This window comes from Protopterus annectens, chromosome 1.part1 (assembly GCF_019279795.1).
Source record: "Protopterus annectens isolate FY-2018-M chromosome 1.part1, PAN1.0, whole genome shotgun sequence".
In the NCBI taxonomy this organism is placed as follows: Eukaryota; Metazoa; Chordata; order Ceratodontiformes; family Protopteridae; genus Protopterus; species Protopterus annectens.
This window is the reverse complement of record NC_056726.1, coordinates 105,703,113-105,775,201: the sequence shown is the minus strand read 5'-3', so window position 1 is coordinate 105,775,201 and position 72,089 is coordinate 105,703,113.

Here is a 72,089-nt window from a genome sequence, read left to right as displayed (position 1 = left end):
TGCCTTATATGCAAGGTAGAGATCACCTCTGAGTAGGCTGTATGCAACAGAATAAAGTGACAGTGATTTCAGAAGATCTACATAGGAGAGATGCTGAAGACCTTGAATTTTCCTTGTGAGGAAGCTTTGTGGTCTTTCCAATTGCTGCAGATGCTTGGAAAGCCACACACCAAAAGGGACGTTATTGACCTGATGAGGGAAGAATACAGGGAAGTTATAACTTTTTTTTTCCTAGAGGCAATGCCTTACTTATGAGATGAGCAATATAGAATGCCCTTCTTACCACTGTGGGGACATGGTGATCAAAAGTAAGGTTGCTGTCAACCTGTGTGGCCAGGTCTCTCACCACTGAGTGCATAGTTAGAGTGTTGATATTGCTGTGGTAGCAGGAACATCACTCTTACTGAAAGGGATGATAATACATTTTTTAGCACTGAGTTTAAGGCCATGACTTTGGCACAAATAATCTGTATGTATAAGACCCTATTTTAGGATGTTGACATAATTTGGGGATTCTATGACAACTCCAAGTTTGCAGTCTTCAGCAAACTTTGTCAGCCATAGACCTTTAGTTTTTGCTTGTACTGAGAAGAAATAAATTCCAAACAGTAGAGGTCCCAGGACTGATCACTGTGGAACACCACTTGTTACAGGTCTGCTGTTAGAGGTAGATTCTGCTATTTTGAGTATATGGGTTATATCAGTGAGACAGTTAGTCACCCATCTAACGATATAAGGGTTGATATCTAGCTGGATGAATTTGTCAATTATGCCTAAGTGGAGTATAGTGCCAAAAGCCTTGGCTAAGTCTAGATAGGCTATATGCACAGATTTCCCCTCGTCCAGAGCCTTGGTGACTATCTCGAAGAAGTCTACCAGGTTTAACAGGCATGATCTCCCTTGACAAATCTATACTGAGTAGAGTCAAGTATTTGGAGATGACCTATATCTTTGTTGATAAGGTCCATGATAATTCACTCTATGGCCTTGCAGATAAGGCTAATCTGGCTAGTAGGGCTATAGTTCCCTGGGTCAGTGGAAGCACCACCTTTTACAAGGGAATAACGGTGGCCATTTTCCATTCAGGTGGAATGAAGCCAGTGTTAGATTATGATTGAAAAGAGTATGCAATGGTGTTGCTAATTCTTGATGGAGCCCATGCAGGATGCAGTCTGGGATGTTATCCATAGATGCTGTGATTTTGGCCTTACAGAGGGAATTTATGACCTGTTCTTTAGAGATACAAGGTAGAGGACTGCTGGTAGGGATAGGGGAGTGAAGTTTTCACAGAACCTGTCAGCTAAAAGGTACGCTATGTCCACAGGGTCAGTATATGTGGTATCATTAACTACCAGTTCAACAGAAATCTGAGCCTTTCCTTTTAGGTTACGGATGCACTAAAATGCCTTATGGTTGTCCTTAGTTGAGGAAGCTAATTTGGATTTGTAGTTTGCTTTGGAGGACTTCAGAAGAAGTCTTATTTGCTTGCTTAAGCTGAGGAGGGAGTATTTCCAGTTTAGGGCTCACTCCCTCTTACTCTTAGCAATTTCTTCCTCTTATTTTAAAGCCTGCTAATAGCAGTTGTCCACCAGGCAGGTTTGCTGTACAATGAGGAGCTTGTTTTGCTCCTGTCAGGTACAACCAAGTCTGTGCTGTTGTACAAGTGCTTGCATAAAGCATTGGTGTAGTTGCAAGTTCCATCTGAGGGAAAGGTGCAGAGAAGCTATTTATACCATCCCATCAGAGGTTATAAACTGCTTTGGAGAAGTTTTTTAGTTTAGTTGCTGTGGGGGGGGGGGGTCAGGTGTGATGATTACTAAGAATGAGACTGATTTGTGGTCAGATCAGGGAAGACCTCACAGTGGGGGGTGCTACAGTGGTCCCCATATTGGTAAACACCATATACAGGATGTTGGCACCCCTTGTGGGGTATCAACCAGCTGTTCCTGAACATACTGGAACAAGGCTACATTATAAGGTTTATACCTGAACATGCACATCCATGAAAAAGACCCAAAGTGCCTGGGTGGGTCATTGAAATGTGTGGGGATGTGGGTGTGTTAAGCCATGTCATTATCCCTAGAAACAACACAGATCAATCAAGAGGTGAGATGAGACCTTCATGTCATTCACACTCTAGACACCATCCTGGCATGACAGTTGTTTATGTGCCACTGTATGATGGCATCACACATTGTTGGACTGTCTTAGTTTCCATCAGAGTGGGTAACAGGATGCCTACAACGTGAATCAATGTGAATAAGCTGCCATTTTCCTCAAAATTGTGACCCGTGAAGAGGTTGTGGCTTCTGAAGATGCCATTTTAGCCAGGGCTACTAGATGGTACATGAAAAAATCAAAAATCTTTCTGTGCTTCATGCACAGAGGGGTCTATATTATAACCGCAAAAGCCCGTTTCAGCGAATACGTAAACGCTGACACATATTGCATGAACCGCAAATACACCGAACGCCCTAAACCGCGAAATTCAAAATCTCAAACCGGCATAGTTGGCCAACCCCACCGCTCGCTACATACTACCCACCCAAACAAAATAAATAAACTACATACATACACTAACTGAAACCCTACTTCTAACCCTAAAATAAGGCTTGCATATACTAGCATGTATGCACTTACCTTAACCCGCACCCTAACCCTAAGGTCCGTAATTATCGCACACTTACCTTAATGAGCTATACCCAAACAAAATTAATAATCCACACACATACACTTAACAAAACCCTACTTCTAACCCTACACTAAACCTTACATACATTACTATCTATGCACTTACCTTAACCCGTACCCTAACCCTAAGGTCCGTAACTATCTCATACTTACCTTACGGAGCTATACCGCAGAAGGGCCAACTATGCTGTTTTGAGATTTTGAATTTCACGGTTTAGAGCATTTGGTGTATTCGCGGTTCGCGCAATATGTGTCGACGTTTACATATTCACTGAAACGGGCTTTTGCAGTTATGATATAGACCCAGCACATGTATCAACTGCACTACTATTTAGTACAAGCACCCCATAGTGTCTTGAAATGGCACCATCTTGACCTTCCTTGCCAATGGGAAGAGGAGGTTAGGGAAAATGCTTGAAAGTTCTACAGTAAGTACTCATGAAAGAAGCATTTAACTGCAATTCACTGTTAACAACCCAACTAAATGCAGAACATTTAATTAATGAAAATTCTCCCTTTTTTAATGTTTTTCAGCTCCTGGAGAGAGAGAATGAGGAATGTAAGCTGACATTTCAGAGGCATATGAATATCTCACCAGACACAGTGCTATGCATATTTTGCTAATATTACAGCAGCATATAATTTTGATACCTACAGAACTGAGCATTGCTATATTGCTGCTAATAGCAGAAAACCCTCCTATTATTAATACATGTCTCCTGACACACAATGCACTGTACATGCAGGTTGCATCTCTGTCTCATCCATCCTACCTCTGTGACATGTTAACACTGTCAAGGTATTGCTTAATGGCCTGATTTTGGCTGTCGCTCTAGCATGTCTTATGCTACACTCTGCATCATACCTCTGGGTTTGGCCCCTCCATTGCTATGCTTATTGCCATACCCATGCCACCCATACAGGCTGCACTGATCTGCCTGCCTAAAATTCTACATACATTGCTCCTTCCAAGCTCCTGTTAGTGTTAATTGTACCTGGCATACCATAGCTATGCCTCAAGGTAGCATACCCTGTCTTGTACTGGTGGTTGGCAGATGTCATTGTAAGTGACCATCAACCACTGCATAATGCTCCTGTTTAGGCTCCTATTTTGGCAGCTGTGGTTATGTCCCAGTCACATAATCCACATGCATCCCTGCAGGCCTCCATATGTTAGCCCATGCCTGTTAACCCCTTGGCGTCACAGTATTGCTGTGGAGGAGTCCTGGTCCACCTTTCTTGGCCTGTGCAGTCACTTCTTGTACCACATGCATTGTTCTCCTCGCATACACACAGAAGGAATGCTTAGGAACCTTGCAAGCTTGTTCCTTGTGGCAAACTGCCTACAATAGTATGCTTCAGTCTGGTAGATCTATCATGTATATTGGCAATGCACACTTAGAAACATTTTACTCCTCTATTTGCTTTTATGCCTGATGTATTACGCAGTATTGCCAGTGTTTTTTCCTATTGGGCCTCTTTTATTATTGCTCTCCTAGTTTATATTTATTTGTTGTTTTATTGTTTTGTTTCTCTCCATTTATGTATCTATTTTATGATGTGGTCACCACACCATTGACCTGCCCTGTGTTTCCTGCTGGGTATGAAGCTCCCTCTAGGCCAGCATCTTTGCAAAGTGACAAAGGTCATCCAGCAGGAGGTGAGCTGGTGGGTTCCATGGTTGCCTCTGGTGGTCTGTCACCAGTGGAAGGGTTTACGCTGTCCATCTGGAAACACCACTGGTAGGACACAGTACATATTTTGGCAGGAGCTGGAGGATGTGAAGATGGCATAGCTAGACTGATAGCTTGACCTGCAACTGGCCTATAGGAGCATATACACACCTATATCTGGCCATATGTATTGGTCTCCCAGAAGCTGGGCTGAGCAGGGATGACAGTCATGGAAGTGACTGATCTCTGGTTAGAGTTGCACTAGACATCACACATATCAGCTGTCTCCTTACTCTCTCCCATTACAGTATTTTCCTTCCTTGTGTTTGACTTCTCTCTCCAGTTGGTAGTCCAATCCATTTCAGCACCTATTGTTCCGTCTCTGTTTTTCTATGTCTTTCCTTCATGATGCTTCACTTTTATATCACCACTTCCCTTGTTGGTCTTTGTTTGTGTCCTGTGTTTCTCTGCTTCTGTTACCATCCCTGCATCCTCTTTCCTGTTCACACATAGGTTCATAGGTTCATAGGTTCATACTAGGCTATCTGCCCTAGGGCATTTATAAGCCTAGCCAGAGTGTGTTTGGCTTCCGCCACCCATTTTAAATAAATTTTGCTATGCCCTTTTTCGAGGTTAGTATACTGTGCCTCTGTCTAACAGTGACACAGAAGTGATACCCAGGGTAAACCTATGATCTCCCATCCACTCATCAAGATTCCTCTTGAAGAGAGTCAATGAGGGACTCTGCCTAACCTGGACTGGGATTTTATTCCAGAGTGAAGGGAGCCTCTGGGTTATGAATCTGTCCCTCCAGCATGTCCTATTTATTTCAGTGCTGAGGTTCAAGTCTCTCGAGCACGTAGCTCGATGGGATTTGGATTTTCTGAGGTGCAGCATGTCCATTAATTCTGGGTTGGACATGGCTTTATACGTCAGGCACAGATCACCTCTGAGCAGGCGGTATGCCACTGAGTAGAGATGGAGTTTCTTTAAACGGGCAGCATATGGCATCTGTTTGAACCCTTTGATCCTCTTGGTGAGGTACTTTTGGGGTCTTTCCAGTTGCTGCAGGTGTCTGGTAAGGTACATCCCAAAAGGGGCATTGTACTCAATTATGGTCCTGATGAGGGATGAGTAAAGAGGCACGATGACCTCCCCTGATCTAGATGTGAATCCCTTCATGATTAGGTGGGCTATATAAAATGTTTTTCTAACCACTTTGGCCACGTGGTTGTCAAATGAGAGATTGCTATCAACTTGGGTCCCCAGGTCCCTAATTACTTCTTCTGTACTTAATGGATTACCACCTATGTGGTAATTTGTGGGCACTTTGTTTTTGCCAAAGGGGATGACTATACACTTTTTGGCATTTAGCTTGAGGCCATGGCTCTTGCACCAGTTGTCTGTTTCTATAACGCCCTTTTGGGGCATGCTTGTGTTGGCTGGAGAGCTGATTATGGCGCTCAATTTGCAGTCATCTGTGAACTTGGTCAGCCACAGTCCTTCCCATTCCACAGACATTCCCCATACTACCTTCCCATCTACCCTTTTGAAAAAGTAGACATCTGTCTCATAAAAAATTCCCTTGCTTTTCGACCCCATCCCAGTTTTCCCTTCCTGTCGCCATTCTCTGGGCTCCTCTGTTTGATCTTCCCCATTTTTGACTGTCTTATGCACTCACTCCCTTATTATTTATGAGAATAACTTTGTAAAGAAATGTGCCTGAAAAGCTATTATTAATGCTCTCAGTGTGTGTGTGTGTGTGTGTGTGTGTGTGTGTGTGTGTGTGTGTGTGTGTGTGTGTGTGCGCGTGTGTGCGTGTGTGCGTGTGTGTGTGTTGTGAGGAGTAAACTGTCTATTTCAGTACAATGACTTTTTTTTTGTATGGGGAAGTTCAACATGATTTCTTATACAGGAGAGACGAGAACCTGACTGCAGTTTGGGAAAGACTTGTGAACTTGTTTGCAGTTTGGGGAGTTCACTGTTGCGGGATACAGGAACCATAAGGTTACATATATCAGGCTCAGACATGAACAACCATTTGCTGCTAATCGGCTTCATCCTGTTATTGTGGGCCTGATTCCCTGAGTCTCCATGCAGATACTGTGCTACCCTGGGTGAGTCAGTTAAACAGCATTACTGAGCCACCCCTGCAAGGAGACACAAGTCTAGTGGGATTACATTGTTAACTAACTAAAAAAATCAACAGTCTGACCGACTATCATCCAGGCAGTAAAACAATCTATTTTTCCCTTTTTCTGAACGTGAACATGAAAAGATACAGTTCTGATGTATATTTAAAAGAACTGAATGTACTTTGCTTTCAAGATGTCTGGCTTGCAAGTATCGGCGCTGTCTAATTTACATTCTCCTGGGTATTATTACTTACTTATACGTGCCTTCCTCTTCAAACCGTTACATTTTCAACGCCGCTGTGTAGAAAGGCCCTATTCTCTGTACTACATTTGCTGCACCAGCACAAGAGGACAGCCAGATGAGATTCAGTTTTTGAAATCTGTCACCAGTGCTCTCAACTTACATATATCACTGCTCGACATGGGCATAAAATCAATAAATGCTGTCATCTTCCCAATGTAAGCAAACTTACATTCAAGCTTAATATCATAGATATGGCACTGACTGTGATATAGTGAAAAACATACCATGGCTTTGAGACACCGCCTGAATTCCTGAGTGTAATATGCTTTTGCATTGTCAGTAATGCATCTAACATTACAACACTGACAAAACTTAAAATTAAGAGATTTTTTGAAATGAATATTGATTTTGTTTGGCAACTGTAGCTTGGGAAATTTATTATAATGCAGTTAACACTCATTTCTGGTATGGGTGTTATTTTTAGAAAGGCTATTTACATTTAATTAATGCCAAAGAAAATATTAATTCCCTGTCCATATGCTACCATATGTCAGTATTAGGTATGCTATCATATGAAGCTTGAATGCAACAATACATGTGGAATGAAATGTTTTCAGTATTTTTCACCTGAGTCCTTTCTAATCAAGAAGAAATAATTTCTTTCGCAGATGTTTAACTGTTGTTTGAAAGAAATACGAAAAAAAGAAAAAAGAAATACTGTTCATTGAAAGTATTTTGGTGAATCCAAACTTCAACTACATCAAGAATTTCTTTCACAGGTGTTTACTTTCTGCATTTGTACAGGAAATAAGGGAAAAAGAAATGATAGTCAATTGGAAATATTTTGGCCCCTCCATTGTTATGTCTGTTGCCATAACCATGCAATACATACAGGATTAACTGGTCTGCTGCCTGGTATACTCTATATACTGTCTCTTGCAAGTTCCTGCCAGTGACAGCTCTACCTATCGTACCCTAGGCATTCCTCATTTTTGGAATGTTTGCTCATAAACTGTACAGGCTTCAGTGCATGCATTATGAACATATGTGTGTTCAAGCTTCGAGTTATGAACTTTATTTTCAGGGAATTGTGAATCAAGCTCAGTAGTTTCAAGGAATCATAGTGACCCTAATAAACATTGCAAATCTCTGTAAATACTGCATGTTGGCGTGAATGACCTGAGACGTAGCTCACAGGACTATATGAAGAGACACATGGTTGAGCTATCTGAGTATGTGTCCCAGGCAGGTATATCCCTAGCCTTGAGCAGCATACTACCCTCAACTAGAATGATGACATAGTATTAACAAAACATGATTGATTTCAATAATTGGCTCAGTTTTTGGTGTCATTCAAAGGGGATCCAGTTCCTGTCGGCTTGGGAAGCCATGGTCGACAAACCTCGCTGCTTTGCCAGAGACGGTTTCCACCAGGCACCTCTAGGCTTTTGGCTGCTGGCAAAGGCTCTTGCCTCACCCATAGTGCCTTTTTTAGGCAAGATCTTGAAAACAACTTTACCAATGTGAAATTAACCAATCAGAACAAAATAAGGGTCATGCGGCTAAATGCTAGGAGCCTGTACCAAAAAACTGCACTCCCTGTAAGCATTTATATCACTAGAAGATGTAGATGTCTGTGCAGTCACAGAAACCTGGTTTAAGGCCTCAGAGAGTACACTGGCCCTACAAGGTTACAACACCTTCCACACCTTTAGACTGCAGAATGAACGTGAAAACCAAAGGAGGCGGTGTTTCAATCTATATTAGAGATAAATTCATCTCCCATCTAGTCAGACTGGACAACTCCATGAAGTTACTCCAGGTCCATGTTACAGTGGGTAAGACCCCCATTCAAGTCATAGCAAGTTATAGATAAACCTCCATGAGGCATGACATCCACAAAGTCTACGTAACCAAGCTGAAGACAATCCAAATTTTACAGAACGCACTGGTTATGGGGGATTTCAATTATCCCATCATCAACTGGGAAACCTATGCTAGCTCAAAGTCATTAGCACAAAAGTTCCTTGACTTTCTGAATTTAAATGCCCTGGAGCAAATTATCCATACCCCAACAAGAGGAAGAAACATTCTAGACCTGATCCTCACCAACATGTCAAACAGGTGCACTACTGCAACTGTTGGATCCTCATTAGTTAAAACTGACCACAAATCATTCACTTTTGAACTGACACTTACACCAGAACTCACAAAGGGTGAAATCAGACTAAAAAATTTCAGCAAGGCAAACTACACCCTCCTTTTTAATTTCTCCAAATCTTTTGGGTTTCTAATACCATGACAGGAATGGAACTCATTCCTAAGTCAAAGTACGATTAAAGTTCATGAAATTAGTTTTGCTTTAATCTTTGATGTCAGCCAAAAGTGCACTTTGCAGCACCAACAATGTGCCCAGTAATGACTCCTTCTGGAATTCATATGGAGTTACATGTATTGGTAGCATATCTAAATATGATTGTAGATTCTTTTTTAGAAGACCCGTTGCTCCTACTACTGTTGGAACTATCTGGGTATCTTTCTTCCACAATGCTCTTGTTTCTGCTTGTAAATACTGATATTTTATGACTTTGTGTCACTCTGTACACAACACACTGTAGTCATTGGATGTGGTGATTTCAATGATCAATGCTACTTTTGTCTTCTTTTCTTGGACCACTATATCCAGTTTTCTAGCATCTATCTTTTGAACGGTTGGTAATGGATGATCCCATGTGATGTAGACTTCATCATTTTCTATGATGCTTTGTGGCTCATGTTTCAAGTGTTTTTCAGCCACTTCACTACCATAATGTTTGCACAATCCCCAGTACAACAGTCTTGCCACATTATTATGCCTTTCAGTATACAATCCTTCTGCCATTAGTATGTCACAACTAGCAATGAGGTGTGCAACTGTTTCCAGTTCTGTTTTACAAAACTTACATTTGTCTGTTTCTCTCACATGTTCAATGGACTTTGTAAACCAATGTGTACGTCGCCCACTATCTTGTGCCACCAGTATTAACCTTTCATCTCTTGGATTGAATCCGCCTGTCCTTAACCATTCCTGCATTCATTCCTGATCAACATGAGGTTCTTCCAGACGTTTTCTGTACTTGCAACTATATTTATGCATTTTTCCACATTTCTTGCCTTCTCATCTGGTCCTTCACCTTATATTCTTTATTTTGTTTTTTGCCACAGTCAGTTGTTGCTTGGTTTTTATCTACTTGTGATTTGATTTCCATTCCTGCTTGACGCGGATATGCTTCTGATAGCCTAAGCAGGGGAGTCATCTTAGATTTATTCTCCTCATGTTTCAAAACTTTCACTACATTTGGGTCTTGTGAACTCAGCAGATATGTGTGGAATCCCATGATTGCAGATCTGTACATGTGATCAGTTTCAAGGCGGCCCATCCCTCATTCAGTACAGGGAATATATAATCTTGGTATGCACTGATTTTTTACAAATCATTCGGTGAGCATGAAACATCCTTCTTGTTTTCCTATGTAATCTATCCAACACATTTTGGGGGCCAGTCAATCACTCCAAAATTGTAAGTTAGGACAGGAAGAGCAAATTGGTTTATAGCTTGGATTTTGTTCCTAGATGTCAACGCTGTTTTAAGGATTAATTTAAGTCTTCTAAAGTACTCCTTACTAAGTTTTATTCACATTTGTTCATGTTTTATTGTTGATCCTTCATCAATTCCCAAATATTTACACTCTCCCTCTTGCTCAAATTATTTTATATCACATTCTTGTCCCAAACTGATGTTTTCTTGGTGCTGCAGTATTATTGCTTTAAATATTGCTTTTGCACATTTATCAAGACCAAATGACATTCTTATATAATCTGAAAAAGTTTTGACAATTGCAGTTGTACTTTCAGTTCCTCATCTGATGAGCAATACAGTTTCAAATCATCGACAAACAGAAGATGAGAAATCTTTACACTTGGTTGTTTTCTAGGAGGCAAATTATAGCCATGGCCTAAGCTGTTAAGTAGACAGCTTAATGGGTTATGGGCAAGGCATAATAGCAGCGGTGACAAAGAGTCACCCTGGAATATCCCAATTTGAATTTTTATCCCTGGAATAATAATTCGTAATTTATCATGGCTTAATTGTAAAGTGGTCTGTCACTGTAATGTAGTCGATCAGTGTAGGGTATACCTTATAAACTGTTAAGCACTCTTTTATCCATGAATGTGCGATACTATCAAATACTTTTTTGTAGTCAGTCCATGCCATACTTAAATTTTCCCCTTTTTACAGTTCTCCACTATGACTTTATTTAATAACAAATGATCCTTTGTTCCATATGACTTTCTTTTATTGCCCTTTTTTTCTATTACCATAATTAAGTTTTCTTCTAAATGACTATAAACTGTGTTAGCATCAATTCCAGTGTATAGTTTATACGCTGTTGGAAGGCAAGTTATTGGTCTATAATTTTTAGGGTAGCTTGCAAGTTCACTCTTACGTAGGAGCATTGTTTTTCCTGTTGTAGCCAGGTTGGTGTCTATTTGGGGTGGGCATATAAATAATTCTTACTCATGGCTAAATCTTTGTGCAAAGATCTTAATACATTTAACCAGAAGTTAGGTACTACATCTGGGCCTGGGGTTTTCCAGTTAGAGGCTTTTCTTAACTTTGTTTCAATCTCTCTGGCTGTTACTTCATCCCATTTCATATAATGTACCTTTAAACTTTGTATTCATTCTTTTACTTCTATCCATTTAGTATCTCTGTTATGTTCCACAGGATCTTTATAAATACTTCTCCAAAATTTATCGATTTCTTCTTTTTTGGTGGTCTTTCAATTCCTTTTACTTTGTTTCCTAATTTTCAATAAAACTTTTTTGGGTCATCAATAAATTGATTATTTTGTACTTTTCCTTTATATTTATCTGTGTATCTTCTAAGTTTTTTCACCTCAGCAGAGATTTTTAGTTTGTTATTTGTGATCGTGCATAATACAGCCTGATCTGCTCTAATACTGCACTTTGCTTTTATCACATCTATCTTTCTAAATATTTTTGTTGATCTATTCCCTCTTCTATGCTTTCTAATAGTGACACTTCTTGTCTTAATTGCTTTATGGTTTTCTCTATTTGATACTTCCATGATGGTATTCGATTTCTCCCCTTTCTCTCCCTCACTACCCTGTGTTCTTGTGGTAGAACTTTATCAGTTATTAGTTTAGCTGCACGGTAATATATCCTGTTCACTTCTATTATATTGCATGGATCTCTAAGAGCAGTCCTAATTACTGTGTTCATTTATTTTATCAAACGTCAAACTTTTGGGTTTTTATTGACCTTCTGCAGTCTATTTTTTTCATTGATCCTAATATGTCTATCTCTATTAAGTCAAGCAACTCTTCTCTTAGCTCGTTTTCATCTAAACTGAGGACACATTTTTGTTTCCCATTTCCTGTGGGCATTCTATAGAAAGTTCTATAGCATCTTCTTGTGGCATATTCTCTTCAATTTCATCCTGTGCCATCTGTTGCTCTGTCATATGAGAACTCACTGGCCTATCACTTTTCAACATTAACTGCATCAAAGTTTCCACAGTTTCCTGTTCCTTCCCATGCCATCCAGCTTCAAGTGATTGTTTATACTGATTTCCCATGGAAGGCTCCAAAATATCATCAAATGGCACCTGACCATTTGCATCCCATTCCACTGGTTTCCTCTTAATTTGGAGTTCCATTGCTCTATCCTGTTGTGCTTTCTGAATTAGATTTTCTACACTGAATCCTTCACTTTGCAGGTGCTCCATAACCTCAGTTTCTATTTCTTTAACTTCTCCATTACTAATCTCCTTTTCTCTTTTCCTCTTTGTCTTCTTAATTTTTGTATTGTAAAGTTTTCCATGTCTGGATTCCTTTGCCTGTATTTCTCTTCAAATATCTTTGATGCTGCTTTTTTGTATTAATTACTTTTGCTTTCTCCTTTGCATAGATATTACACCATATCAAATCTCTTTTTTCTTTCCCATGTCCATATTGCTTCTTCAGATGTCTCCTGATCTTCCTGTTTCTCCTTACTTTGGGGACTCGTTACATCATGCTGTGATGTAACCTGTGTTAGGCTTTCTACATCAAATCCCTCACTTTGCAGGCACTCTATAACTTTAATTTCTATTTTTTAACTTCTACTTTACTAATCTTCTTTTCTACATTCCCTTTTTGTGATATTATTTTTTATTGTGAAATTTTCCATGTCTGGATGCCTTTGCCTGTATTTCTCTTTAAACATCTTTGGGGCTGCCTTCTTTATATTGATCAATTTGGCTTTTGCCATTGCATAAATATTGCACCATGTCAAATCCCTATTTCTTTTCCATGTCCATATTTCTTTTTATACTTTTCAAAAATATCTAGGTTTTGTTGTTTATATTTTTGCACTTCCTGAGATACTTCATTTTCCAAAGAGATCAAAGTTTCTTGGTCTATATACTATTTTTCAAAAATCTGTTGTATTAATGACAACAAATTTTTATTTGAAGCTTCTGACAGTTTTTCTTGAGGAAGTATTTTTTTTTCCTCTAATTTATCTCTTAATCTTTTTTACTCCTCCTAGGTGAAGGTGTAAATGCATTCCAAGCTCCACCCCAAGCTGGAAGTGGTAACTACGCTGAAGCTTACATTAAAGCCCTGTACATTCACTTGCATAAGTGTATTAACTTGGCTGTACTGGAAAGAATCAAAGCCAGAGCCCCAAGTAAAAACAAGCTGCCATGGTGGACATCCAGCATCAACAAACTCTACAATAAATGCAAAACGTTGTTGTCCAAGAAAACAAAGGCAAGGCCCCAACAATAGAAAAGCACCCTCCTCAGCCTCAACAGGCAAATAAGACAACTTGTCAAATCCTTCAAAAGCTCCTTTGTGAGAAACCTGCCAAGGATAACCATAAGACCTTTTACAGCTATGTTCATAACCCAAATGGTAGGACCCAAGCATGTGCAGAACTATTGGTCAATGGTATCAAACACACTGACCCCCACAGAGATTGAAAACTTGCTAGTGGATAGGTTTGACAAGAAATTCACTCCCGTATCCCCTCCTAACTTACAACAAATGATCCCCCAAACTCCCTCCCACCCTACATATCTGAAGAGCAGGTCCACAAAGCCCTGTCCAAGCCAAAAAACATAGCCTCTATGAGACCAGATGACATCCCAGGCTGTCTTCTGAACAGGCTAAAACATGAACTAGCATCACCACTATGTACCCTTTTCAGTCATACCCTAACCACAGGCTTTGTTCCTGTGGAGTGGAGACCAGCTACAGTTATTCCCCCTCCACAAAGGTGGCCTAGCAACAGACCTGGGGAATTACTTACCCATAAGCCTGACCAGCCTCATCTGTAAGGCCATAGAACATATCATTATGGACCTTAAGAATAAAGACATGAGCGACCTCCAAACCCTGGATCCTACCGAATTTGGCTTGGCGAAAGGCAGATCCTGCCTGTTAAATCTGGTAGATTTCTTTAAAAGTGTGACCAAGGCCATTGATGAGAGCAAATCTATGTACACAGCATACCTCAGCTTGGCAAGGGCTTTCGACACAATCCCACATTCTGGCATTACCGATAAACTTAGCAAACTGAATGCAAACCCCTTAATTGTAAGATGGATTGCCAGCTGGCTCACAAAGCCACACACTATCAAAATGGGTAACTCCACATCAACCAGCAGACCTATTACTAGCTGGGTGCCACAGGGGTCAGTGCTGGGCCCCTTACTGTTTGGTATACACTTCTCAGAAGTTCAAGTCAAAACTAAGGGGCTGTGACTGACCATGTTTGCAGACGACTGCAAACTAGGAGCAATCAGTGAATCCCCAAATGATGTCAGTATACTCCAAGAGGGTCTCACGCAGACCATCTACTGGTGCATTAGTCATGGTCTCAAACCAAATGCAAAGAAATGCATCATCATTTCCTTCATAGCAAACAATGTCCCTTCACACTATCAAATCAAAAACAATACCATAGGTACCCAAGAAGTGGTAAGGGACTTGGGATCACAGGTTGACTGCGACCTTAACTTTGAATACCATGTGTCTACTGTAGTAAGGAAAGCTTTCCACATAGCACACTTGAGTAGAAAGGCATTGCCTCAAGAGCAAAAGAAGTTATAACCCCCCTATACTTGGCACTTATCTGGCCCAAAATGAAGTATAATGCCCCATTCAGCATGAACTGTACTAAGTCCCTGCAGCAATTACAGAGACCTCAGAGGTTTTTAACAAAGAAGATCAAGGGGCTCCAGCATGTGCCTTACACAGGCTGATTAAAGTCCTTTTCACTATACTCCATATCATATAGACTTCTTAGGGGAGACTTATGCCTGGCCTACAGAGCAATCCAAGACAAAAAACAAATGAACTTTCTGCATATCCGTAAATTAAATGGGTCTATTGCTACCCATTCCAGGGACTTAAATATGACCTGCAACTTAAATAGGACAAGCTGGAGGGACAAATTTATCTCCCACTAACTGCCACGTCTTTGGAATAGGCTACCAGTTCATGCAAAACATTACACCTCTATGATATTGTTGAAGAGGAACCTGGACGAGTGGATGGGCATCATAAATTCTTTACTAGGGATAGAGCCCCAAACTCACCTGGACATGGGCAATCATCACTAAATGCAGTCTTGAGTATTGACTAGCACTTCTATGGTATTACATTTGGTTGAAATGGCTAGGCTTAGAATGACCTCTGGGTTGATAGCCTAGTAATCTCATATGATCCTATGATCCTATGCTTTATCAGGAATGTCACCTCTACTGGGTGCCATTAATTATGTTGTCATATACAAAAAGACAGCTCATACTCATGAAGCTGTACTGCATATTACTCCTAAGGGATTTCACCATATTAAATTCCATTTAATAGCTTCACCAGTGGGAGTATTCAGGACACGTTGGCAGCATATATCACAGTATGCTACTGTTCCAGGTATTACAGTGGCAAGTCACATGGGCATCATATTGGTGAGGGCGTATGTAATCAGTTATTGCACATCTTGCAAAGAATAGTGTTCAGAGTAGTTGAAAAGGCATGCCTGTGGCAGTCATGAGATCCTTCTGTTCATATGTGATGGGTCCATTCCCTGTAACCATAGTGATGCCACCAATTGGGAGTCTGAAAGCATTAGTAGTGGCTAGGTATAACCATGTCCATGCATGAACAAGAACCATAGCAGAGCATGTCACTGGCCTGTTGCAGATATGATTCAGGCATCTAGGTACCTTGCACTGAGGTCTGAAATTTTCTCCTGACATGGTCAACAAAATCACATTGTTTGACCATAAGAGACAACATCAGGGCCAACCAGCTATTGATGAGCACCCTGCAGAAACAGTGTTTGGGACAGAACAAGAGTATGATAATGATGATTTACATGCGTAATTGGATAAGCGTCTGTGAATAACACATACAATCAATGCACAAACGGAGGCTGATGTCTGGTAAATGTATACACATTACAACATTAATTACTCCACTAAACTAGACACAGTAAACTGATTGACAGAAAAGCAGAGATGTCATGTCAAGTACTAATATGCATTTTCTATATTTTGTACGAATTTTCTGGTTTGCTAGTAGGGACAGGGACATCAGCAAAATATATCATGAATGGCATCATGTAATCAGGTAATCATGGGTAAAACACCCAAAGGAAGGTGTAAGGACAACAAACAACAGCACCAGCCTTGAATAAGCTTGCTAGAATGTGGATGGCCAGCACACGTATGCTGATGCATCCTTCAGAAGCTGCCTGGCCTGGATCTCCCACACAAGTTGAGCTGAGATTGTACAAGTGTAGACATGGTAGATATAAGATGCATACATATAAAACTGTAATACATAGCAGAAAAACTCTCATACTGCAAAGAGTGTAATACAGCATTTACACACATGGAATAAATACAGTGGAGTTGTGCACCTGTAAGTTGGTTAGGTGGACTTTGTATGTAATACATGATGCATTCAAATGTACCAAAATATAAATTAACAAATCATGGACAACATGTTGTGTGCTTAAGTGTTTCATGTGCCTAATAAGTGACATAGTTATGTGAAGAGCTTACACTTTCATGGTTGATGTAGACCCCATCAAAAGCAGACTCTTCAGAAAGAAAAAGGCATATCAAATGCTATGTATGCAACAGAAAGACACCTACTACCTCCTCTCAGCATTAGAGATGAAGTGAGCATCACAAACTGTTGTGGCTCAGAGCTGACATCATGGCCTGCACCTGTGGCAATCAGAAATACCTCTCTCTGGAAGTAACTGAGGTTAGTGCCTTACCTCATCAATAGTCCTCACATGGTTCTGAAATAGCTTTCCAGTCTTACATTATGATTGATTGCCATATGTCAGTGCTGAGACTACATGCTAAAGTACTGTCTCCTCCTAACGTTCAGGTGTATAATAATTCCAGCCAAAGCCCAACCCTGTTAATGTAAATTTTCTCATGGCAGCTGCCATATTGCTTCACTCAGACCACCATTCTGTTTTGTTTTGTTCCTTCTTCCAACTTGTGTACCATCTTTAATGCAGAAGAGAAACAAAATAAGTCCATAAAGCAAATATGTCCCTTTCTTGTCAGGCAAACTATATTATCAAGCAATTGAATGCACATAGGACTGCACACACAACCACATTCCATTATATTTATTTATTTAGTTAGGTAGTTATGGACGTACATATGTAATTACTTTTTTAACTGGGACAACACATTTGAACATAGCCCATTTGTAATGGAGACTGAGAAAGAGAGAGAGAGAGAGAGAAACTTCATACAAAGAGAACACTACAACAGATTATATATAACACAGAGGATTATGGGTGGGTTGCTGTCACTGATTATAACCTGCTTTCTATGTGTTTAAGACATTAATGCCAAGAAATTCCCCTTGAGAGCAAAGCCCAAAAGGTGAATCTTGGAATCCATGTTGAGAACACATAATACAGGGTTATAATAAGAGACCTGATTATAATTCTTTGTAGTTCATGGAGTTTTATCTGCTCCACGTACTAAGTGTTTTGCCAACATTCAAATCTATAAACACTTAGTGACCACTGTCAGAAAGGCAGTAACACATTGTCTTACGTTACCTAAAGTCAGAGACATATTACTGCACAGACAGCAGGCAGAAACAAATTTGTTTTTTATTCGGACAGAGTTGTTTGCTGGTCAGCACTTGTAGATTTTACTACCTAGTGGGATACCAGATCTTAAGTGAAACAGGGGTTGCTTAACATTTGTTAAGACTGGATCTTGTGCTATAGAAGCACTTAAATAGTTTTTATCTTTTCCAGATATCAGAGAATAATCACAGCGCACCATGAACTAGAAAATATTATCTACGAATACCTAACTGAAAATAAAGCAGCATGCACATAAGATAAAGATAATCATCTTACAGATAAATGTAATAACAGCATGCATTTAACAGAATATAATATAAGAATTGCCATAGGTTATGCTGTAGAGTTGAATGGATGTAACCCATTGCTAAGCAAAAGCTATACATTTTGAAGATGAGAAGGAGTTAGAAAACGAGGATGGAAAGGAGAGGGAGAGTCACGTCTAAATGAATCAGGTAAGAAAATCACAACAGTTATATACCCAGTTTGCTTTGCAATTGTTTTTCACAAAGGTAATCTTATGAACAAGCTTTCTATGGGATTTGGGGTGTTTGTTGCATAGTTTAGAAACAAGATTAGAAAACAGAGGACCAGCATGGTGTTTATTTGATCTATATGTCTAGGTAGGGTGTATAAAAATAGATGAAAATAAATGTGAAGCAATGAACTGGTGTGTACTATTTAATGAAGGACTCAACTGATTGTCTTCTGTTAAATATATATATAAATGAAACAGTAAAAGTTGAGTTTAATGGTAGCAGTTTACTGATTGTGTGCAGACTATTTAACTTTCCTTAGTAATACATTGTGATGTAACCTACTAGACAGCTGCAACCTTAGCTACTCTATGTATAAGTTTGCCCAGGGTTGTTAAATTGAGTAGATTGCAATTTATAAGGATACTACCAGCATACAAAAGGTAGTCATGAACTGTATTTATGCATGCATATATAATCTGTCAGCAGGGGTTGAATTTTGTACAGTAATTCGAGGTTTTCTTTGATTTTAGGGGCTTGGCATGGATGTAAAATGTCACAAAGTAGGTCATTATGATGCATGGCAGCTTCACGTTTTCATCAACTTCAACAGAGCTTCCATTTTTGTGATGTTATGCAAAGGAAGGTACATGAGGAGGGGACTGATGTGTAGCCAGGAGGCAGCATAACTTTGGCTTTACTATCTTGGCTTTATTTATGTTTAATTAGAGGCTTGAGTTTTCTAAGCAGTTGTAGATATTACAAAACAATGTCTGCAAATGGGCTGTGATCTCCAAGGATGGCATAGCAGGGAGGAGCACAGCTGACTCATTAGCATACTGTATTAGATGACCAGGGCTGGAATTGTCAAGCATACAACTGACAGCAATATTCAAGAGAAGAAGTTCAAATACTAGCCTTTGAAGGACTACATGAATTGTTTTGGCAGGTGATAAGACTTCAGTGTAAAATTGTAGGTACATGTGCTGAAATGACTACAGATAAGACAGCTGTCATGCAAGCAACTAGAGGAAATCAGAAGAATCTGGAAACTGAGATAAAAGAGAAAGTAGTATAAAAGGTTAACAGCATCAGGTATCTGAGAGGATAACTGAGTAGAAGAGGAGTCTGAATGAGGAAGTCAAAGCTACAATCAGAGGTGTTACAGTTAACTGTAACAGAGTGTCAGGGGTAGTGTGTGACAGAATACCAAAGAAGCTGAAAAGTGAGATGTACAAAACATTGTGACCAATGTTTTATATGACACAGAAACCTGGGCAGTGAAGGCAGGGCAGGTGAGGGAGCTTGAGAAGATGAAGATGATGTGCCTTAGACAGATGGTAAAGTGAACACTTTGATATAGATGCAGAAATGAGGACCTGGACTATGCCTGCAAATGGTCTGTTGTAGTTAGTGTATTACCCCTGTAAACTAACTAACTAACTAACTAACTAACTAACTAACTAACTAACTAACTAACTAACTAAGTAAACAAATACATACCTAAACACATAAATAAATAGACATCAGTGTAGAAGCCTCCATAGCTTAACTTGCAGAGAAGATCAAGAGGAACAGATAACAGTTATTTGGTCACATGTGCAGTCAAGCAGAAGACAGTTAAGTGAAGAAATTATGGGAGAGACAGGAAGAAGGCAAGAGGAAACAATGATGTCCAGATAAGAAAAAGATGGATTGCATAAAGGAAGACCTGTGACAGACAAACATTCCTGTTGAAGATGGTAGGAGAGTAGCACTGACTCAAGAGGGAGTGTGATAGTTGATGAATCGCCCCAACCCACTGTAGAAAAAAATTGGAGAAAGAGAGTTAATGCAGATGATAATGAAGGCTTCATTAAACAGGAAATTTAGTGATCTGAGGGATAACTTCCAAACCAGCTGAATTTAAATGGATTCAAGGCCATGATTTAAAATTCGGTGGAAAAGCAATGTTTAAAAGCTTGGAAAGATCTAATACAAGCGAGCCAACCATTTCTCCATTATTTAATATTTCTTTTGCGTACTCAGTAAAATTAAATAGTGCAGACTCAGTTCTAAACCCTGGTCAAGACCTATGAGGTAGCTAGAAGATTGTTAGATGCTATGTGAGTTAAGAGCTTCTTTGTGAATACATTTCTCGAGAACATCTGCAGTAAATGAAGCAATGTGTATAGGTCGATAGTTTGATAGCTTTGTATATGACCCTCCCTTATGGAGAGACAATCAGATGTGATTTATTTAACTATTGGGCATGGGACTGAGACAGTGAGTGGCAAATAAGACAGAATATTGTATAGGCAATTGTTTTGGCTGTGATTTTTAAGTACTCTTGAAAGAAAGTTGTTGCCAGTGAGGAAAGTCTCATGCTGGGTAATAATTTCTCTATTACGAATGTTGATGCTGGTGTGGGATGAAATTTGGGACCTTCCACAGAAGCACTGTCCACAATATTTATTATGGCTGCAGAAAAAGGCATACAGCTGGGTAATGAAAAGATTGAGCTGCCGAGTTTACTGGCTATTTCACAAGGAGTTGCAATGTACAGAAAGCTGTGATGAGACATCTTTTTTTGACTAAGTAGCTCTGATGATTCACCAAACCATTTTTAAATTATACTCATGCATAACTTGTGAGGTGAAAAGATAATTCTTTCTGCTGTTTAGTATCAAAAGTTTTACTTTGCTATGCAGTTATTTTTATCTAATATGGTAGAGGGATGTCACTGGTATAACTTAGAAGCAATTTACCATAAGTCAATGTGAAATTTCTGGGCCTAGTAATCTCAGTTTCAGATTTAAAATCGGACCTAGCAAGAAGTGAAGGATTTGGAATAGCGAGACCAAATACAGAAGGAGAAAGCATATCAATGATTCACTACTAAATAGATGTCTGAGAAGACTGGTTTATTCCAGGTTACCCTTTTGTATTATCAGGAGGTAATGTGACCCTTTTTGTGAAAGACTTTGCATTATTTAATCTCACTCTCTTTGGTGTGCTGATGATACTTTGAGCAAGACTGGGAGAAGTGAATAAACTTGGTATAAGCTATTTCATGGATATTAGGGAAGATATGTGGTAACCTTTTTCCTAGAGACACAGTAAGCTCATGATTGTGTGGTCTACCTGTGTGTCTTCAACTACTGAACACATTTACAAAGGTATTGATAGCTAATTTCAGTTATCCTTTTAAAAAGTAGTAGTTGTAGATGCAGCTCATTTATAGTCAGTGTTTTACTGTGGATAAATGTCTGTTCAGCAATTTGTATTTGAATTTTGCTGTATTAGGATGCATGCTTTTGCATATGTAGTTACCAATGTGCTTTGCATAATTTTAAGTAAAGTATTTTATAATTTAACAATAAAAGCTTTTGGCTGGCTGACTACTGAAGTACATATGGTCATAATATACAACTGAGGATATAACTGTTGTCGTCTCAGCTTACTTTTACTACAGTTACCATAAACTAACTTTAGAAAGTAAAGTTAATTTAAAGTTAGCTAAGTGTAGCTAGTATTTTTTTGACAATAACTATCTGCTCAATAATTTGTATATGAATTTCCATGGACAAAGGTGTTTACTTTTGTATACTTTACCTGTACGATTTTCATAATTTTTGGTAAAATATTTATTATAACTGTAAAAGCTTATGACTAGAATTTAACAATTGGTGTCTATTCTTTGGAGTAAAACTGCTTTTGCTACAGCTATCGTGTTAGATGTTATATGATTGGCTTATTTTAACAACATGCAATAACTATGACCTCAGAGTGCCTGATTGGGCTGGGTGGCGGCAGCAGGTTAGCACTCAAAAAAAATGCAAAAAGAACAAGGTGGTGGCACTGAAAAACATTATGTGTCTCTCCTGAAAATGAATTATATGGTGAATGTGAACTAGTGTAAGCTAAGATTCATTTAGCTATTTGTAAGATAACACTCAAAGCTCTGAGCTGAATGTGAAGAGGGTGACATCATGGGAAGCCAGTGGTCATAACTCTGTTCTTCAATCATACAGTGTACAGCTTATATGGGTATGGCAGCTGTTCATTATAGTCCAAGAATGTTTTAGGTTGTTAAGGTTAATACTTAATAATTATATTGAATAATGTTAGGTTGATTCCTGATAATCACATTGAATAATGCTACAAAACTATCAGTATCCATGATAAGAGGTTTGAGCCAAGCTATTTTCACAATAATTCTAGCACAAGTATGCAAGTTAATCAAACTCTGAGGTAGAGTAAGTTGATTGCAAATGCTGATGTTAATGTGGGTATATTTCAGGCATTTTGCGCTTAGTATGGATAACTAGGATCATACATGTTAAAGTTATATAAAAAAAGACCCAGATTTGTACAGACATTACAGTTTGGATGAGATTGATATTTGTAGTTAATAACTATATTATCTCATAAATCTGTGCAAAAAGGAGGAAGTTTCTGCTTGTATTCATTAAAGTGGATTTTATAAAAGAGAAACATTCGTAGTCATGTTAGTTTTGGGAGTCTAGAACAAAACAACATCTAAACTGTTGGTAATAACTTAAAAAATACAAAGCAGTCACAGAGATGCAGAACAATATTTATTGTAGAGGAAGCACTTTTATTTCTTTAATCTGAAAAATAATTCATCATACTGTCTGATGAAGTTTGTATTTAATTAAAAAGGCAAAAGTGCTTACTGTATATTAAGCAATGGTCTGCATCTTTATGGCTGCCATGTGTGTGTGTGTGTGTGTGTGTGTGTGTGTGTGTGTGTGTGTGTGTGTGTGTGTGTGTGTGTGTGTGTGTGTGTCTATATGCAAGAAATAACAAAATAGAAGGTCATGCATCTGCAACACTAGTGGGCAAATGCCCACTCAAATCACTGCACCCTTCTTAATTATATTGCTATTTTTAATTCATTGTTTGTTTCTTTTTTTATTATGAAATTCAAATACCAATAAATGATGTATGTGGCAATATCATGGAGGCATTCAAAACATAAAAGCTACTTGGCAATCCTATTTCTAGCAGGATTCATAAGTTCATAGGTTAACAGATTAGTGGGCTGTTGGGTCTAGGGAATCTTTTTAAGCCTAACCATGTTTTCCCATGTGTGTATGACAAGATAAATTTGCCAGGGGTTTAGGTGACCAAACATTTACAAGTTGCAACTGTCCCATTTCTGATTCCTCATCCATTCGTCCAGCTTGCATTTGAATAGGGTCAAGGATGAACTCTGCTCCACATGGATGGGAAAAATGTTCCAGAGTAGGGATAGTCTCCAAAAAAATATCCGTTCCTCACATGTCTTATTTATGTTGCAAATAAGGTTTAAGTTCTTTAATTGGCTATTTCTAATGCTATCAGTATTGCATATGTGCAGCAGATCTATGAGTTGTGGTTCAAATGATACCTTGTAAGTCAGGCATAGATCATCTCTCAGTAGTCTGTAGGAAAGATAAGGTTTTAAGGCTGCCTGTGTATTCCATGTGATTTGCACCTTTTTTCTTTTTTGTGTGAAACCTCTGGGAGCATTCCAGTCATTGCATATATCTGGTCAGATAAATACCAAAGGGGAGCATTGTATTCCATGATTAGCCTGATGAAGGATGAATATAGCAAGACAATGACGTCTTTGGAACTGAATTCCATACCCTTACATATAAGTTGTCCAATATAGAATTATTTCATTACAACAGTAGGCACATGATGGTCAAAGGCCAAGCCACTGTCCACATATGTTCTCAAGTTGCTAACCATTGGTGCTACTGTTAGGAGTATATTGTCTAGATCAGGGGTGTCCAACAGTGGCCCTAGACCCACAATTTGGCTGATCAAGGCATTATATCTGGCACCCAGTATGTCCTATAGCAAACTGTTTTGAATGGACAGATAACATGTTGGACATGGTAATGTGACACTCCTCACCTTGCCAAGTATGCTAAGTCGCCCCTGAACTGTATGGTAAGTGGCATCTGATCAAAAAAGGTTGGACCCTGATGGTCTAGATGGTAATTCCCAGGGGTGACCTTCTTTCCAAAGGAAATTATTATACATTTTTTGGTATTCAGGTATTTGACCATGGCTCTGGCACCAATTATTAATTTAGAGCAAGCCCTCTTGGAGGGTATTAGTGTCCTTAGGGGATTCTTTGATTGCGCCAAGCTTGAAGTTATCTAAAAGCTTGGTCAACCAGAGGCCTTTGACATTAGCTTTGATTTCTGAAGAGTAGATGTCAAAAAGGAGCTGCTCCAGGTCCAAGTCCTGAGGAGTCTGCTAGTGACTGACCTTTTAGTGGAGGTATAGTCCCCTATCCTAACTTTTCTGTCCTATCTGTGAACTATGTTGCTATCCAACAGTTGACATAGGGGTTTACTCCTAGTTTCATGAGTTTGCCTACAATCCTTGAATGGGTAATAGTGTTGAATGCTTTACCCAGGTCATGATAGGCAGTGTTCATTGTTTTGCCTTGTCCATAGCTTTGGTGACTTTTTTGAATAAAATCCACCAGGTTGAGTAGGCATGATCAACCTTTGATGAAACCAAACTGTGTTGAATCCAGTATCTGAAGATTTCCTATGTCTTTATTCATAATATTCATAATAATTCTTTCTATGGCTTTAAATATATGAGTCGTCTGACTTAGGGGTCAGCAGTTACTCAGGCCAGCAGATGGCACAATCTTGTGCAAAGTGATAACTGTTGTAAACCACTATTCCCTAGATATGAAAACAGATAGGAGGCTAAGACTCAACAGTGATTTTAGAGGGCTTCCTAGGTCATGTTTCATGCTAATTAGGAAAAATCCTAGGGTATTATCAGGACCCTTAAAATCTTTAAATTTATTTTTTAAATCATTAAAGAAGCTAAGACGGTCGGCCATGGTGGTGCAGTGGTTAGCATTGTCACCTCACAGCAAGAGATTCTCCGGTTTGATTCTCGGCTGGGGTGCCTTCTGTGCGGAGTCTGCATGTCCTCCCTGTGGTCGCGTGGGTTTCCTCCGGGTGCTTTAGTTTCCTCCCACATCCCAAAGACATGCAGTAGGTGGATTGGACACTCTAAATTGGCCCTAAGTGTGAGTGTGTGCATGTGTATGCCTTCTGTGGAAGGTTGGGCGCCGGGCTGGCAACTCAACACCATAAAACTCCACTGCCAATCATGAGCGGACAGATGATCCGCTGTGGCGACTCCTAACCGGGAAAAGCTGAAAGAAGAAGAAGAAGAATTAAAGAAACTAAGACAATACACAAGAGATGTAAATTCACAACTTCCTTGGAGGCAAAAATCTCACTTACCAATGAGGTTGTGAAGATCACACACAATACATCCCTCACACATACCACTCATGACACACATAGATCTTATTATACAAAGGTACTTAAAATAAACCTTTCCAAACCTCAAAGACCTCCTAAGCCATCTAACAGTAACACCTTTCCTCAGCTATCATTAAAGTACACACCAAAAGCAGCACCAAGCACCACACATAAGCCTACCCACAATAGTCCCTGAAGAATGATGCCCATAAGGCAAACAAGCACTTTACCTAATATTCTTGTCATTGGGAACTCCATTAAATGACACACAGATGCCCCACTCATCAGTGAGACGTGGAGAAGATAACTTTTAGTTGCCTATTTGGAGCCAGGATCCACAATATCAAACATGCAATTAAGTCATCACACCGCATGTATCAATATGGTTCTATTATAGTCCATGTGGGTATAAATGATTGTTGATGTATCTCACTGGATTATATGAAAATGAACATTATGAATCTCTCTGAATATGTGTAAAAGACAGGTACAAGCCTTGCACTGAGCAGTATTCTACCTTCACCTAGGATGATGCCACAGTAGGAGCACAAAATGATTGATTTTAATAATTGGCTTAGTTTCTGGTGTCATTCCAGGGGAATCAAATATCTGTCAGCATGGGAAGACATGGTTAACATACACCTTTGCTTTGCCAAGGATGGTCTGCACCTGTCCCCGGCTTTCAGATATTACTTAAAATTTTACCCACTGCCTTGGAACTTTGTTTATTCAATGCCAAAACAATAAAACTACTAATATAGCAAAAAATACTCAAAGCAACCTTAAGGTTTTACTGCTCAATGCTAGGAGCCTAAGAAAAAAAAACTCCACATCCTACAAGCTCTCTTTACTATGGAGAATGTAGACATATGTGCCATTATTGAGACTTGGTTTAAAGCTTTAGAAAGTACTCCAGCAGTGCAAGGTTACAGTGCCTTCCACACATTTAGACCAACAACAGCACAAACAGGGACTAAAGGTGGATGTGTCTCTATCTACATTAGCAACAAATTTACAACAAATTTACCTGCAGGCTGGTCAAACAAGATGATGCCATGGAGTTCATCCACACAGATCACCTTAGATAAGGTCCCTATCCATATCCTTGCTAGCTATAGGTCACCATCTATGCTCCAAGAGTCTCAGAACTGTTACCTAGACAAATTAGAGGCATACACCATCCGAACAAATACCCTATTCATAGGTGACTTTAACTACCCTTGTACAGACTGGAAAGCATACACTGCCTCAAACTCATAGGCACAACACTTCCTGGACTTTATTAACACAGGCACACTGGACCAGATAGCGTGTACTCTAACCAAAGGATCAAATATACTAGCTCTAGTACTCACCAACATGGGAGAACTTTACACCCCCTCTCATGTCACATCCTCACTATTGAGGGTGGATCACAGAGCTGTCTCCTTTGAAGTATAAGCAACTATTCTAAGGCAAACTACATCTTATTAAGTGACAGTTTGCCAAAATTCAAGGTTCCCCTTAACCCTGAGACCACAGTGACCTATACAGAATTATTCACAGAAACCCTGGACAAAAACATGTAAATGGCTGTATAGAAGCTGCCATACCTACCAAAAGTAAGCCCAAAACAAACACCAAAAACAAACCCACAGGTGGAATCCTCACCTCAGTGGGGTATATAACAAAAAAAAAAAGTCATGGCCAAAATCAGAAACAGCAACTTCCATAAAAAAGACCTCTCTGATTTCACAAAATAGCAAACTAAAAGGACTAATTAAGTATAACCAGGTTATCTACAAGGTTAGAATAGCCTCTCAGGCTAAGGACAATCATATGGCTTTCTTCAGCTATGTCTGGAACCTTAAAGGTAGCATACAGGAGTGTGCTGAACTCATGGTTAATGGCACAAAATTCAGTGATCAAGGAAACACAGCAAATCTAATAACCGATAAATTCAGCTCAAACTTTACCACTCACCCCCCCCCCATTGGCTAGTCCCTATGAAATCCCTACTAACATACTCCCCCAACTATTACCAAGGTCAGGTTCTGGTGGGCACTTGCTAAGGCCAAAATCACAGCCTCAGTGGGCCCCAACAATATCCCCATTTGCCTCCTGAATAGTCTAAAACATGACCTATAAGGACCACTTGAGGCACTTTTCAACTACAACCTAAAAGCAGGTTATGTCTCAATTGAATGGAGGACAGCACCGGCCATCCCTCTTCACAAGAGTGGACCATCAACTGACCCTGGGAAATACCGATGCATAGGTCTGATAAGTCTAATATTCAAAGCCGTGGAAAGAATTATCATGGAAATGACCAACAAGGGCATTGGCAACCTACAGACACTGGACCCATTCCAGTTTGGCTTTGTTAAGGGAAGGTCATGCCTACTTAACCTGGTTGATTTCTTTGAGAAGGTCACCAAGGCAAAGGATAAAGTTAAAACAGGGGAAACCACATACCTTGACCTGGCCAAGGCATTCAGTACAATTCCCTACTCAGGCATTGTTGACAAACTGTCTGAACTAGGCATAAATCCCTTAATACCTCACTTGATTGCCAGCTGGCTCACTGATAGGACCCAAGAAGTCAGGATTGGTGAGACCACCTCCACCATGAGACCGATCACCAACTGAGTATCTCAGAACTCTGTGCTGGGCCTGCCCCTGTTTGGCATCTACTTCTTAGAAGTCAAGGCTAATGTCAAAGGCCTTTGGCTCACCAAGTTCACAGATGAGGGTTCCTATTAGAACTCCGAATGCTTGAAATGTTGAATGTCATATGGTCAACACCATATGATCGACATTTCAAGAGTGCGAAGGTTAAACATAATGGTGCCGTTCAGTGCAGAATGGGAGAATTTCCCTTTTCTGCACTGAAGGGCGATATTGGAGTTGGTATATTTAAGTAGGGTTGTGTGGGGGGTGCAGGGGGCTTGCCCCCCTGCCTGCACCATTAAGGTAAGTTTTTTTTTTGTTGTTTTATTATATATTTGAACTTTTAAACTTTGATCATATGTTGTCGAACATATGGGATTCGAAGTTTAGAAAGTTTGAATATATAATATAGACCCCACAGATGATTGTAAATTGGGAGCTATCATAGAATTCCCTATGACACAAACATCTTGCAAGAGGGTCTAACACAGACAATTGACTGGTACCATGGTTTAAAACACAATACCAAAAATGCATTATAATTCCCCTTAGTGAAATTATCCACCCAAGTTTATTACTCCATCAATAAAACACCATAAGAGTCAATTCAGTAGTCAGAGATCTGGGAACTATGTAGACAGTAATCTGGCCTTTGCGCAATATGTAGCAAAGATAGTAAGTAAATATTTCTATAGCACCCAGCTTATAGGTAATGGTATGGCATCCAGGTCCACCGAAGTTATGGTACCACTCTACTCATCCCTTATTACACTCATCATTGAGTACACTGCCGCCTTTGGCATGTACCTAATGAAACACTTACATTAGTTGGAACACTCACAAAATTTCCTCACAAGGAGAATCCTGAGCATGAATTCCCTGCCCTACACAGATCACCTAATGGTCCCGTCTCTGTACTCAGCATTCTGCAGGCTCATAAGGCATCCTCAGATCCAGTCCCGATGGACCTTTTGCACATCCACAAAACAAACTGCAATAGAAAGATGAGGTCCAAGGATTTGAAACTTCTTTTGCAACATAAAGAGAATTTGTTGGAGGGACAGATATATGATTCAAAGGATCTCCATGTTATGGAATAGGCTCCCCATCCATGTAAAGCAAAGTTCATCCCTAATCCTATTCAAACAAAACCTTGACCATTGGATGGAAAATTGCAAATTCACCCCTGGTCTGGCTCCCATGTTTCGGATGGACAGAGGTCATCAGTAAGTATAATGTTTCCAATTAACACCCCCCCAACACACAACTCTCCTAGCTACCTCCTTACTAACATACTCCACTTCCTAACAGATAACAAAGGTATTGAGGGACAAATTGAGTTGGGGTGCATGGCTAGACTTATAAAGGCCCTAGTAGTCATTAGTCTAGTAGCAACTTATGAACCTATAAGCCTTAGATGCAGTATTCATTGCTTGTGTATTACCTTTAAGCTTGCAGACATAACCGAAGAAGGCCTTGTAGTTGATCTTAGCCTGGGAGGCTATCCTTACCTCACATTTCGCGTTGGTGGACTTGATAAGACTCCTGAGTTGCTTATTTGGTTGGTTGAGGGGGTTCTTGTCTTGTTGGGCACTGCATTTCCTAGCTTTGAAAGTGGATTTGTTCCTGTTGTTGTAGAATGTTTGCTATTTGGATTCCACCAGGGTAGCTTGTTTTTTCATTTAGTCCTGTGCCTATTCCAGGTGGATACACCTGCATCAAAGCAGCTGTTTACATAATGGTATAGGGTTTCTGTGAACAATTCTGCATAGGCAGTGGAGTTCACATGATTTAGGGTGCTTGAAATTTTACCAAGGTTTCACTCAGTTGTAGGTGATTTGCTCTGGAATAATGCCTAAATGTTTGCAGGTTAGATGGGGTCACAGATTTTAGTTTAATTTCAAAGTAGGCATTGTTTTGGTCTGACCTGACAAGTGAAGGCAAAGTGCAAAGTCCCCCCATGTTTGTGAAGATCAGGTCAAGGATGTTGGTACAAAAAACAGCCAACAGCCTCAGGAAAGAAAATGTATTCACTCTAACGCCTCGTCCACAAAGTCTTCAAGGAGTAAAAGAGAACAAAATAGCACTCAATGAATATACAAATCAAAACTGTTAACACTATTAACATCTATTTGTCCCTACACAGTGAATAGTTTTCCTCATATTAATGCTGTTCAATTTAAGCCTATTCAATGCTATTCCTGCTGTACTGTGGGAATTATTTATATTCTGAAATATCCATGTAATAGGTTTTATGTGGGGGGAAAGTTTAAGAATGTTCAAAGTTAGATTTCATGAACATATTAGGGACATAAGAAATGGTAATTGTGATAATCCATTAGCAGTTCATTTTAGGAAATATGTTAGAAATTTTAAACTTCTGAAAGGTTGTGTTTTAGAAAAGGTTAATGTCCAAATGGGTGAACTAGTTCTTTTAAAGGCCAAGTTGTTATATAAACAAGCACTTTTCATTTTGAAGTATGATACTTTAACCCCTTAAGGGTTAAATACTGAATTTAACTGGAAATATTTGATTAATTAATGTGTTAATAGTTAAATTGATTTGTATATTTATTGAGCGCTATTTTGTTGTCTTTTACTCCTTGAAGGCTTTGTGGCCGAGGCACTAGAGTGAATAAATTTTCTTCCCTGAGGCTGTTGCCTGTTTTTTTTTTTTTTTTGTGGTTTGACCTACTTTGGTTTGGATCCTGTCATTTTGCAAGGATATTGGTGTCCCTAGGGATGTACAGACTAGCTGGACTGAGCATTTGTGTTGACAAAGTGTTGAAGTCTGTGTTTTGGAAGTTGTGTATGTTTCCCAATTTATAGTGAGGTAGTTAAAGTTACCCAATATTACAGTATTGAGTTCAATGCAAAGTGACTCCTGTTTGTTTAGGTATGTGGTATGGGTAATCCTGGGTAATAAAAGGGGATCCATAGCTTGCAATGATATGGTATTGGACTTTGGAGAGATGGACATGGAGACACTCAAATGCATCCTGCTGCTTGAAAGAAGTATAGCTGGCTTCTTTAGCATCTGGGGCTGATGTCTGTATTGCCAACCGACCTTCCCACCTCCATCAGAAAAAGGAAAAAAAAGGTCAGTGATCTGGTGGCTGTTGATTCTGAAATGCAGGATTCAACCAGCCTACCTGTTTCTGCTGTTCCACCCCTCCTCAGCTCAGGGCCATTTAAAAGGAAAAAAAGTCTGTAATCGGATACCTGGGGCTTCTGAAATACTGGAGCCAATCAGATCCCATTTCTGTGCCCTGCCCCCAATCTTCCTTTCTCTGATTTTACATCAAAAAAAAAAAAAAGAAAGAAAGAAAGAAATCTTTCTATATTTTTTGAACTGTAGCAAACTGCTTGCTTCAAATGTAGTTAGCAGTTGCTACAGTTTATACTACACATGGAGTGCTACAGTGCTCAACTTTTATGTTAAAAAAGAACATTTTTTTCTTTCTTTTAAACTGTAGCAGACATTTGTAGGGTTGCCACCTTCCTTCATGGCTAAAACCGGAGCAAAGCCACGCCCCTCGCGTCACCAGTAACCCCGCCCACCCCAACCCCCTCTCCCGCCAACATACCTCCTATTTTGTGATGTCACAACAGCATCACTCAATGGGAACGCCCTCTTTTTTCGTTCCCGCCTGCTTTTGGCTGATTTACTATGCTTTTCTGTAAAAAAAGCATAGTAAATCAGCCGATTTACAAACTCCGATAGTCTGTTTCCTTTTTGAAACAGAATACCGGAGTTTGTACAGTGTTTTCTGGACTACCGGAGAATCAGTTTGATTTCCTGATAGTCCGGAAAAAAAATGGAGGGGTGGCAAGCCTAGACATTTGTAGCAAGCAGTTTGCTACAATTTATACCACGCATGGAGTGCTACAGTGCTCAGGTTTTAGTTAAAAAAAAAAAGAAAAACAAATTGTTTTTCTTTCTTTCTTTCTTTCTTGAAGCTGCAGCAAGCAGTTGCTGTTGTCATTTTGTCCCCTGCAGGGAGTGCTACAGCACTCAGACAATAGAAAGAGAGAGAGAGAGAGAGAGAGAGAGAGAGAGAGAGAGAGAGAGAAACATTTTTTCTTTTACGCTATAGCAAACTGCTTCCTACAAATGTAGGGCTGGTTTTGCTATGATGGAAGGATTATCAGATTGATATTGTCTAAAAAAGACAGCATGGTCTTTCAACCATATCCTCCCAAGCTGATAAGTATTGTACCTCCTTTGAGTGATATCAAAGACTAAGCCAAGTGCTAAAGCCAATTATCATTTGATCATATTGTGGCATCATCCTCAGAGAAGATAAAATGTTGCTCAGAGCTAAGCTCATACTGGCTTGTAACAAAACCGAGAGCTTCACCATTGTCTCACTTCATATAGTGCAGACAGGTATGTATCAGGTCATTTAGTCCCATATGTACAATAACAGATACCAGTACTTGTGGTTCAATGACCTGAGTACGAGTGACCTGGTGGATGCTGGACCCTGATCGGAAGCTGACTGTGATCCTCTCCTTGCTCAGCTTAGTGAGTGCATCTTTGTGTCTCACAATGGAATCTCTTATGACTGGAACATTTGTTTTTATGGAGGTTGATTTATGTGCTTACTAGTCGAGACACCATGCATTGAAGCTGTATGCGTTGTGGTAGATGTTGCTTTGTTAGAATGTTTGAGAAGGCTGTTGAGAATTCCTATTGCTATAGCTGCATTAAACAGGACATTGTGATTTGGGTAGATCAGTATACATGAGTCTACGTGGGTGGCCACGGTGGTGCAGCGGTTAGCATTGCCGCCTCACAGCAAGAGGTTCTCTGGTTCGATTCTCAGCTGGGTTGCCTTCTGTACAGAGTCTGCATGTCCTCCCTGTGGTTGCGTGGGTTTCCTCCAGGTGCTCCAGTTTCCTCCCAAAGACATGCAGTGGGTGGATTGGACACTCTAAATTGGCCCTAGGTGTGAGTGTGTGCATGTGTGTGCCTTCTGTGGAAGGTTGGGTGCCAGGCTGGCAACTCAACACTGTAAAACTCCACTGCCAATCATGAGCAGACAGATGATCTGCTGTGGTGACCCCTGACCAGGAAAAGCCAGAAGAAGAAGAAGTATACATGAGTCTATGTGCTTAGTCTTTAGATTGAGTAGTAGGTAGAATGCAGTGTTGTGGGTTTCTAACAACCTGTTTGGTTATTATAGAGGCTGTATGTGAGAACCTTGTTTCTGGTGACAATGTATAATTACATCTCTTACACACTATTTCTGATTGTTTAAGAATTAGGTGGATGTCAGTAAACAAGAGAAAATGGCAACATTTTCTCGGCATGGCCATTAGTACCAAGCTGGCTGTATTGACAGGAGGAAAACATTTATATACAATTCCAGATGTTTACTCTGTATTGTGAGGAGAATTATATAGGGGATTGAGAATAGATTTACTTGGGTCCTATTTAAGTGAGACTACAATATTTAAGACAAGACTGCTGGGCAATGCTACTCTGTGCCCAAATAACAGCAATGGGGTAATATAGGGCCTTATGGCAAGTTTGCTTAGGTTTTATTTGGCTAACAACTACAGTCTTAGTGTATTATACAGCTTAGTGCTTTTCTACCACAAACTAGGTGTTTGCTGCACATCCACATACTCAGGAACTATTGAAGTTTTTTTTTTTTTTTTTTTTTTGAGAGAAAATTTCATGTTAAGTACCTGCATCTATATATGGTGCTGCTGACCCCTGCTGCATAATGAGCAAATGCAGCAACTTTATACAGGCAAAAGTAACCAACAAAGTTCACATATATTGCTATATATGTATATATATATATATATATATATATATATATATATATATGTGTGAAGTATGATGCTTATGTTAATGTAGTTTGATTACTTTTATATGAATGTACATTTGCCTGTGTCACAAGTGATAATTCAATAAAGGTGTTTGAAAAAAAAATAAAAACTAACCAACAATTTTATTTTATTTTATTTATTTTATTTTACATTTGTTGACCGGGCTAGTCTAGCTGGATATATGTCCATTTTCAGTAGAGGCCCGGGGAGAAAAGCTCCACACAATTTAAACAAAGTTCACATCTACAGAAAATACTTATTTAGAATGCATATACATTTTCTTGAACAGAGAAGGCTGCAAGTTTACAAGTACATAACAAAGGTTACACATATTTCAATAGACTTAGCATAGTTAATAAGAAGTTACATTTAAATGTTACTAAAGAGTACTAGTTGAGAGAAGAGAAGAAAGCAATAGTGTTGATGCAGGTAATAAAGGAAGATAAGGAAAATGAAATGGAGACGCAGTTAGGTAATAAATCTAGAAGTAATATGAGTCACTTTAAAGAATCCAGTACTAGCTAGGACTGTGATGGAGAGGAAGCACAGTAGTATTTAATATGAAATAGATTTAGAGAAAAGAGGCAAAATAAGTTAGAGAGAAGAAGTAGATTCAGAGATGAGAATCTTGAATCATTCAGGTAAAAATGGATAAGTTGGTCAGTCCGGTTTAGAACAGGGACACATCCAGTGTGTTTTCAGGAAGAGCTTAAGCTTATTTTTAAACAGAGTAGTAGAGGGAAGTGTGGTAAGTTCACAGGGAAGTAGGTTCCAGGTTTTTCCAATAGAAATAGAAAACAGAGAGTCTCCAGCTCTATTATTTGATTTGTTGATGTATACAAGAGATTTTTGTGATGATCTTAGGGACTTAAGGTTATCATAGGGGTGGATAAGATTAGATAGGATGGGTGTTTTGTCAGGTTGATACAGTATTTTGTGGACGATGGTCAGTTGACTATATTTCAGATGCTGGTGAAATTCAAGCCATCCAAGATGCTTTAGATTAATACAGTGATGAGTTCTATATGGATTACCTGTGGCAAATCTGGCTTTGCTATTATAGGAGTTTTCTAGTTTTTTAAGGTTATTTTTTGACAGATTGGTAAATATGGGTGAGGCATAAAGAAGGGTGGAGATAAGATGTGTGTGGGCAATGGTTATTCTAGTTGCAGGAGTGAGGAAGGATTTAATCCTATAAAGAGAGCCTATTTTTTTATTGGTAGTTTTCAGAATGTTGTTGATATGGGCATCAAAGTTTAGGTTATTATCTATGGTGATACCTAGCAGTTTGGTAGTTTGATCTTGGCATATGAGTGTACCATCATGGGATGATACAGAGAAGTCTATTGGTGGAGATTTACTGGTAGGTGTAAAAAGGAGAAGTTTAGTTTTTTTTAGGGTTTAATAAGAGGCAGCGTTTTGTAAAACATAGTTCTACAGAGTTAAATGTGTCTTGAGATAGGGAGTTAAGTTCAGATACAGATGAGGCAGAGCATATAAGTGTAGAGTCATCTGCATATTGGATGCATGTAGCTTGGGGAATTACTTGGTGAAGGTCATTGATGAATATAGAGAACAGGAGAGGGCCCAGTATGGAGCCTTGAGGAACTCCAATATTAACAGGTAGCTGAGTAGAAATAACGTTGTTCCAGACAAACCTCTCAACTGTACAGATTTTTTTATGATGTCATTTTTTTTTTTGCCTTATATTTTTAGTCCATTTATAATAAAATTGTGGGGGCTCTTAAAAATCATAAAGAGAAGAAGAGAAAATAATGATAAACATTTGAGAAAATTAATGCTAATGCAAAACCTGTTATTCTATCAACTTTCTAAGTCTGTAAGAGCAATAGATCAAAATTGTCCCTATTTGTACCACGAGTACAGCTTGATGTCTGTTATTTAAGTAGGAATGGAACCATTTTATAGCTAGTGTGTCAAGAGGCAGAGATTTGAGAATGTTTATGAGTATAGTGTGATTTACCATGTCGAAAGCTTTGGACAGGTGTATGAAAAGTGCAGAGGAGAGCATGTTAAGGTTTCAGTTGTTATTGATAGTGTCAATAAAGGAAAGGAGGGCAGTAGATGTGCTATGGGAAGGTCGGAAGCCATGTTGGGTGTTGGAAAGCAGGTTATTATGGAGAAGGTGGTCTAGCAATTGCCTATGGATACATCTTTCCATGATCTTAGATAGAGGAGAAAGTAGGGCTATGGGTCGATAGTTAGAGAGTTCAGTGGAGTCTCCTCCTTTGTGAAGGGGAATAATATGAGAGACTTTCCAGAGTTTAGGGATATATCCTTCAGTGATGGTTCTATTTATGAGGATGGAGATGGGGTAAGCAATTGATTTGGCTGCTATCTGTAGGTATTCTGAGGGTAGTTGGTCAGCAGAAGGAGTACATGGTTTCAGTTTTTGGATAAGGGTGAGAATAAATGCTGTGGGGACAGGTTGGAAGAGAAAAGGTGGAGGTGGGTTAGAGTCAGAATTGGATGTTATGTCTTGAGGAGAGAGCTGACAGGCAAGAGCTTGAATTGCTTTGATAAAGAAGGTGTTTAAGGTGTTTGCAGTTTGTTTAGGATTGTCTTTGTCAGTGCCTTATGGGTTAGGTGTGATAGATTGACTTGGATGTAATAACTGATTAATACTTGACCAAAACCTTTGGGGTTTATTATGGTGGGTCTGCTGAAATTGTAAATAATAGTTTTTTTATCAAACACTATGGCTTTTTTTGTTTCATTTCTCAGTTGTTTGTAGTTTTGGATGTCAGTATGGTTTTTAGTTAAGCATGATTTATTCCAGTATTTATTTCTGAGATGGATTTTTTGTTTGGTTTCCCTAGTAAGCCATGGAGCAGATTTTGTTCTTATCCTAATAGAATGGGTAGGAGCATGACAGTTGAGTATGTTTAGGAAATTAATATTAAAGTAATCAACAGCTTCATCAAGAGAAAGGTATTTTAATGGGGACCAGTTACATGCTTTAAGTTCACTAAGGAATATATCTAAGTTGAGTTTTTTCTTGGTTCTAATTTCCCTATATATGGGTTGAAAGGGTGGATTGGTTTTTAGTCTAATGATGTAGGTTAGTGAGTGGTCGCTTATGTCGTCAGGGAGGGTTCCGGTTTCATAAATCTGAGGTTGACTATTAATAAGTATCCAATCTAAGGTGCTTTCTTTCTTGCTATTTTTGTTTATTCTAGTAGGGGAGGTAATAGTTTGGGTGAACCCCTAAAGATTAATATGGCTAGTGGGGCAGTTGTTATTGCAAGAATTCCAATCTATGTTAAAATCGCCTAGGATTATGGTTTCTTGGGGAAGGTTTAGAGATAACCAACAAAGTATGTTTTCAATGGTAGTGATGTTATTACCTGGAGGAACATAGATACTAATAATATAAATAGATTTAACTGGGTTTAGCTGAAACTTGGTAATAAGTATTTCAGCATTTGAGTCTTGGGAAGGTTTGTGGTTAAAGATGGTTATTTGAAGATCAGATTTGAATAGAACAGCTACTCCACCACCTTTCTTGGTTACACGGTCAAGGCGTATGATGTTATAACCAGGTGGTAAAATTTCATTGTCTTTTGTTTCTGGTTTTAACCAGGTTTCTGTTAGACATATAATATCAAATGAGTAGATTTCCAAGAGAGCATGGTGTTGTGTTATTTTATTATTAATGCTCCGTGTGTTAAGGTGAGCTATTAAGAGTGAGTTTGGAGGTTTTATAAGTGGGTGAATGGTAGATGGGTTTGGATTATTGAGTTGAATGGTACTTGAGGTGTTTGGGCCAGGATTTGGGTGAATGTCTCCGTCTTTTAGGGGGTGGAGTAGTGTTAGATATAGATTATTAGTAAGTTTACTGAGAAGAAATGGATATCTTCTGGAGTTAGGGGAGTTATATCTAATGTGTACTGTCCTATGGTATTTAGGTAATAGATAGTTGGGTATGGATGTAACGTTGAAATGGTCAGTGTGAGAGGGTAGTGAAAAAGAAGTAGATTGTTTAGTAGGACGTAACAAGTTTGTGTATACAGGGTGCTCATAGGAGGTTAATAGGTAGACAAGAGTTAATGGAGGTAGAAGTGTGAGTATGAGTAACATTTGTAAGTAGATTAAGGTGTAGGGTTTATTCATAGACATGGTAGATAAAAATTTTATCTATATGTGCAGTGGTAAAATTGGTGAGGTCAGGAAGGGTAAAGAGAGAGATTGGTGAGATAGGGTGTGGTTTTTTAAAAAGGCGGGAAAGTGTGAGAAAGTGTGATGGAAGTGAAACCATGATTGGTGGAAATAGAGAGGGGGTATGGTTTGATAGGTATAAGGTTAGGACCTCTGAGGGTGTGTGGGAATTGGGGGTAGGGTAGGGGAGTGGAGGGAGCCCGCAGGGTGAACGGAGCGGGTTTGAGCAAGTAAGGATGATCAAACAAGCAACATAGCCCATTGGTCAATCACAACAACAGACTCTAAGGTGTCCTCAATGATTCCCACACTCAGAAGAGACTAGACTACTTTTCTACTGCCACTTGAGTGCAGACCCAATTTTTCTAACTGTAAAATCACTAAAAAAGAGTCTGTAGTGCATTAATGTCATCAATTACAACAGTAAAATACTTAGAATTAAATTGAAAAGTGCAGAAACCTAGCAATTACTACAGTGAAATGCAACATAACTTTAACGTATGAAAAACTGCAGAAACTCGGTAAATAATACAGCTATATAACAGTGACACTGAAATATCAAGAAAAAAATATAATTCAGCAATATTAAGTACTTGCTTGGATAGAGCTGGACTGAAGCAGGTACACTCAAATCGCAACAGGCACAGAAAATACTGGCCAGTTATAGCAACACACTCTTACTGTATTTGAGGAAGTAATTCTAAGATTCACTGTAGCCTTACAGTGGTCTTGCTGAACAATGCCTCATGCACATATGGCAGTCTGGTGTTGAAGATATTGTAAACTATGCATTGGTTTTGCCTCAGGGCCTCACACTGGGATTGAAATAGCATGCTAGAAAAATTTAAAGACAAGTGCTATTTTAATGCAGTGCAGTCTGGGCTAAACATGGTAGATTTACAGTGCACACCCATTGCTGCCTATGGCAGCAACAGGTCTATTATTATTGTACCTGGTGGCAAAGCTCTGTGTATGTGTGCTTTTACATGGTGCTTGCATATGTATGTGTGTGTGTGTGTGTGTGTGTGTGTGTGTGTGTGTGTGTGTGTGTGTGTGTGTGTGTGTGTGTGTGTGTGTGTGTGTGTGTGTGTTATGTAAGGGAGGGAGAGAGAGAGAGAGAGAGAGAATGTGTGTTTTGCTGATAACATTGCTATTTATACAATTTTAATAACACTTATTGTTCACAACATTTTTACATTTGTTTTCTCATGCTTTTTAAGTCTATTTTTCAGAAAATGCTCTGGAATGTTGCTTTGGAACAAGATTCCAATATACATCAGGCAGTGCCCTTCACTAGCACACTTCAAGAGAAACCTTGATGGGTGGATGGGAAACAGAAAATTACACTGCAGTGGTTCTGCTGGACAGAGGTGCAGGGAACTAATGACTCTGCAGGTCAGAGGCACAGGGAACTAATCTAAGGGGGTGGCGAAAGCCAGCACACTCTGGCTAGGCTTATAAATGCCCTTTGGCAGATAGCCTAGTACTTATCTCCAAACCTATGAACCTATGTAAAATGTGTGTAGGCTGCTATAGGTGTGACATTCCACACTACAAAAGTGTTAATGAGTTATAGAAAATCCTACTGTTATCAATCCACACCTAAATCTGATCTGGGTATTTTTGCAAAAGATACTGATCCTGTCAGCCAGTATATTGGCAATATCTGTTGGCTTGGTATAGGAGGTACCATTGTGCAGTAGCTCAGAGCAATTCTGAGTATTGCTGTGGAGATTCTTTACATAACTATGGAAGGCCTTGTGGTTGTCTTTCATAGCTAGCTTTAGAGGACTTTTGTTTAAGGCTGATAAGGGAGTTTTTCCAGTCTTGGGACTTCACCTTATTCATCATCATTCATTCATCAGTTTCCTCCTTCTGTTGTAGAGTTTGTTTATGGCAGGGGACCACCAGATTAATTTCCTTTTTTGGAGGAGAGGATCTTGGTACTGTTGGGTATGGCAAAATCCATGCATTTGTGTACATGTTCGTACAGTGCATTGGTGAATGATTCAGTGGTCATGCAACTGATCTCCATTTGCACGGGTGCTGTGAAGTTAGCCAGCTCTGTTTTTAGGAGCCCAAAGTTAGCTTTGGAGAAGTTTTTCATGGTGGTTACCTTTGCGGGGGTGGGGGTGGGAGGGATGTGGATTTCCAAGGTGATTAGTTTGTGGTCAGATCTAACCAGGGAGGAGTTGACTATTGGTGTAGAGCAACGGTCACCCATGTTAGTAATGGCCAGGTCAAGGATGTTGCTACCTCTAGTGGGGGTAAGAACAAGCTGATCCAGGGCATTGGAATTAATGAATTCCAGGAAACGTTGGGAAAGTGTATTGGTACATGAGTAACTTTCCCAGTTAATGGAGGGGTAGTTGAAGTCACCCAGTATGAGAGTGTTAGGTTGAACCTTAATATTCTCCAGGGTGCTTAGGAATGCAGAGTGTGAGTCTTGGGACATATTTGAGAACCTATAGCAGGCCACAACCTGAATCACTGTCTTACCCAATGTTAGCTGCACCTGAAGTATCTCAGATGTGTTATGTTGGGCTACTAGTCTGGAGGTGTGTGCATCCTTTATGAATATGGAAACACCACCACCTTTGGAGCTTCGGTCCAAGTTCTGGGGCCGAAAGGTGTGGAATGAGTTATAGCCTGGTAGTGCAGGGGTGCTTTCTGCTGCCTTGAACCAGGTCTCTGTTATGGCACAAATGTTGATGTTCTCCATTTTAAGAAGTGCTTCGAGTGGGTGCATTTTGAGATTTAGACTTCTAGCTTTGAGCAGCATGACCCTCAGACTGCATTTGTTTGTAGCTGTTATGGTAGTAATTTGGTCTTTGGAACACCCCCTAAAAAAGGCACTATAGGGGTGGCAAGAGCCTTGGCCAGTATCCGGAAGCCCAGGGGTGACAGATGCAGGCCATCTCTGGCAAATCATCGAGGTCTATCAATAATGTCATCCCAGGCAGACAGATACTGGATCCCCTTAGAATGACACCAGAAACTTAGCTAATTGTTGAAATCAGTCATTTTCTGCTTGTACATTAGTATAATTCTGGGTGATGGTAGGATGCTGCTCAGAGCTAGGGTCATACCCACCTAGGCTACATAATTCGAGACCTCCTCCATGTCTCTTTTCATGTAATCCAGTGAGGTACATCTCAGGTCATTCATACCCACATGTACAATGACAGAGTCATATTTGTACCTGTTGTTGAGGGACCTGAGTGCGTGCATTATGTGGCAGATCCTGGCACCTGACAGGCAGCTGACTGTTACTTTCTCCTTATTCAACCTTGTGAGTGGGACATGAGTGAGGCTCACTATTGAGTTATCTGTGACTAGTGTGTTGGGCATGCTGTTTTGCCTTAGGGGCTTTGGATGAGTGGCACACTGTTTAGGAGAGTTATGTGTCTCGTGATTAGTGTTGTGGTGGTCAAGTGCATTTCTGCTTTGGAGGTCTCTGCTGTTTGGGTACATTTTTATTGAGAGCCTTAGTGAAGGTGGGTGTGCGGTTTGTGTTTTTATGTGAAGGCAGTGCTGGTGTGTGTTCTGGAGGGCTATGTGTTCCATGTGGTGTGGTGCAAGTGTTAACCTTTTCCTCTTGACCAGCTATTCTGGTCTTGGATGGAGAGTGCATGGCTTCTAGTTTTGATATATAAGTGCATCTCTCACAAGTCTGAGTGTTGGGAAGTAAGAGGAGAGGGTTGTCAGTGTACATGAGGCAGTTGCTACATTGCCTCAGCGTGCCCAAGTTCACTAGGTTAATAGGTGAATGCACAGGGAACTGGCCTTTAGACATGCCTGGAGGGGTGAGCATTAATAATAAGTACTGGAGCTGTTTCCTTGTAGAACATTTAGTACTGGTAGCACTTTTGTGTGCTACAATAATTACTACAAGATGTCTGGTGTCAAAGCCATGGCCTGAAGCTCAATGCCAAAAAGTGTACTGTCATTCTCTTTGGTAAAAACTCTGTACCCATGAACTACCACATAGCTGGTAGTCTACTTAATGCCAAAAATGCGATAAGAGACCTTGGGACACAGGTGGATAGTAGTCTCTCCTTTGATAATCACATTGCCGCAGTGGTCGGGAAATCCTTCTACGTGGCTCACCTCATCACAAAAGGTTTTTCATCCAGAAAAAAACAGGTCATTGTTCCCCTCCACTCATCACTCATTAGACCCATTATAGAGTACAATGCCCCATTTTTGTATGTACCTCACAAGACATCTACATCAACTGGAAAGGCCACAGAAATACCTCACAAAGAGGATTACTAGCCTCAAACAGATGCCCTATGCAGACTGTCTCAAAAAACTCCAGCTTTACTCTTTCACATATCGCCTACTCAGAGGCGATCTCTGCCTAACATACAAAGCTAGTTCAAACCCAGAGCTGTTGGACATGCTCCCTGTAAAGAAATCCCAATCCCTTTGAGCTACACACTCTTGGGACATAAACCTTGTCACCAAAATAAACAGAACATGCTGGAGGGATAGATTCCTGTCCCAGAGACTTCCCATACTCTGGAACAGACTACCTATCTATGTCAAACAGAGCTCCTCATTAGCACTCTTAAAGAAAAATCTTGATGATTGGATGGGAAATAGGAAATTCACCCCAGGGATCACTTCTGTGGCTCTGCTTGACAGGGGCACAGGAAAATAATTTTCTTGGGTGGCGAAAGCCAGGGTACATTTTTGGCTAGGCTTATCTAAGACCCTAGGGCCAATAGCCTAGTACCTACCTATGAACCTATGGTAAAATGCTACTCTTATAAGCTAGTAAAAGTGCAGGAGAGGAGAGAACTAGTAGATCTAATGGAAAAATTGAAGGGCAGACTTTGACACCGCTCAGAAGCTTACACACAGTCCTGGATACAGCAAATCTGTATCTGGGCTAGACTAGTTACAGGAAAGGTGGGAAACGTGCAGAGATAGCCTTTTAAACCAGAAAGTTGAAAGAGATGGAAAAGCTGCCCAAACGGCCAATATACTACAATTTCTGGACCAGAAACCACTCCTCTTGTGGTAGGTAGGCTACCGAGTGCTTACCACTCTTACTGATAAGCTAGAAGGCTTCCCTCCAATGCAGAAAGGCTTGGTTGGCTCAGAAGCTTACATACAGTCCTGGATATAGCAAATCTGTATCTGGACTAGACCAGTTACAGGAAACAAGCTTAGAATTTTTTTTAGTAAAGTGGAAAGGGAGAAAGGAGGAGCAGAAGATAATTCATGGTTAAGAAACTAAGTGGGTTGGCCTTCTCAAATGTTATCTCTGTATTAGGTAGAATGAGCTAATGATACTAGACTGGGAAGAGTGTCCGAGATCAAATTTACATTAGGGGTGGGCAACTGCAAAGCCACAAGTGTCAGTTACATGATACACTTCTTGGCAGGAAATCAGAACAAACACAAACAGATGTTTAACAAATGGAGAAAATTTCAGGTTAATACCTCACAAACAGTGAAACTAGCTAGAAAAGATTTACAAACAGTGTGACAGTAAAAACCTAATTTATCAGGCCCTGTGAGGCAGACAATTTTAATACAACCATGTAAATTAGTTTATAGCTATAAAATACAGTAAAAAGTATGTAGCAGACAATAAAAGTGCTATAAATAACTAGTAAAATAAGCAAAAAACAGGATACTTAATATTATATATCACAGATCAGAGTTTTGCTCAGTGCCCTTCCTCCAATTAGCTCTGTGTGAAATGGTAGAAACACTCACAAGGTAACTTCTTAAGTAACAGAATGTTGAAACCTGAAACAGCTTTTAAAAAGTTCAAAAGAACCAATGAGGTGTTTACTCCAAGCCATAGCCCAGGTAATCCAAATCAGCCAATGACCACAAACACTTCACTCCCACTAAAATGCAAAATGGCTTTTGCTAAACTAAGATGGCCTGGAACATGTGCGCAGACACACACCCTCTGCAAACAAACAACTAGGCCCAGAACACAAGCCTGAATATGGACAATGCTACAGCTACTACCTACACTACTTAGGTAGAGAAAAATCTGCAGAAATGTTTATCACAGCAGAAAAGCAGTAGTGAGCTTTTAAATGAAAGTTTTAAACAGATAAAGGAGCAAGGAGACTCTAGAGAATTATTTTAACTGCAAACAAATCAGTTATATGAAACACTCCTTGGCAGGAAATCAGAACAAGCAAACACAAACAGATGTTTAAGAAATGGAGAAAATTTCCAGTTAATACCTCACACACAGTGAAACTAGTTAGAAAAGATTTACAAATGGTGTGACAGTAAAAACCTTATTTATCAAGCCCTGTGAGGTAGACAATTCTAATACAACTGTGCAGATTAGTTCATAGCTATAAAATACAGTAAAAAGTATGCAACATACAATAAAAGTGCTATAAATAACTAGTAAACATAAGCAATAAAAAAAAAACAAGATACTTAATGTTATATATCACAGATCAGAGATTTGATCAGTGTCCTTCCTCCAATTAACTCTGTGTGAAATGGCAGAAGCACTCACAAGGTAACTTCTTAAGTAACAGAAAGTTGAAACCTGAAACAACTTTAAAAAAAAGCTCAAAAGAACCAATGAGGTGCTTACTCCAAGCCATAGTCCAGGTAACCCCAATCAGCCAATGACCATAAACACGTCACTCCCACTGAAATACAAAATGGCTTTTGCTAAACTAAGATGGCCTGGAACATGTGCTCAGACACACAGCCTCTGCAAACAAACAACTGGGGCCAGAACACACGCCTGAATACGGACAATGCTACAGCTACTACCTACACTACTTAGGTAGAGAAAAAAAATACAGAAATTTTATCACAGCAGAAAAGCAGCAGTGAGCCTTTAAATGAAAGTTTTAAACAGACAAAGGAGCAAGGAGACTCTAGAGAATGCTTTTAACTGCAAACAGATCAGTTATATGATACATTCATTGGTAGGAAATCAGAACAAACAAACACAAACAGATGTTTAACAAATAGAGAAAATTTCCAGTTAATACCTCACACACAGTGAAACTAGCATAGTGTTAATTGCTTTTCATATCACAAATTTGCTTTGTTGCATTAAACTGATTTGAAAGCTAAATAAATTACTTGTAATTGTTGTTACTTATACACAACCACATATCTAACATTATTTAAATTAAAATAACTAAACAATCCAGTTATCTTCATAATGTCACTGTGTTGCAATCAAGTTTATACCTGATAACAACAGTAAAGCAAAATGTTTTCCATAGTATTTGAAGCTGCAACAATCACTCTGGTGAGTGGCTGTTAGCAATAATCGAACTCTGATGTTCAAGTCACACAGCATGTATATATGGTGATGCTTTGGTTAGAAACTGGGCAGATGCAGTTATCAAAACATAGCCATGTATCCTAAAGAAAAAAAGATGGTCACTGGGGCATTTCAGGGAAGGAGGTACAGGAGTCTAGTGCCACACTGGTACCCTGCTCCCTGCAGTATTAATAGAGGGAAGAAGTTAAACAGAGTGAAGACTGGAACACCATACATGTAAACAGAAAATAAAAAAATATTGTGTTACTCATGATGGGGAAGGATTTCTGAAGTGACTAAATCAGGTGTGTGTGTGTGTGTGTGTGTGTGTGTGTGTGTGTGTGTGTGTGTGTGTGTGTGTGTGTGTGTGTGTGTGTGTGTGTGTGTGTGTGTGAGTTTCAATTACTGGTTCTAAGATTGCACCAGAAAGCACTCATATGATAGCAAGATGGTTGAATTCCTGGGAAGCCAGTGGTTATAACTGTAATCTGCAGCTCTTCATTGTGAGGCTTACTCAGGTGAGGTTAGTGTTTGTCATAACCTAAAGCTACAGTTAGTATTTAATGTAACTATTAAGGCCATCATCCTTGTATATTATTTTGCAGTGAGTCCATAGCCCCTGACTGTCAGATATAAATTGCCTCCATCACTGTGGATTGTGAGGCCATACCTCCTGGCTGTGCATATTATTTGTTTTCCAGCAGTGTGGATATTGTAAACTGTACCTACATAGCCTGAAAAACAGATAGTCACCTATATGTATATACCATTAGAAACTTTGCCACCGCTCACAAGGCAAATATACAGCAGAATACATTGCACAGCAGTTATTTAAGTATTTAAACAGTGTTGTCAGGAAACAGGCAAATGATCTTTGAGAAATATACCAAAATGTCAGTGGCTAAAGAATGCAAATTAAAGGGGAAAGTTGAAACCTGAAACAACTTTAAAAAAAAGCTCAAAAGAACCAATGAGGTGCTTACTCCAAGCCATAGTCCAGGTAACCCCAATCAGCCAATGGTTGTGCAATTCATTCCAAATAAACAAAGAGCAACTGGATGGCTTTTAATGCCAGTTATTTTGGGTAAAGCCATGCATGCAATAAGTAAGATGACCTCTGACTGCCTGGACCATTTTTGAATGCTTGACGTGTACATCTAAAATTTACAGACAAATGTTTAGAGAATGTAAAAGAAAGCTAGGGGGAAGAGCCATTGATTTCACTGTAGAACTAAACACTTAGTGGATGAGTGGATGTTAAATGTCTACTCATTACATTTTGGGAGACCTTTTGATTAGACAGCACTAAATATTTTGCCTGAGGATACGAGAATCTGCATGACAGAGTGGGAATTTCCCTTGGCTGAAGAAATGGGTAGAAAGGCTGACTCATATAGCAAGCAGGGTATAACTATACAATAAAGAGTTACCTAACACTATACATTAGTATAAGGAAATTTATGAGGGGTAGTCACTACCATCAGAGCAAGTTCCACAGGCAAAGGAGGAAGACACTTCTTCTAGTACATGCCATGAAATTTGGGATTAAAGGTTTCTAATGTAACTTAATGGGACAAGTGTAGTCTAAATGTCCACATAAAAAGGACTGAAACCAAAACGCCTTGAGGGAAACAACAGAGATGGTATCATTGCAGGGTCAATTCTCTTGAGACTACAACTCCAGATCACTAAAAATACATGCACCTTATCCTGGTGGGGTGAAAGAAACTGTTACTAAGAGGGATACTGTATCAAACTGTTCTTAAGTCTGCAGTTGTTGGAAACATGGGATACTGTATCAGACATAACTGTTCTTATGTCTACACTTGTTAGTAACATTACTTGCCATGACAATTGCCACAGTTAGAATGAGATGAAGGGGGTGTCTGCCATGTGCAGTATCTGTTAATAGTCATGACTGGCACTTCAGAAGACAAAAACTGGACATGAGTGCAGCAATAGCACTCATTTAAACATCAGTACCTGATATCATTGATGCTAAAATAGATATGTTTGTTTGTTTGTAGAGGGAGAATGGGTTAGTAAATGTAGCAATGAGCTAGTATAAGCATTTTGTTGCAGTACTAGAGTTCCAGAAGGACCTTTTTTTAGCCCTCAACATCAGGTTGAGGAAAAAGTCTGAGGATTGCTCATGGCTCTGCAGTTGGATGCTTTTTTCACAAACCATTAAACAGCATTCACCTGTACTGAGAAGGGGGCATAGAAACAAGCAGTTGTTAGTGTCTGAGGATATTCCTGCAGATGTTTTAATAGGAAATGACTTTTATGATATAGTTCTTTATGTACATGCAATTATATGCAACCAGGCATGGAGACAAGCGTGTGGGTTACTTAGCAGTAGGGACCCAGCTGGGGTCCACACTTTCAACTAAGTCTGGTAATTTGTCTGCCTCAATGAAACAGCTAAATGGTAGAAACACAGCTTAATATGAGCCACAACTGTCAAATGAGACTAGACTTCCTCTGAAGAAGGAGCAGGGGAAGACTACAAAGAAAAAAAATGAGACAGGCACAGCTCTTAAATTCCACATTATAGAACCAGAGAGAGGTAGTCAATATGTCTGTAGATTCTCAGGGAGACGGACAGTCAGTATACTGGGATAAGGGATTAATGAACAGAGAATGGATCCAGAAGGAGGGGTAGAGAAAGAAGTAATACAATATTTGATAGTCCCTAGGGCATACCAACATGCATTTCTGACAATAGCTCATGGCATTCCTTTTCAGGTCATATGGGTATGAAGTACATGAAAAGGAGACCTATGCAAAATATTGCATTGAGCAGATAATGATGTAACAGGGTACTACAAGATGTGTGAGCAGTGTCAGAAGGCTGACAAGGCTGTAGACACAGCTAAGACTGTTGTAATGTCATTGTCTGCAATTGTGGAACCACTCCAAAGGATAGCAAGGGGTATTGTGTTAATCCATTGGCATACCCTAAGCACCATAGGAAATAGTTATATCCTGGTGGTGCTGGTGATGGCAGACTGCTCTACTAGCTATCCTGAGATGGTTGCCACTTTCTTCTCCACAGAGGCAGAAATGAGATCACATGCTCTTAGAAATTCTCAGCAAGATGACATTCCTTGGAATATATTGACAGAACAGCTAAATTCCTGTCAGACCCACTGAACTGCTTGTAGAAGCATTGTAGAATAAACAATTAAAAACTACCTCTTTCTACCAACAAGGAAATGATGTATTGGAAAGGTTTAACTCGTATCTCATGACTATGCTGACAACAGTCACAGACCTAGTTATGTAGGAGCAGGGTGATTACCTACACCATTTCCTCCATCATCCAAAGAGGTGTCTACAGGTTTTCTACCACTTGAGCTACTTTATCGTCACATGTGAGAGGGTCTCCCAAACTTAATTTGTGGTGAATATGATCCCTACAAGGAGTTTGTGCAAAATAATTAACCAGAAAAAAGGTTTGTGCTTAGTAGTTTTATTTGGTCAACAAATTACATAAATAAATACTAGATACATTAATACAGAAAAAATAATCGCATACATACCGAACTACCTGCCTATCTATCTACCTACCTACATGCATGCATGCATATGTATGTACATTTTCAAAACTTGAGTCATATTAAACAAATCAGCATCTTTATTTTATTTCTCAATAATAGTTGAAATATATTCTACCTGCCATGGCTGGTATTAACTGTCATCTTTTGGAATTCAGTGTAATACTTCCGTGTCAAATAAAAAAAGTAAAGTGGTTTGATGCAAATGAAAGTGATGTTTAAGAGTTGACATCCAGAAGCATCCTTTTACAAAACAGTTTTCTTACTTTAGCTAACTCTGTTTCTGCAGATAGACTTCCACTTGGCAATGTACCTGCACCAGCAGCATAGGTTCATAGGCTCATAGGTAGGTACCAGGCTATCTGCCCAAGGGCATTTATAAGCCTAGCCAGAGTGTGTCAGCTTTCGCCGCCCCATTGATTAATTATCTGACCCTCTGTCAAGCAGAGCCAATGAAGTGATCCCAGGGGTGTATTTTCTGTTACCCATCCACTCATCAAGGTTTCTCTTGAAGAGTGTTAGTGAGGGGCTCTGCCTGATGTAATTTGGAATTTTGTTCCAAAGCATGGGGAGTCTCTGTGACAGGAATCTATCCCTCCAGCATGTTCTATTTATTGTTGTGGCGAGGTTTAGCTCACTAGATCGTGTGGCTCGCAGTGACTTGGATTTCTTTAGGTGGAGCATGTCCATCAATTCTGAGTTGGACATGGCTTTGTAAGTCAGGCTGAGATCAACTCTGAGTTAGCGATATGCCACTGAGTACAACTGGAGTTTTTTCACTCGGGCTGCATAGGACATGTGTTTGAGGCCAGTAATCCTCTTGGTGAGGTACTTTTGTGGTCTTTCCAGCTGTTGGAAGTGTCTTGTGAGGTACATCCCAAATGGGGCATTGTACTCTATGATGGGTTTAATGGGTAATGAGTAGAGGTGCACTATAACCTCTTTATTTCTGTGAACCCTTTAGTAATTAGATGGGCCACATAGAAGGATTTCCTAACTAATCTGGCAATATGATTGTCAAAGGAGAGATTACTATCTATCTGGGCCCCCAGATCTCTTATTACCTCTTCTGTATTAAGGGGGCTGCCACCTATGTGGTAATTCATGGGTGTTTTGTTTTTCCCAAATGGGATGACTATGCATTTTTGGCATTTAGCTTGAGACCATGACTTTTACACCAGGTGTATGTTCTCAGTAAGGCCCTTTTGGAGGATGTCCGTGTCAGCCGGAGTGTCAGTTATGGCTCCCAGTTTGCAGTCATCAGCGAACTTGGTTAGCCATAGTCCTCCTGTGTTTGCCTGTACTTCTGAGAAGTATACGCTGAACAGTAGGGGCCCCTGAACCAAGCCTTGCGGGACACCACTTGTGACTGGTTTAGAGTCAGACCTGGAGCCCGCTATTCTAATCGTATGAGTTCTGTCTGTAAGCCCATCTTGTGACGTAGGGGGTTTATGTTCAGGCTGGTGAGTTGTTCTGTAATACCCGAGTGGGGAATGTGTCAAAAGCTTTGGCGAGGTCAAGGTAGGCTGTGTGAACCACCTTTCCCTCATCTATGGCCTTGGTAACTGTCTCAAAGAAGTCAACCAGGTTTACTAGGCATGATCTGCCCTTTACAAAGCCGAACTGATTTGTGTCAAGTGTTTGGAGGTTCCCAATGTCTTTGTTAATGAGTTCTATGATGATGCACTCCATAGCCTTGCAGACCAGGCTAGTCAGGCTTATGGGGCAATAGTTACCAGGGTCAGTTGTGGCCCCTCCTCTGTGCAGTGACAGAGACCTGGTTCAAAGCTCCAGAGAGCACCCCTGCATTACCAGGTTATAATTCATACCACACCTTTTGGCCACCTAACCTGGACTGAAACACTAAAGACGGAGGCGTGTCCATATTCATTAAGGATATCCACATCTCCAGGCTAGATGCTCAGTATAATGCATCCGAGATTAGTCAAGTGCAACTAACTTTGGGCAAGACCGCAATCCAAATTGTAACTCGCTACAGATCCCCCACCATGCCCCAGGATTCCCACTCCTCATTTCTTGATACACTGGAAAATATTAGAGTACAACACCCTAATAATGGATGATTTCAACTACCCCACCATTAACTGGGAAAATGACTCATGTACCAACTCTTTTGCTCAACATTTTCTGGAATTTGGAAATTCCAGTGCCTTGGATCAACTTATCCACACCCCCACCAGGGGCAGCAATATCCTAGACCTGGTCATTACCAACATGGGCAACCGGTGTTCCTCACCAGAGGTCAGTTCCTCATTGGTCAGATCTGACCACAAGCTAATCATCTTAGACATCCACATCCTGCCCCCACCCCAATTAAGGAAACCACCATAACAAAATTTCTCCAAAGCCAACTTCACTCTTTTTAAGACAAAAGTGGTAAACTTCATGACACCCATGCAGACAGACAATAGAGGTACGACTGCTAAATCCTACACAAATGCACTTTATAAGCACTTACATGAGTGCATAGATTGTACTATCCCTAACAGAACCAATATGCTATCCTCTAAAAAAAGAAAGCCAATCTGGTGGTCCCCTGCCATAAACAAACTCTACAATAGAAGAAAGAAACTGTTGTAAAAAAAGAGTAAAATCCCATGATTGGAGGAACTCCCTGGCTAGCCTCAGTAAGAAGCTGAGATCCCTCATAAAATCTTCCAAAGCTAGTTACGAAAACAAAATCATCACTGATTCTAAAGACAACCACAAAGCATTGTATAGCTATGTCAAGAATCTCAATGGCAACACTCAGATCTGCTCTGAGTTACAGCACAATGGCATTAAATATACAGAACCAACTGATATTGCCAACATCCTGGCGGATAGGTTCAGTTATAACTTTACCACCCTCTCACCCCCTAAAACACCCATTTATATACCTGAAGAATGCAAAGTCCCTGTAATAACAACTGCACAGGTAAAATTCACACTCTCCAAAGCCAAGAACACAGCATCCATGGGACCAGAAAACATCCCAGGCTGAGTTCTACATGAACTGCAGAATGAACTGACACCCCACCTAAGGACCATGTTCAATCATAGCCTCACCTCAGGCTTTGTGCCCACTGAATGACGCACAGCGACAGTTATCCCACTCCACAAAGTGGGAGCCACCACGGACCCCAGGAACTACCGCCCCATTAGCCTAACGAGCCTGGTCTGCAAGGCCATGGAACGTATCATCATGGATCTTATACACAAAAACATTAGTAATCTCCAAACTCTGGACCCCACCCAGTTTAGGTTTATAAAAGGCAGATCGTGTTTTCTAAACCTGATAGACTTCTCTGAAGCAGTCACCAAAGCTGTAAACGAGGGTCAGGTGGTTCACACAGCCTATCTAGATCTCACCAAGGCTTTTGACACCATCCCCCACTCTGGAATTATAAACTTATTTTATTTATTTTTATTTTATTTTACATTTGTTGACCGGGCTAGTCTAACTGGATACATGTCCATTTTCAATAGAGGCCCGGGGAGAAAAGCTCTGAGCAGCAACAATGACAAGGAAATACAATAAAGTATAATTAAAATAAAATAAAATTTGTTACAAAATTAACATTAAGAGGTAGAGTTATACAGAGTTATTTAGCAAATTTAGGCTAGAATCAAATACTATGAGTAAAAACAAAAATTAAAACAGAAGATAGATAAAGTAAAAACATTTTTTTTTTTTTTTTTTTTTTTTTTTGTTTTTTTGAGAAAGAGCAGGAGGGGGCAAGAGATATCAGTCAGGGTTGGAGCCGGGACAAAGCCAGTGGGATTTAAGATATTCTTTAAGATTCTTCTTAAAAAGTAAAGTAGAAGTAAGGTTGGAAAGTTCAGAAGGAAGATGATTCCAGCTCTTTCCTATGGTGTTTGAGAAGAGTGAGTCCCCAGCTTTGCTGTTGGATTTAATGGAAGAGATTTGAAGTTTATTTGCTGAGCGTAGAGTTGCAAGATTTTTGTAAGGGGAGATGAGATTAGTGAGGATTGGGGTATTTTTAGGGTAGAAGAGGATCTTTTGGGTGATAACAAGCTGTTGAAAAAGTAATTGGTTCTGTAGTTCTAACCAACCCAGCTGTTTGAGGTTGTGACAATGATGTGTTCTAAATGGGGTACCAGAAGCAAATCTGGTTATGTTATTATAACAGGTGGAGAGTTTGGTAAGGTTGGTTTTAGACAGATTAGTATAGACAGCAGAAGCATAGAACAGGGTGGAGATTAGGTGGGTTTGGGCTATAGTTTTTCTGGCTGCAGAGGTAAGGAAGGATTTGATTCTGTATAAGGTCCCTAGTTTTTTGTTTACCGTCTTTATAGTGGAATTAATATGGTCATTGTAGCTAAGGTTGTTGTCTATTGTAACACCTAGAAGATGGGTTGTAGTATCAGGGGATATGATGGTTCCATTGTTAGAGATTACTGTGAGGTGCAGTTGAGGTGTCTTGTGAGTAGGAGAAAAAAGCAATAATTTAGTTTTCTTGGGGTTGAGAAGAAGGCAGTGTTTTGTGAACCAGTTTTCAACACTGTTAAATACTGTTTGCGTGAGGCACTGGAGAGAGGTTATGGACTTGGCTGAGCCAATTAAGGTGGAGTCATCTGCATACTGTATGCAGGTGGCTTGAGAAATACTAATATGAAGGTCATTAATAAATAAGGAAAATAGAAGTGGCCCTAAGATAGAACCTTGTGGTACTCCAATGTCTACAGGGAGGGATGAAGAAATATTCTTATTCCAGAGAACTGCTTGCTGTCTATTTTCTAAATAGGATTTAAACCATTGTAATGCTTATGGGTCTAGTGAATGGGCTTTTAGAGTGTCAGTAAGTATGGGGTGGTTCACCATATCAAAAGCTTTAGAAAGATCAATAAATAGAGCAGAGGAAAAGGTGTTATTGTTACGGTTTTTGTTTATAGAATCAGAGAAGGATAGCAGGGCAGTTGTGCTATGGTAAGGCCTAAAGCCATGCTGGCAATCTGCAAGTAGATTATTTTGTAGTAGGTGGTCAAGCAGTTGTCTGTGTATACATTTCTCCATTATTTTAGCTAATGGAGAGAGTAAGGCAATAGGCCGATAGTTGGAGAGCTCAGTTGATAAGCCACCTTTGTGTAAAGGGATTATATGGGAGATCTTCCATAGAGAGGGGATTTTGCTTTCTGAAATTGTTCTATTTATAAGTATGGAGATAGGGTAGGCAATGGCTTTAGCTGCAATTTGCAGGTATTCAGCTGGAAGACAGTCAGCAGAAGGGGTGCATGGCTTGAGCTTTTGAAGGAGGTTGCAAATGAGGGATGTAGGTACAGGATGTATGTGGAAGGTAGGTGAGAGGGTATTAGGTGTTATTAATGGAAGAGTGGAAGTGGATGGTAATGTGTTAGATAGGGATAGAATAGCTTCAGTAAAATAGTTGTTAAAGGCATCAGGAATCTGGTTAGAGTTATTATGGTTGAAACCTATAGGGTCAGGAATTTTAGAGTGTCCAGGTTGAAGAAGTTTGTTAATGCCAGACCAGAATTTTTGAGGATGTTGTTGGTGAGTTTGTTGTAGGTGGAGGTAATAGTCTTTTTTGTCTTTAAGAATGTCCTTCTTGGCGGCATTTCTTAATTGTTTAAAGTAGAGGTGATCTGTTGGATTTCTTGAGGTTCGCCATTTAGCCCAAATTTTATTTCTGAGAAGGATCTTTTGCCTAGTTGCCTTTGTGAGCCAGGGGGCAGTTTTGGTTATTATGCGGGAAGAGTGATAGGGGGCATGGTAGTCTAGTATTTGGAGAAATCTAGTATTAAAGTAAATTACTGCTTCATCAAGTTCAAGATGAAGCATAGGTGACCAGTCACATGCTTTCAGTTCGTTTTGGAAGCTCTCTGGGTTAAAGTATTTTTTGGAGCGGGAAGTTTTAAAAGTATTTATGTTGGGGCTATAAGTTTTTTGTTTGATTATATAAGTTAGCATGTGGTCACTAATATCATTTGGGAAAGTTCCTGGTTTATAAGAATCAAGATGACTGTTTAGAAGGACCCAGTCTAGGATGGTTTCTTTGTTGTTTGGTTTATGCATTCTAGTAGGAGTGGTCATTATTTGTGTGAATCCATATATATTTATATGGTTGATATATGGTAAAACAATCTTAGAAAAAGAAAACGATTAAAGGCAGCAAAAAACAATCAGAGAGCTGCTGAGAGCTGCAGGTATGAAGAATAGGTAAGTGGGAGGAAAAGCAGGGAAGGGAATGAAAGTAGAAGTAGAAGTGCAGTAGCAGTGAGAAGTAGAAGTAAAAATGAGGAGAACAAGGATGGTCAAAGGAGGGAGCAAGGTCTACTTAAGGGTGCTCAGGGCAACACTATATCTAGGTGTAATAAAGGGAGAACGAAGAAGAAAGTATAAGGAGATGTCCTAGTTTAGGCCGCCATCTAGTGGGCAAAGAGGGATAATGCAGTAGTGGTGAGCAAGTAGATATAGGAGATAAAGTACAGTTTTGTACCTACCATAAATGTAGATGTTCGAGTGCTAATACAGCTGCAGTAATCACAGATGGGTTCTCTGCCATCAGGCGGGTCCTCGGTCGGCCGAATTCCAAAGTCTAGGTCCTGCGTCGGTTGTTGTCGCCTTCTCTCCTGACGTCAGTGAGGCAGGGGTATATAAGACACAGCCGACGCCATGTTCTTCAGTCTTTCTTGCCCCAGATGTCAGGTGCCCCCAGAAGGAAGGCAATACATCAATTATATTTATATATATGCAATGCAATATAATCCAAAATCAGTAGTTGCAAGCAAATATACCATAGAAGGATAACCCAGTCAGGTTGTATGAAAAGGGGGTTAGGCCCTAGTCCTTTACCAAGAGGGGAAGGAGGGAGAGAAACCTCTACTGCAGCTGTATTAGCACTCGAACATCTACATTTATGGTAGGTACAAAACTGTACTATGTTCATCGTGCATACAGCTGCAGTAATCACAGATGGGTAGAATCCCAAAGCTACGCACAGGGTGGTAGGCACTAGGTGGAACTGGGATGAGCCAGAATGCCCTGCAACACAGCAGTGGCAAAGCCTGCTCTAGTTTTGGAATATAAAGGCAGGTGGTAGTGTTTTGTGAAGGAATGCACAGAACTCCAAGTGTCTGCTTCCAAAATATCTTTGGTAGGAACTCCTCTGAGGAAGGCTGTAGAGGTAGCTGTGGCCCTGGTGGAGTGGGATCTGATGCCTGTAGGGACAGATTTTCCATGATAGGAATAACAAAACCATATGCAGTGGCCTATCCATTTTGAAATTGTCTGTTTGGTAACTGCCTTCCCTTGAGCCCCTACAGCATAGGACACAAAAAGTTGTTCTGATTTCCTGAAGGGCTTTGTTCTGTCCAAATAATAACGTAGCTGTCTATGGATGTCTAAGGCATGTAGCAGCCTTTCCCCTTTGTTTTGAGGATTGGGGTAAAAGGTAGGTAAGTGTATGGCTTGATTTAAAGCTATCCTGGACACCACTTTAGGCATAAATGACGGGTTGGTTCGAAGGGAAACCCTGTCCTGATGGAAGATGAGAAAGGGCTGCACAGCCATGAGGGCTTGTAGTTCCGAAACCCTACGAGCTGAGGTAATGGCCAGAAGGAAAGCTGTTTTCCAGGACAAATATTGCAAATCTGTTGAGGCAGCTGGTTCAAAGGGAGGCAATGTTAATTTTTCTAGAATGTAATTAAGATCCCAGGCTGGTATTGGTTGTTTCCTTGGTGGTCTTATATTCTTAGCCCCTCTGAGGAACTGTCTTAAGAGTGGGTGAGAGAATAAGGGTGGATACGTGTTGAATTCTGCAGAAATGGCTGAGGCATGGATTTTTATGGAGGAAAATGAAAGTCCACTGTTCAGCAGCTCAGCTAGATACTGTAATACCTGAGGCAAATTCAGTTTTCTAGGGTCTTGGTCTTTTTTCACATTCCAAGAGCAAAACCGTTTCCATTTTGCGGAGTAAGCCTTTCTAGTAGATGGCCTTCTGTCCTCCAAAATGACATCCTGCACCTCTTTGGGGAGCAGGGTCTGTTGTGGTGTTAAGGAATTTTCCATGCAGCGAGATTGAGTGTTTTAAGCTGACTGTGAAGAGTTTTGTAGCTGTGCTGAGGCAGCAGAAGAGGCATTAGAGGTAGGGGCCAGGGAGGAGTATGTGTTAGGCTCCTCGGGAGTGGGTGCCAGTGTTGCCTTGGCCAGTCTGGAGCAATCAGTATCATCTTCGGTCTGTCTGCTCTTGCTTTCAAGAGCACCTTGGGCAGAAGAGGCAGAGGTGGGAAAGCGTAAACTGCCCATGCTGTCCAACTGAATGAAAGGGCGTCCACTCTCCAGGCCTTTGGATGAAAGGTCCTTGAACAAAACTTTTCCAATTGATGATTCCTGTGGGAGGCAAAGAGATCTATGTCTGGCCTCCCCCACGCTTGGATTATCTTTGTAAACACTTGAGGATGCAACTTCCATTCATGTGGATCTGTCATATTTCTGCTTAGATTGTCTGCCAGCATGTTTTCCAAACCTGGCAAGTACTGTGCTTGAAGTTCGATTTACCATTCCAGAGCCATGTTCCAAAGTGCCATGGCTAGTCTGCACAGGGGGTATGAATGTGTTCCTCCTTGTTTGTTTATGTACCACATTACTGTGGTGCTGTCTGTTTTTATCAGTAATTGTCCTGGATGCAGGAGGTCCTTGAAAACTGTAATTGCATTTATCACTGCTAGCATTTCTTTTTGATTGATGTGAAGGTGCTTTTCCTTTTGGGACCATTTGCCCTGAATGCATCTGTCTGTCATGTGCACCCCCCAGGCGTAATCTGAGGCATCTGTTGTGATGACTTGGTATGCTTGAGGCTTGCAGAATGGGAGACCTGTGTTTGTTTGACATGCTTGGGCCCACCATAGAAATTCCTTTTGCAAACATGGAATTATTGGTATTATTGTTTCCAAACTGTGGCTGTGTTGAGACCATAGGTTTTTTAGGTACCATTGAAGTTTCCTCATATGCAACTTTGCACATGGGATTAAAAGAATGCAAGATGCCATGAAGCCCAGAGCCTGCAGGATTTTCCTTGCAGTAAGCCTGGTACATTTTGCTAGTATTTTGAAGTACTGAGTTAGTTGCCCCTGTTTTTCCGGTGTAAGATAGGCCATCTGGGTGTTTGTGTCCAAGTTGGCACCCAGGAAAGTTATTTTCTGAGATGGTGTTAGCCTGGATTTATCTTTGTTGATTGTGTATCCCAGAGAATACAGTAACCATGTTACATAAGCCAGATGGTCCAGACGTATGTGCTTGCTGTCCGCTTGGATCAGGCAGTTGCCAAATAAGGGTAAATTTGTATCCCTTGAAGTCTGCAGTAGGCAATTACTGATGCCAGGCATTTCGTGAATACTCTGGGTGCAGTAGATAAGCCAAAGGGCAATGCAGAGAATTGATAGTGGATTGAACCTGCAAGAAATCTGAGGTATCTTCTGCAACTTTGTCTGATTGGGACATGCAGGTATGCCTCCTTGAGGTCCAGTGTTACCAGCCAAAACTCCTTGCCCAGCATGGGAAGAAGCTGCTGTAATGTGAGCATCTTGAATTTTGGTACGAGTAAGAATGTGTTTAGGATGGATAAGTCCAAAATGGGTCTCCAGTCAGTTCCTTTCCTTGGTACCAGAAATAGTCTGGAATAAAATCCTTGGCCTTGTTCATGATTAGGTACCTCTTGAATAGCTCTCATGTCTATGAGCTTTGAAATTTGTAGTTGTGCCTCTGCCCTTTGATTGTGTGACAGGTTTGGCATGTCTCTCATTTTTGGAAGAGTGTGGAAATGAAATCTGTAGCCTCTGTTTATAACATCCAGGATCCATTTGTCTGTTGTGACAATATGCCAATTTCTTGTAAATAATGCCAGCTTTCCTCCCAAGGGTGCTTCCAGCTGAGACTTGCTTGGCATGGAAAGGAGGGAGTCATTGTGTTTGTTTCCTGTATTGTTGTGCACTGTCTTCGCCACCTCTTGGTGCTGGAGTTTGCCATTGCCTGCCTCTATATGATCCTTGTGATTGTCCTCTGCCCTTTGTGCGCCTGTATCTACCTCTTTGGGGCTTGTCCGTGGCCGGAAAGGACCAGTTTTTAGAAGGCCAATTCCTGCTAAAATGTGGTGGTTGAACCTGTAGAAAAGCTTTGACAGTTTGCATAGATTTGGCTTTTTCTTCCATTTTTCGTAATATCTCCTCAGCATTAGTACCAAACAGCACATCCTTTTGTAAAGGAGCATCTAGAAGTTTAGCTTTCACATGATCAGGTAAGCTTTGTTCCCTAAGCCAGGCATGTCTACGAATGACTGATCCTGTAGCAGCAGCTCTACTTGAGGCCTCTAGGGCATCATAGCCACATTGTAAGGTGTGTTTACCCACTTGTTCTGCACTATGCATCATATCCTGCAACTCCTTCAAATCTGGTTGTTCAGGTTGAGACATTTTATTCCTTAATTGTGATAACAGAAACTGCTGATATTTAAGCATATGAAACTGACAATTTAAGGCCCTCATGGCTAGGGTGGCCGAGGTATATACCTTTTTACCCCACCTTTCTAAGGATCTTGACTCTCTTTCGGAAGGTAGTGGATTCTTAGCAGTAGAGGCCTTCATTCCCTTGGGGCCTTGAGAAATGGTTTCAGGGTCAGCATTATGGCTTTTGTAGAGAAATTGGTGAGAGTTAGGATCTCTGTAGTACCTATCAGGCTTGACTGGGGCAGGAGGCAGGGAATCCGGATTAAGGCAAGCCTCCGAATAAACATCATCAAGTATGTCCAAGACAGGAGGTATCGCCAGAGGTCTGTGTTGAGGTAACAAAAGAAATTCCCTAAGTCTTTTCTTGGAATCAGAAAAGTCTTGGCCTTCCCAATGGAAGTGTTCCCTCAAATTGTGCAAGGTTTCCCCAAAGGAAAAATCCTCAGGAGGAGATACAGAAGGAATGGACTGCTCTGCATCCGAATCTTCAAAAGGGGAGTAAGAGTGTTCCTCTACATCAAAATGTTCTGAAAAAATGGAGCCCTGATCAGAAGAGGGAGAATCTTCCTCCACTCTGGGTCTCTTGTCTGGAGGGGGCTGGGAACCCCTGATAAGAGTAATTAAATCCTCAGCCATTTTAAGCATCTGCTTTTTAGGCATGGGGCCTGGAGATGGGCCCTGTGCAACAGGCCTCTTGGGATGCCTGGCTGATTTGGATTTAGTAAAGGCCTTAATGGAAAAGGAAGATGAGGGTCTGAAGACACCATGTGTGGAAGTGGACCTGTCCACATTAGGAGGCTCAACACTCACAGTGGCTTCGGTGGTTGTAGTCTGGGTAAGGGCCGAGGTACCTGCGGTCTCGGTTACAGAAGACACCACCAAAGAAGTGTCGTCGGTAGTCGGGGACTGCATAGGCATCTCGCTGAGAACTGGACCACATGGAGCCGGTTTTGGCGTTGTGACGGTGGGAACCGCGGACCTTGCATGTTGGTCCTTGTCCTTGCGTTTTTTGGACAAAACGGTAGTCAGAGTCTCCAACGACATTTTATAATCAAAGGCTTTACCAAAAAAGTGTTGGGCGAACTCCGCTTGACGCTTAATAGTGCGTTTATTGAAAGTAGTGCAAAAGCGACAGCCTGAGACATCGTGGTCTGGGCCTAAACAAGGTATGCAGAGGGAATGGAAATCCTTATGCGGTATTTGCTTCCCACAAGAAATACAATTGTTAACTTTTTCTGACATCGGTCTGAGGCAAGAAAAGTTTCCCCAACAGGGTACTTAGCTTTAATGAAGACTTCGGTTTCCAATTTTTCGTAAATTCAGGAGCTAGCCGACCAGCACTTGCGAACTGCTTCTGCTTCGGGCACCGCGCGGCAAAAAAGACTGAAGAACATGGCGTCAGCTGTGTCTTATATACCCCTGCCTCACTGACGTCAGGAGAGAAGGCGACAACAACCGACGCCGGACCTAGACTTTGGAATTCGGCCGACCAAGGACCCGCCTGACGGCAGAGAACCCATCTGTGATTACTGCAGCTGTATGCACGATGAACATCAGGATTTGCGAAGGATCCTGGAGGTAGGAAGGTGCAGGAGACTAGACAAAAATAGGGAACAGAGTAACTAGAAGTAAGAGACAATCCAAGGAGAGGGAAGGAGTAAGACTAGAAAGTGGTGTGTAAGGGAGTAAGGCTGCTAGGTGGTTTGGCCCTGTTGTGTAGTTACATACAAACAGTAGGGATAAGTAAGTGTACAGTTTTACTGCTAATTAATACAAACACGTACTTGCTTGCCTCCCGGAGGCAATAAAATAAACTCACTAAACAAGGTATAAATCCCTATGTCACAAGATGGGTTGCCAACTCGCTCACTGACAGAACCCACACTGTGAAAGTAGCAGACTCCAAATCCGACTATAAACCAGTGACAAGTAGAGTAGCACAGGGTTCAGTCCTGGGTCCTCTCCTGTTTGGTATCGAATTTTCTGAAGTACAGGCTAACACAGAAGGTCTTTGGCTGATGAAGTTCCCAGATGACTGCAAACTAGGAGCCATAATCAAAACTCCTAACAATGTGGACATCCTACAAAAGGGCCTCATGAAGACAGATGCCTGGTGTCAGTGCCATGGTCTCAAGCTCAATGCCAAACAGTGCATTGTCATCCCTTTGGTAAAAACTCTGTACCCATGAGCTACCACATAGGTGGTAGTCTACTTAACACCGAATGTGTGATAAGAGACCTTGGGACACAGGTGGACAGTAGTCTCTTCTTTGATAATCACATTGCCACAGTAGTCAGGAAATCCTTCTACATGGCACACCTCATCACAAAAGGTTTCTCATCCAGGAAAAAAGAGGTCATTGTTCCCCTCTACTCATCACTCATTAGACCCATTATAGAGTACAATACCCCTTTTGGTATGTACCTCACAAGACATCTACAACAACTGGAAAGGCCTCAGATATAACTCAGAAAGAGGATTACTGGCCTCAAACAGATGCCCTACGCAGACCGTCTCAAGAAACTCCAGCTTTACTCCATCGCATATCACCTACTCAGAGGCAATCTCTGCCTAACATATAAAGCTATGTCAAACCCAGAGCTGTTGGATATGCTCCACTTAAAGAAATCCCAACTCCTCCAAGCTACACACTCTAGGGACCTAAACCTTGTCACTACAATAAACAGAACATGCTGGAGAGGTAGTTTCCTCTCCCAGAGACTTTCCATGCTCTGGAACAAACTACCTATCTATATCAAACAAAGCTCCTTATTAGCACTCTTCAAGAAAAATCTTGATGATTGGATGGGAAATAGGAAATTCACCACAGGGATCAGCTCTGTGACTCTGCTCGACAAGGGCAGAGGAAAATAATTTTCTTGGGTGGTGAAAGCCAGGGTACCTTTTTGGCTAGGCTTATATAGGCCCTAGGGTCAATAGCCTAGTACCTGCATATGAACCTACCTATGAACCTATGAACATCAGTAATTAGGGTTAATTAACAGTTTATGTCCAAATCCTGGGTTAGATGTTTTAGGTGTTTTAGCTGTATGATTTATGCTTTAGTTTTCTGAGTGCAAGCATACTTTTAATGGAAATGCTTGAGTTTAGACCAGGGTGGTGCTGGGCATCCAGTGTGATCTGTCATCTTAACTCCATTTTTTTCAAGGATTGCATTTTTGTTTCCTTTGAGTGGACCCATAGTGAGCTTGTCTAGGATGTGGAAGTAAAAACCTTTATGGTCTGGGAAATCATGGTAGTGCTTTGCTAGTTGGTTTTAGAGGATCTGGAATCCGATGTCAGACAGGTGGTGTGCTAACCCGATTTTGAATTTGTTCGCAGTTTTCCCTGTGTAACAGCTGCAGCCATTACACTGTGCATGGTATATCACAAAAGCAGTTTTGCAATTACCAGAACAAGTGCTGTTGATTCTTCTCCTGAGTACTGCACAAAAGAAGTAGTCCTTGTTGCTCACATACTTGCAGTAGGTGCAAAAAGGGGGGCCACAGGGGTAAGTTCCTCTGTTGTCCTCCTCCTCTGGTCTGAATTTGCACTCTACCCAGTCCCTAATGTTCCTGGCTCTCTTAAATACAAAACAAGGATGAGGTCTTAGAGAATTTTCCAGTTGTTTATTGTCTGTAATCACTACCCTGTTGTCAGGTATGATCTGATTGTTTTGTAATCTACTGTAAACATGAGAGCCATGCTTCTTTTTCTTTTGTCCTCCTGTGGATCCCAGTGTTGATTTCTTTTGAGCCCTAGCACCCTCCACAGGGGGAGGTGTCCCTCAAAATGGAGTCATCTGCCTCTTTTAAAGTTCTGATGGGGTTGAGGATGGAATTTAGTAACCTATTGCCATACCACCTAACTAGGAAGTCTCGGTGTAGGCTGATTAGATTTGTGATGAAATCTCTAAGCTCTTTGGAGACATGTGCAATTCTTGGCCCCTGAGATTTTGTAATATTTCTCTTTGTGAACTGGGGATGCATGCTTTTACTGTGCAGCAGCATATTAACCTTAGCTGGTTTTCTTAACAGGTTGTTAGAGAGGAATTTGTTTTCAGTGTCCTTAGATATGGTTATGTCTAAAAAGCTGATCAAGGTCTTGCTGTGACAGGCTGAGAATCTCAGGAAGCTAGTGGAATTACTGATATGTTTGTAAATGTCATTCATTGTAGCTTCATCCCCTTCCAAGATGATAAATATGTCATCAATAAAATGGAGATAGCATTTTATTGATGCAAAATAGGGGCTTTGATACACTGCCTCCTCTTCCTCCCATTTTCCCAGAGCCACATTGGCCAGGCTTGAGGCCATACCTGCCCACCATAGTTATTCAGTGGTCTGCTTTTAAAACTTGTTGAACATGAAGCAACATTCACAGTGTTAAAAATCACACTTACTGTAAAACCTGTTATTGTCAGGCATGGTCTCAATCTTGCATTGAAGCAGCTGTATCTGTGACTAAGATGCTTCCCCCTTATCCGCCTTCAGGATCCTGTGAGTCTTATCTCTGCTCAGACGTTTTACAGCAGTCATTTCCTCTTTGCTAATGTTGTATAACTTCTTTCTAGGTGGTTTACTGAGGGTCCTGTGGACATCAGCTTCACATTTGCTATCATACACACTCAGGGTGGGGTGCACAGAGAGGCAAAATAGAGTGGCAAAAGTCACTGGGCTTATTCTATTTTATACCATTGTCTGCGGTAGCATTGTCACCTCACAGTAAGACACTGTCCGGTTCGATTCTCAGCTAGAGCATCTTCTGCGTGGAGACATACGTGAATGGGCGTACCTTGGTTGAAGGTTGTGCATCAGGGCTGGTAACTCGGCATGTAAAAATCAACTACCAATCATTAGCGGACCGGAGTTCCACTGTGGCAACCCCTAACCAGGAAAAGCCAAAAGAAACAACAACAACAACCATTGTCATTTCTATCAGTGCCAGAGTGTGACAGGACTAACAAGAAGCAGACTCTAAAGGATTAGTCCAGATAAAATCACTTAAGCTAGCAGATCTAGGAGACTGGAGGGTAACTTAGCCTGACAGTATCATCATGAAGAGGAGGGGCTAAGATCTATGAAAAAAGTCTGCAGGCCTCAGTATGGTGGATCCTCAAGCAGCCCTGTTCCACTTTTGGAGCCTGACAATTTGCATCTCTTAGAACCTACATATGGGGATTGGGGATCCCCATATGTATGGACTCTCCGAGTAGAGAGACCGTCCTGGTGTGGGTCACACCAGGGGGATACCAGGTTCATGTAATCAAGAAGAGAACTGATAGGGAAGGAGTCAGAAAGGAAACCTGATAGCTGCCAGAAAAACATCCACTTGACAGATTTTGCTGTGCAATTGCCATTGTAGTGATTTCAACATGCGTCACCTAACATGGTAGTGAGTAGGACATGGACATAATTGATTGTAAACATACAGAATCCTACTAAGTTTGTAATAACTATTTTTGTGAGAGGCTTTATTTACTACTGAAGACCAGGATTATCACAAATAGCACTGAAAATAGAACAGCAATTATAAAATCAGTGGGGTTAGAACCTATCCATTGACATTGATTTGTAAATCCATTTTTACATCATAGTGATATAAAGTATACACAAACATACACACACACACACACACACACACACACACACACACACACACACACACACACACACACACACACACACACACACACACACACACACACGCGCGTACACTATTAATTGACAGTAGCCAATCCAACCAAACAGTTTGTTATGAATGCGAGACTAAAATGCAAAAAACAGTGAAATCTCACATACTGAATATGTGATCTCTACAAAGACAACCAAGGTCAGTCTCAAACACCAGATACTGAACAATAAACAAGGCAGATTCAAACCCTAGATGACAGTGTGTTGAAATGACATTGCATAGTACTAAATGCTTTTCATATTATAGATATGTTTTAGTGTGTCAATCTGATTTGAAAGCTAAATAAATTATATGTAGGTAGTGCTACTTATATACAGCTCCATACATAACATTATTTCAATTAAAATAACTAAACAGTCTAGTTCCCTACATAACTTCACTGTGTTAAACAATTAAGTCTGTACCTGATAGGAACAGTAAAACAAAATGTTTTCCATAGTAACTAAGGCTAAATAATCAAGCTGTGATGTTCAGGTCACACAGCATGCATTTAAGGTGATACTTTGCTCAGAAAATGGGCATATATAGCCATCAAAACATAGCCATGTATCCTAAAGAAAAGAAGATGGTCATTGGGGCATTTCAGGGAAGCAGATGCAAGAGTCCAGCGCTGCACTGGTACCCTGCTCACTGCAGTATTAATAGAGAGAAGAAGTTAAAAAGAGTGAAGACTGTAACACCATACATGTAAACAGAAAATAAAACAAATATTGTATTACTCATGATGGGGAAAGATGTCTGAAATGAGAATGTCAGCTGTGTGTATATATGTGTGTGTGTGTGTGAGAATTCATAAGTGTCATTGTCTCTTCACAGCACAGAAGAAAGAAATCTGATCTGTAACTATGAAAAATAAAACAAGAAAGAGTAGAAATCTGAAGTTAATGCTTCTCAGGACAGGATGTCCCTTTTTTCTAATTTGTGAAGCATGCAAACACTAAAAGTAGAAATGAACATTAATCTTGGATTTGTTCTGCATTTATTGTATGTCATTATTATAAACCTTTAATCCCTGAGTGAGTTCATTGCACACTATGTCTGAAAACTGACAGCTTTTCTATAGCTATAAATTAATGACAGTAATAACCAGAGTGGATTCTTCCAAATTAATTCAATTCCCTCTGTACAAATGCATCAATGGCATAGCAGCAGTTTTTAAATGATTTCTTATATTAGGTGCTTGTTAAGAGCACATGTACACATTAATGAATAGTTTTCTAGTAGCTAGGGAGGATGCGTTTATGACTGTGCATAGTAAGACAAACAATGACTACTGCAAAGTGCTTTGAATGCCGTTGACTGGAGTGCATTTAAAATTCAATTTTTATTTTATAGATTGTACTAGTCTGTGGGGAAAGGATTATTGAAAATATGAATATGAGGGCCAACTGAATTTGACAGTGTTTTATAACTATAGTGGAACAAAGAAAACTGATGTGTTTTATCAGAAGAGCAGTACAATACTCGGAGGTGAATATTTGATAATTGATTATCTGTCTGTGTGGTCAGTGCAGAACTGCAGCATTCTAATGGACAGCATTGGCTTCACTGTTGTGAAAAAATGCAGTAGCTGATTAATCAGTCATGTAACCCTGCAGAAGGTGTCAGTAGCTTCATAGAAGACACTACTGTATCTACGCATGTGTAATATATTTACAATACATTTAGTAACCGAGTACTGAAGATAGGGGCCTCATGTGTCTCCTTGGACCTTACACTGATGGTGCACACATGGGTATTCAGCCAGGGACCTGCCAATGTTTAGTTCCTCACAAAACCTCTACTGTGAGATGCTAAACCATATTAAGGCTACTAATTCCCTACACCACTGTGACTTATATCTCCATGGTATACTTAACTGGTGTCTGCAACCACTGAAGAATTATTGAATAAAACTGAGGAAACACAGGTGGTGACGGACCAAAGGCTGGCACATCTACTGCAACAACTATTTGTGTTGGCCAGTACAGCTGCTAACTATATGATGGTACATCTATGAAGGCACTAACAGAGAGCATGAGCTGGAGTCCTATCACTAACAGACAGCATGACCTGGAGTCCTACTGGGTGACATTTTAGTGTTATGCCACCTCAGGCAATTAGGACCAAGAAGACTGCCACCTGACTGGCATGAAAGGCACTGAAAATGTAAATGGGCTATGACAAATTTAAGAAATAACTGTTGGCCACAGTTGTTGTAACTCCTGAAGTGCAGGCAATACAATTTTATAACCAGGCTTTCAATATGGAAAAAATAGGTAACTGCACAGGTGCATGAGTTAAAGCATACTATAAAGTTCTGCTTGTAGCTGACAGTGAGAGCAAAGCAATGATGTAAGAACATTAAATAGTAGATTAGTTTAAAAGACCATTGACTAGTAATATAATACAATATGTGTGACAAAGTGATCCTAAGAACTCTTATAAGCTAGTAACTTTAGTAGAACATTTAATGATATGATGCACACAACTGATTTGTGTACATCTAAAACTAAAGTTCAGTAAGAAATGTAACTTCTGTGAAACAAAAATCAGCAAGTAACACATTAATTTGTTAAAAATAAGAGGGAGGGCACCTTGCTAAATTCTGTGCTATGAACCCTGAAGACAGTGCTATTGACAGGAATGTGGAAACCGAAAAGAATGCTTTAAATGTACTTCATATGGAGTGCAATAAAACTACAGTTAGGCTAATGGAGACAGGTCCGTGTCACTGTGTTTTAAACAAGCTAATGAAATAAAGAAAACAAAAAAGTAAAAAAGTCACACAGACAAACCAATTAGCAAAAACTTCAATAAAACCTAGCCAAGCTAGAGTTTTCACTGTCATATCTTAAACCTCCTGACCTAGTCAAGCTAGAGTTTTCTCTGTGTGATATCTTAAACCTCCTGATCTAGTCAAGCTAGAGTTTTCACTGTGTGATATCTTAAACCTCCTGGAATAGAGGCCCATGGGATATATGCCAATGACCCCTTAAGGACATCAAGTGTTTCACCTATATGGCTTCTGAATGTCATGACTTTTTCCTTTTTAAGTCTTTATGGACAGATTCAGGGCAACAAAGCCAAACATCACTAGCTGTAGACATGCATATCTTGGCCTTCTACTACTCTTGTAGTTTTTACTTCTATGAAGAAGGGAGATTCAAGCCTTACTAGACTCTCGAGATGTTTTCCCTTGTTAGGTATAGACTGGTGTGTAACCATGGGATTACTAAAAAGCAACAGGTTGAAGTAATATGCATTAATGGTGACAGAAGACTATTTCCTTATCACATGCAGAAAATCAGAAAATTGTCACATCTTGTTGCTGTAACCTCAATTTTGACTCATAATTTAATATTATGAAAATATTTTACCTCTGTTAAAGCACTATGAAAAATGTGCGAAGAGAGAGAATCTATAAACAGAGCTGGCAAGCTGATGCATATTACAAAAAATTTAAAAAACTGCAAGAAAACAAAATGGCAAAGCTAGAGTTTTCACTGTGTGATACCTTAAACCTCCTGTAATAGAGGCTCGTGGGATACATGCACATGACCCCTTATGGACATTGTGTTTCAGCTATATGGCTTCTGAATGTGCATGACCGTTTATTGTCTTTATGGATATATTCAGGCCAATAAAACCTAATCTCACTAACTATGGACATGCATTTTTCGGCCTTCTTATGACCTCATCAGCACAGCATAAGTGGACTGGTTTGCTTCACTTTAGAAACACAGGGTCTTTACACCCAGCTGATGTCTATAACCATTAAATTGTCTGCAAAATATCACAACCAAAAAGAGTAAAAAAGTCACACTGACAAACCAATTAGTAAAAAACTACAAGGAAAAACTAACAAAACTAGAGTTTTCACTGTGTGATACCTTAAACCTCCTGTAATAGGGGCTCATGTGATATAGCAATTGACCTTTAAGGACATTAAGTGTTTCAGCTTTCTGAATGTCAATGACTTTTTTGCTTTTTACATTCAGGTCAATGAAGCCAAACCCCACTAGCTGTGAACATGCATATTTCAACTTTTTTATGACCTTGTCAGCACAGCATAAGTGGACTGTTTGGCTACACATTAGAAACACAGGGGCTTTACATCCCACCGATGTCCATAACCATTAAGATGTCTGCAAAATATCCCAACCGACAATCAAACCAAAGAGGAATAAGGTCACACAAAAAAGAGGTAAGGCAGCAGAGCCATGATACACCCATTTATTCTCAGTATAAGGATGTGAGAGACCAAGCCAGTTGCAATCATACAGAGATTCAGAGTCAAAACCATGAGAAGAGCTTTAATGTCGAAACTGAAAAGAGGAGCCAGAATGTGATGCGGTTAGTCAGTAAAGAAGACTCCTGTCTGTTATCACTAGCGTGCCCCAATGATAGACTAGCAAAAACCTAAAATTGTAGGAAATGCTAGTATAGATGCTGAAAATGAACTGATGGGAAATACTAAAGTATAATCAGTTCAAACAGATATATACAGAGAAATGTTTAAGACATCAGCACAGAAGCAGAGGATAAAAATAGATAAAAGACACACTCAAGTGTGGTAGCTTGCACTGCATTTAAAGTATTTTTATTAGTGTTTTAACTGTTTTTTTCCTGCAAAAAAAAAAAACAAACAAAAAAAGTTCTAAGCTTGTTTCCCATCTTTCCTTTTACTAGAGTAGTTCAGATACGGATTTGCTGTATCCAGGACTGTTTTGTAAGTTTCTGAGTTCCCCAGGCCTTCCAGCTTATCAGTGGGAGTGGTAAGCACTAGGTAGCCTCTCTACCACAAGAGGAGTAGTTTCTGGCTCTGAAATTGTAGTTTGTTGGCTGTTTGGTCAGTTTTTCTATCCCTTTCAGCTTTCTGGTTTAAAAGCCCATGTTTGCGAGTGTTTGCGCTTGTTTAAGTCCCACAGATCCTGTTTTGGCATCCTGCAGACTAGAAGAGCAACAGAAAGGAGAAAGAGACTTTAAGTGCTTCCATTTTGATTTTTTTCTGATTATACTGCTTTCTGCACATTTATTTTAACTGAATTTGCTTTAATATTGCTACACACTCAAGTGAGCTAGCTTGCACTGTATTTAAAGTATATTACTGGTGCCAGAAATTCTGCTCTTCAATTTTAACTTAGATCTTGCTAGCTCTCTTCTCACTTGCACTTTAATTAGCTTATTTACCTAGCACTTCATCAGGCTTTTTGTAGCAATCATTGTAGCACACATAATTGCTATCAGCACTAGAGGTCCTATAAGGAAACAGCTCCAGTACTTAGTAATGATGACCATCTCTCCTGGCATGTCTAAAGGTCAATTTCCTGTGCTTTCTCCTATTAAACTGGTGAACTTGGGCATTCTGAGGCAGTGTAGCAACTGCCTCATGTACACAGACAACCCTCTCCTCTTACCTCCCAACACTCAGACTTGTGAGAGAAGTTCTTATATCTCCAAATTGGAAGCCATGCACTCTCCAGCCAAGACTGGAATAGCTGGTCAAGTGGAGAAGGTCAACACCTGCACCACACCACATTCATAGGTTCATAGTTTCATAGGTTTATACTAGGCTATCTGCCCTAAGGCATTTATAAGCCTAGCCCAAAGTTTTGTGGCTTACGCCACCCCTTATATGAAAAAATACTGTGCCCATTAGTTTGTTGTGCCTCTGTCCAGCAGTGACACAGAGATGATTCCCGGGGTAAACCTACAATCTCCCATCCACAGGTCAAGATTTCTCTTGAACAGAGCCAGCGAGGTGCTCTGCCTCACATGGACCGGGATTTTATTCCACAGCATAGGGAGTCTCTGAGTGATAAATCTATCCCTCCAGCACATCCTATTTATATCCATGCTAAGGTTTAAGTCGCTTGCTCTAGTGGTTTTGGTGGATTTGGATTTTTTGAGGTGGAGCATGTCCATTAATTCCGGGTTGGACATGGCCTTGTATGTCAGGCACATGTCACCTCTGAGCAGACGGTATGCGACTGAATAGAGCTGGAGTTTCTTCAATCTGGCAGCATATGACAGATTTTGGAGTCCCTTTATCCTTTTGGTGAGGAACTTTTGGGGTCTCTCCAATTGCTGCAGATGTCGGGTGAGCTACATCCCGAATGGGGCATTGTACTCGATCATTGGTCTGATAAGTGAAGAGTACAGGGAACAATGACCTCACTAGATCTGGATGTGAATCCCTTCATGATCAGGTGGGCAATGTAGAAGGTCTTTCTAACCACTTTAGCAACGTGAGTGTCAAAAGAAAGGCCACTGTCAACCTGGGTCCCCAGGTCCCTGATAACCTCTTCTGTGCTTAGTGGATTGCCACCTATATGGTAGCTTGGGGTTACCTTGTTTTTCCCGAAGGGTATGACTATACATTTTTTGGCGTTTAACTTCAGGCCATGGCTCTGGCGCCAGCTATCTGTTTCCATGAGTCCCTTCTGAAGGATATCCGTGTCAAATGCACTTTCCACTATGGCACCCAGTTTGCAGTCGTCTGCAAACTTTGTCAGCCAAAGTCCTCCCATGTTGGCCTGTACTTCTGAGAAGTAGATGCCGAACAATAGGGGGCCAAGGACCGAGCCCTGTGGGACACCACTTGTGACCGGCTTGGAGTCTGACATAGCGCCAGCAACTCTAACCCTGTGGGTTCTGTCCTTAAGCCAGTTTGCAACCCATCTTGTGACATATGGGTTTACATTTAAGCTGGTAA